At 44.1% G+C, this 72,089-nt stretch overlaps 2 protein-coding genes across 2 annotated transcripts in view; one reads left to right on the top strand and one right to left on the bottom strand.

The window, feature by feature from the left end:
- MVD (mevalonate diphosphate decarboxylase) overlaps positions 1 to 6,435 on the bottom strand; it is a 17,685-nt gene extending 11,250 nt beyond the window's left edge. The window contains exons 1-3 of the mRNA XM_073605705.1: positions 6,339 to 6,435; positions 5,638 to 5,702; positions 4,092 to 4,162 (exon numbers count right to left, since the gene is read on the bottom strand). Coding sequence (XP_073461806.1) covers positions 4,092 to 4,162; positions 5,638 to 5,689 — 123 coding nt within the window. The 5' untranslated portion in view covers positions 5,690 to 5,702; positions 6,339 to 6,435. The remainder of the gene's footprint in view (positions 1 to 4,091; positions 4,163 to 5,637; positions 5,703 to 6,338) is intronic.
- A 31,078-nt stretch (positions 6,436 to 37,513) lies between these two features.
- On the top strand, positions 37,514 to 67,669 carry CA7 (carbonic anhydrase 7). The gene is made up of 7 exons (XM_073605704.1): positions 37,514 to 37,666; positions 45,521 to 45,718; positions 48,709 to 48,827; positions 50,842 to 50,937; positions 51,026 to 51,088; positions 58,385 to 58,540; positions 64,641 to 67,669. The coding sequence occupies exons 1-7, from the start codon at positions 37,627 to 37,629 to the stop codon at positions 64,767 to 64,769; spliced, it is 801 nt and encodes a 266-aa protein (XP_073461805.1). The 5' UTR covers positions 37,514 to 37,626; the 3' UTR covers positions 64,770 to 67,669.
- The last annotated feature ends 4,420 nt before the right edge of the window (positions 67,670 to 72,089 follow it).

Raw genomic sequence — 72,089 nt, 5'->3', positions numbered from 1 at the left:
CCCAGGATGTGTTGAAGGGGATTATAATGAGGCAAAACTCCCTAATGTACTATAGGTGCCCCCTATCATACACCAAGCACCACAACCCACCCTAGAGCATACACCCCACTATACACCATACCCTACACCATATGATACACCACACTATACACCATACCATACAGCACACCATACACCCCACTATACACCATACCATACAGCACACCATACACCCCACTATACACCATATGATACACCACACCCTGCATCCCACTATACACCATACAGCACACCCTACACCCCACCATACAGCACAACCCATACCCTACACCCCACTATACACTATACCATACAGCACACCATACACCCTACTATACACTACACCATAGACCCTAAATTATACCCTACACCCTACTATACTTCACATCATACACCACACCATACACCCTACATCCCACCATACAACATAACATACATCATACATCCTATCATACACCTAGAGTTGCCACCTCATCCCTTTAAAACTGAACACATATTAATTACACAGGTCCTAAGGCTAAATAAGGTGGTAATTAACCACTTGCTAAAAATCGCAGATCACTGCCATTACTAGAAAAAAAATAAATAATAAATATGCCATAAATCTATTCCCTATTTTATATTTTTATAACTTTTGCACAAACCAATCAATATATGCTTATTACAATTTTTTTTTACCAAAAATATGGAGAAGAATGCATATCGGCCTAAACTGATGAAGAAATTCGTTTTTTTATATTTTTGGGGGGGATATTTATTATGGCAAAAAGTAAAACATATTGCTTTTTTTTTCAAAATTGTCGCTCTTTTGTTGTTTGTTTAGTGCAAAAAATAAAAGCCGCAGAGGTTATGAAATACCACCAAAAGAAATCTCTATTTGTGGGAAAAAAAGGACATCACTTTTGTTTGGGTACAATGCTGCACGACTGCGCAATTGTCAGTTAAAGCGACGCAGCACTGAATCGCAAAAAAAATGGCCTGGTCGTTAAGGGGGAAATTCTTCCCGGTCCTTAAGTGGTCAAACTCACTTGGTGCCTTATCTGCATTAAATTAGCCTCAGAACCTGTGTAATTCATATGTGTTGAGGTTTAAAGGGATGATGTGGCAACTCTACATACACTATATACCCTACCATACATCATACATACTACCATACCATGCACACTACCAAGCACCATACCATACATCAGTGATGGCGAACCTTGGCACTCCAGATGTTTTGGAACTACATTTCCCATGATGCTCAACTACACTGCAGAGTGCATGAGCATCATGGGGAATGTAGTTCCAAAACATCTGGGGTGCCAAGGTTCTCCATCACTGCCATACACCCTACATCATTGTTTCTCAACTCCAGTCCTCAAGTACCCCATCAGGTCATGTTTTCATGCTGTCCATTATTTTGCACAGGTGATTTGATCAGTTTCACTGCCTTAGTAATTATCACAGCCGTTTCATCTGAGGGAAATCCTGAAAACATGCCCTGTTGGGGGTGCTTGAGAACTGGAGTTGAGGAACATTGCCCCACATCATACATCCCACCATTTACCACATCATACACCAGGGGTGCTCAACCTTTTGAAGAGCGAAGGTCACTTAAGTGATTGGTAACCAGTCATGGGCCACAGTGAAATTAAATGGTTCAGAATTTAGATTTGTTTTATTTTGAATAGCATAATGAACATTTTCCCCTTGCAGCTGCTGAATGCCGACGGAAGGGAAAGGAGGAAAATCAGGCTTTATAAAGAGGCTATAAAAATCTGGCAAACGGAGAGGCTGGTTCCTGTATGTGTCGCCCCCTCCGCCACCCCTCCTGTCCAAGTGTAGAATAGAATGTTACAAGGAGGCCACACAGGCCCCTGAAGCATTGGGCAAGGTCGCCGTTGTCACCCCTGATGCTACACCAGTGGTTGGGGTGTGGGGTAAAAACACGTCTCAACTATGGGGTTTTACTGCCCCCCCAAACTGCAAATATAAACAAGCCCTTACTGCCCTGAGCCCCCTAGAAGGCTGTCTTTACACTGATGCACTGCAGATTACCTGATCTGTGGGTGCAGTACATCTGTGGCTTTCCTGCGGGTTAGCTGCACTTTGCCATCCATAGATTTGTATTATATCTTGTGAGTGTGCTTTCTGAAAGTGCACCAAACCCGCAGGATATCATAGAAGTTATGGCTCAGTGAAACTAACCCAGGAAAGCTGCAGGTGCACTGCGCAGCACCTGTGGATCAGTGTGAAAGCAGCTTAAATAATTGTTAACCCTTTATAGGTGTGGATATGCCCATTGTAGAAGTGCAGTGTATGTGATGTTTAATACACTGCCATTTCTTTTCCTATTTCAGCTTCTGCTGGCATCGCTCTCCAGGCTGCTAGACAGGTTTCAGGTGAAATGCAGTTGGTATCATCCACCTGGGACAGGAGCCGGCACTACAGAGGCTTATGTGGCTCCTGCCCCCTCAACAACTGCCTGCTTCCTCCTCTGCTGGCGCAAAGCACTCTGATGCTCTGGGATGGCAGGTCAGCAACCCCAGATCGCAAATAATGGGTTGCCGACCCCAGGCTTGTGCTTCCCTGGTTTAAAGTCGAGGGCCACAGGTTGAGGACCCGTCATACACCCAGGGTGCCCAACCCGGGGCTCTTTGGTATATGATGTGCGGCCCTTTGACCTCAGCAGTCTGTAGTGGGTACATTGATTGGGGTAATAGCATTGATCTCTTCTAGTCTCATGTAAAGTGTTCCCAGATTTGTCTGCAGCATATCCCCAACCAACCATGTATCCTGTACACACTCTCTGACCCTTGTTTCCTTTATTAGATCTGCAGTTTCTGACAGTCCTCCCAAGCATTACACACAGTATCTCACAAAAGTGAGTACACCCCTCACATTTTTGTAAATATTTTATTCTATCTTTTCATGTGACAACACTGAAGACATGACACTTTGCTACAATGTAAAGTAGTGAGTGTACAGCTTGTATAATAGTGTAAATTTACTGTCCCCTCAAAATTACTCAACACACAGCCAATAATGTCTAAACCATTGGCAACAAAAGTGAGTACACCCCTAAGTGAAAATGTCCAAATTGGGCCCAAAGTGTCAATATTTTGTGTGGCCACCATTATTTTCCAGCACTGCCTTAACCCTCTTGGGCATGGAGTTCACCAGAGCTTCACATGTTGCTACTGGAGTCTTCTTCCACTCCTCCATGATGACATCATGGGGCTGGTGGGTTTTAGAGACCTTGCGCTCCTCCACCTTCTGTTTGAGGATGTCCCACAGATGCTCAATAGGGTTTAGGTCTGGAGACTGGCTTGGCCAGTCCATCACCTTTACCCTCAGCTTCTTTTACAAGGCAGTGGTCGTCTTGGAGGTGTGGATATGACACGTGCACTCAACTTCTTTGGTTGACCATGGCGAGGTCTGTTCTGAGTTGAACCTGTCCTGTAAAACCGCTGTATGGTCTTGGCCACTGTGCTGCAGCTCAGTTTCAGGGTCTTGGCAATCTTCTTATAGCCTAGGCCATCTTTATGTAGAGCAACAATTCTTTTTTTCAGATCCTCAGAGAGTTCTTTGCCATGAGGTGCCACGTCGAACTTTCAGTGACCAGTATGAGAGAGTGAGAGCGATAACACCAAATTTAACACACCTGCTCCCCATTCACACCTAAGACCTTGTATCACTAACGAGTCACATGACACCAGGGAGGGAAAATGTTTAATTGGGCCCAATTTGGACATTTTCACTTAGGGGTGTACTCACTTTTGTTGCCAGCGGTTTAGACATTAATGGCTGTGTGTTGAGTTATTTTGAGGGGACAGCAAACACTACTTTACATTGTTGCAAAGTCTAATTTCTTCAGTGTTGTCACATGAAAAGATATAATAAAATATTTACAAAAATGTGAGGGGTGTACTCACTTTTGTGAGATACTGTATGTTGAAGATTACGTGCGGCCCTTTGGTGATGTCAGGGGCCACATTTGAGGCCTTCTTTAGTTCATAAGTTGACAACCACTGCCATACATCCTACCATACATTATCCAATGACAGGTTCTCTTTATGAAGATGACAGACCTGATCCTGGTGCAGGGTGACGCTGAGAGAAGAGTTGATGGGGAGGATGAGCTCCTCGTTCCGCTTCCCCCCTGAAACACAAATTCAATGTAAAGTTTAATTATACAGGAGGAGCCCCTGAGGACTGGCAGAGCGCTGTAACCCATAGCAACCTCATCCCACCATTGGATCACCGAACAATTAATTCTGACTGGTTGGAATTGACTCCACCTCAACAGTGTTTCTCCAAAGTATTGGTCATCTTGTTGGAGAATCTGCAGGTTTTCTGGAAACACCTAAATACTGAGCCTGTGGTTCTAAAAGTCAGAAATTCCCAAATCTATCAGATTATGTACACCTCCTGACCAATCACAAGGAGAGTTCTCAAACCCCCAACTATCCCCACCAGCCCCCCAAAAATGAGGGGCAAGGGAAGAGCACATCTCAGCGTAAGCAGGAGGCAGAGAGGTGGAGTTGCATTCCCATGCTGACTGAGGCACTGTGAAGGGCCTGCTGGATCAGGGAGAATGCACATTATATATTATTATTATTATATATATAATCCTATTTAATTTGTTTATAAACAACCTGGAGGATGGGATAAACAGTTCAATCTCTGTATTTGCAGACGATACTAAGCTAAGCAGGGTAATAACTTCTCCGCAGGATGTGGAAACCTTGCAAAAAGATCTGAACAAATTAATGGGGTGGGCGACTACATGGCAAATGAGGTTCAATGTAGAAAAATGTAAAATAATGCATTTGGGTGGCAAAAATCTGAATGCAGTCTATACACTGGGGGGAGAACCTCTGGGGAATCTAGGGTGGAAAAGGACCTGGGGGTCCTAGTAGATAATAGGCTCAGCAATGGCATGCAATGCCAGCCTGCTGCAAGCAAAGCCAACAGAATATTGGCATTAAAAAGGGGATCAACTCCAGAGATAAAAAGATAATTCTCCCGCTCTACAAGACTCTGGTCCGGCCGCACCTGGAATATGCTGTCCAGTTCTGGGCACCAGTCCTCAGGAAGGATGTACTGGAAATGGAGCGAGTACAAAGAAGGGCAACAAAGCTAATAAAGGGTCTGGAGGATCTTAGTTATGAGGAAAGGTTGCGAGCACTGAACTTCTTCTCTCTGGAGAAGAGACGCTTGAGAGGGGATATGATTTCAATTTACAAATACCGGACTGGTGACCCCACAATAGAAATAAAACTTTTTCGCAGAAGAGAGTTTAACAAGACTTGTGGCCGCTCATTAAAATTACAAGAAAAGAGGTTTAACCTTAAACTACGTAGAGGGTTCTTTACTGTAAGAGCGGCAAGGATGTGGAATTCCCTTCCACAGGCGGTGGTCTCAGCGGGGAGCATTGATAGCTTCAAGAAACTAATAGATAATCACCTGAATGACCGCAACATACAGGGATATGTAATGCAATACTGACACATAATCACACACATAGGTTGGACTTGATGGACTTTTTTCAACCTTGCCTACTATGTAACTATATATATATATATATAGTGATTCGATGGCATCATACAATCTGTCCTGACTCCACCTACTCACAGTATTTGATGACGGCGATGTTTACGGGGGCTGTGCATGTCACCTTCCTCATCTTCAGCGGGATGCTGGAAGAGAAGACAAGAAGAAGAAGACGGTGCAGAATGGAGAATCATTGGAAATAATGTCAATGTCTGAGAACCTTCGCTCTGTTCTCTACCCACCAATCGATGGATCGTATGTTTTATATATATATAAAACCACACACACATACATATACACAGACATCCCATCATATACATTATTTGGACACTATACAATGTACAGATGAACACAGAATAGAATACAGTTTTAATGAAAGATCCACACATGGATCACTTACCATATATCGATCAATGACATCATACATAGACAGATCACATTGTACACTATACACACTGCACCCCATATATTGTACAACCTGATCACTAATACATAGAGAAATGTATATATAAAATGATACATTTTATCAGTATAAGTTATCACAATAATATATAAAATGTATCAGTAATAGTTCTATATATAGTATACAATGTATCAGAGTACAGAGCACCCATACTGTGCCACCTGACCAGTACTACATATAGAAATGACACCCCCAGAAGTGTATATATAAGTATTAGTTATATATAGTATAGGATCTATATATAGCATACATTATATTAGTTATATATACTATCTCTCTGTAGTATACACATTATTATATATCAGTGTAGATCTCTCACCTCTCTCTGTATCTCTCCTGCCTCCACTCACTCTCCGCTCACCTCCCCTCCTGACCCCGCCCCTGTCATATACTGTACAGCCAGCAGCCACCAATCCCCGCTCACACCCCGCCTTCTCCCCGCCCTCACCTCACATGCTCACCCAATAGAGATCATCGGAAGATTGAAGCACGAGAGGAACCAAACCCTCCCGGAACTCGAAACTGGAGGAGAGAGCCGGCCGGGGAGGTTTCACTGATACACAACACCCTCCATATATAGAGGGGGAAGACAGTACAGGGTGCACGTATGTGTGTTTGTAGATGAGTAATCAACTGCTGAGTCTGCTGGGAGATAAGATTCGCGCTATACTGTCTATAGCGCTGACATGTACCACAGTGCTGTACAGAGAATGCTGAGACAGTCACATCAGTCTATGCACCAGAGAAGCTTACACTCTAATGTCCCCCCACAGTCACACACTATTATTATACACATAGCTCCCAACTGTCCCTGATTTGGAGCAATGTCCCTCTGTCCCTCATTCCTCCTCATTTGTCCCTCATTTTGATCTGATCTATATAGTTGTATATAAAATGCTTTATTTAGCTTTCAAAAACTGTTTTCCAGCACTAAACCTTTCATCCAGTTTCTAAATTGCTGCATTTGTACATTTCAGAAGACAATATAAAAGAATAATAGTGGTAAAAAAAAGTACTTTTTAACGAATCTTTTTTTTGTTGTTAGTATAATTCTCCTTTAAGGGGGTGTGTCCTATGCCTTCATACTTTTGCTAATAGGTGTCCCTCGCTCCCATCTTAAAAAGTTTTGGGTGGTAAGTTTTACACTTAATATTAATGATAATCAATGATTAGGCATGCAAGCTCCTCCTGGTATTATACCAAATGTCATTCCCCGATCTCACCACCAGATGGCGCGTTATGTTTATATAAATTGTCATTTTCTGGTCTCACCACCAGATGGCGCGTTAAGTTTTATTTATATATATATATATATATATATATATATATATATATATATATATATATATATATATATATATATATATATATATATATAAATTGTCATTTTATATATAAATTGTCATTTTCTGGTCTCACCACCAGATGGCGCGTTATGTTTTATATATATATATATATATATATATATATATATATATATATAGTCATTTTATATATAAATTGTCATTTTCTGATCTCACCACCAGATGGCGCGCTATGTTTTATATAATAAAGATTGTAATTGTTTGGTCTCACCACCAGATGGCGCGCTATGTTTTAAACAAAAGATTGTAATGTTTTGGTCTCACCACCAGATGGCACTGTACGTCCTGTGTATTTATGTACTGTAGTGTATATGATCAGCTGTCAGGAGCTCCTTGTTGAGGACACATAGTGATGTGGACTCAGCTTTATTGATAATGACATTGTTGGAATAATAAACAGTGTAATAAATATTAGTGATAACAGAGCTATTGATCATTTATTTGCAAGCAAAATATTATTAATTTCTGGTGTTCATACAGTGCTGACATGCACAGCCCTTTATTTTAGGTACTTATATAGTGCTGTCAATTTTACACAGTACATTCACATCAGTCCCTACCCTCAAGGAGCTTACAACCTAAGGTCCCTAACTCACATACATACTAGGGCCAGTTTAGACAGGATCAGATTAACCTACCATCATGTCTTTAGAGTGTGGGAGGAAACCGGAGTACCCGGAGGAAACCCACGCAGGCACAGGGAGAACATGCAAACTCCAGGCAGATGGTGTCATGGTTGGGATTCAAACCAGCGATCCTTTTTGCTACTAGGTGAAAGTGCTACCCACTACACCACTGTGCCGCCCTTTACATTGTACATAGAGGCATTTACTTCCCAACACCATAGGAGCTGAGAGTTCCACCGGTTTATACGATTCAGGATCCCGCAGGTGTGGCCCTTGTTCTGTTTGAGCCAATAGTAAAGACCGCTGGCTGCGGGGGCTGCATCACTATGTCACCCCAGTAGTACTGAGAGCTGCAAGGGGGGTGGTAAAACAAGAGGCAGAGGTCACTGAGCCTCAATGTCACACACAGCCAGAAGTAGCTGCAAAGCCATTGCTGGAGGAGAATACACGGGGTGGGCATAAAGAGCTGTAACAAGCAGGGGAAAAAAAAGTGGAGAAGAACGCCCTCTGCAGGAAGGACGAGTAAAAAAATCCAAACTGGAGTTCTGCTTTAACTCAAACATTACCTGCAGCCGGGAGAGAATGTAAATCTGAAAACAGACCTCAGTATATTCACCCTCACTTGCTATGTTTTCCAGGCTCCACAATCTTACCTCTGGCCCCGGGGCCCCCATGGTGGGTGCCACTAAGGGGGGGCAGACCAGTGAAGGTCCATTCTCTGATCTCCCCCGGCTGCTAAGAACCTGGAGCGATGAGGATCCCCGGCTGCCGTGACCGGAGAAGGAGCAAATGGGGCGTGAGTGGAGGGCAGGGGGTGGCATCTAATAGACCCCTCATGTATCTATAAAGAGAACCTGTCAAAGCATAATGCTATCACATGGAGGGCTGTTGATAAAAAAAAAAAATGCAAAAAATCAAAAGATACACCCGAACACTTAAAGTCGTTGTAAAGGCAGAAGTTTTTTATATCTTAATACATTCTATGCATTAAGATAAAAAACCTATTGTGTGCAGGGGACCCCCTAATACTTACCTGAGCCCATCTCGATCCAGCAATGTTGCATGAGAGAATTGGCTGTCTGGGACTCTCCCTACAGCGGGCTGTCAATCAAAGTACACCTGCTCTGTGTAGTGGTTTTGCACAGAGCAGCCCAGATCCTCCTCCTCTCAGGTCCCTCGCCAGCGCTCCTGGCCCCTCCCTCCTGCTAAGTGCCCCCACAGCAAGCAGCTTGCTATGGGGGCACCCGACCGGATCCACTGCTCTCAGACACAGAGCAGCCGCTTCGGCTCAGGTGCCCCCATAGCAAGCTGTTTGCTGTGGGCGCACTCAGCAGGAGGGAGGGGCAACGCTGTATCCTGGCCTAGGCCGACAAGGCCCAGGCCTAGGGCAGCACTTTGCAGGGGGGCAGCACGGAAAGAGTCCCCGCCGGCTTGCGCTACACTGTTAGTGTAGCACCAGTCTTATGGGGCGGACTGGGCTGAGAGGCAAATTAGTCTAGCGCCCCCATAAAGTGGCAGCACTGCTTTCGGTATGTGGGCAGCCGTCATTCCGCAACTGGAAGGGGGGGGGGCACCGCTTCTAATTTTGACTGTCCTCTCATCCTGGACCACAAGCCTTCCTCATTGTGCTCTATGTTTTCTGCTGCACCATTGGCATGGTTGTATCTTCTTAGTCCTCTCCATAAAGTTATCAGAAATTTGTGCTTAAAGTAGAACTATAGGCAACACTGTTTTCTTTTTTTTTTTTTTTTTTCATTTTGGATAGAATAAGGGAGGGTTACAGCCCCTGTCAGTTTATTGTTTACCATCCCTGTCCCATTGTAGAGATTTCTCTTCACTTCTTGCCCCATAGCCAAACAGGAAGTGAGAGGAAATCTATGCAAATTAAGGGAATCCATTGCTCCCCCCCCAGGCCCTCAGAACTAGTGTCCCCACTTGAAAATTTCAGGGCGGGTCTTGAACAGCAAGGGGTCAGGAAGGGGTGGGTCATATTTAAATTAGGGGGTACACGAGTTTAGTCAGGCCTAGGGCAGCACAAAACCTAAATACACTATTGGGGAGGGGCCAGGATCACCAGCAAGGGATCTGAGAAGAGGAGGATCCGTGCTGCTCTGTGCAAAACAACTGCACAGAGCAGGTAAGTATAACATGTTTGTTATTTAAAAAAAAAAAAAAGTATCACTTTAAAAAACACCTGTGTACACACGCATACCAATGTAAACACACACATCGGGGGTACCAACATATGAAAACAATAATTGCGCTACGCATGCTACTTATCTCTGCGCACGTTGGCGTGAGAAACATAATTCTAGGCCCATTATTCACAGTTAACTCTAATCTGATGACCTGTAGGGGCTTTTCTTTCTGTTTACTCGGTGCAATCTCATCTTATATAATTTACCAAAAGATTGAGTAATATATTGTTTTTGTGCGCACCAAAATGACCTTCATCATACTTTATACTGAAAGATTGTGCTTGATAAACCGTTGCGCTAATATCACGTGACATAAAAAATTGGAGTTACCACCATTTTGTTCTCCAGGATGTCTGCTTAAGGCTATACCTCTGTATAATGTTTGGGGGTTTTAATTAGTCTTCAGGCCTAAAAAAAAATGAATATTTTAACACGTGTGCAAAAAACCCACAAAAACAGCGGAAGGGTTAATATGAACAGAATGCAGCAAACGTGTCATGTGTTTGAGTTCCACTTTAAGTGGTGGCGCACAATCTACCATCATCGAATGTTATCGGATATTATAGGCTACGAGAGACCGTGTGATCACCAGACAGGAAGTGTTTACTGGCAGGATCGCCGGGTGAAAAGAAAGGAAAAAGACAATGAATGCAGCTAAGACATCTAAAGATTGGTAACAATATCGCTCATTATTGTTTTTGGATTTAGATATAATAATAATAAGAAGAAGAAGAATAGTAATAATACAAATAATAATGATAATTATAACAATATAATGGCAATAATAATAAAAAACAACAATAATATTAATATTAATAATACAAATAATAATAACAAATGCAACAACAATAACAATATTGTTAAACAATAAACAATACTACTACTACTACTACTACTACTACTAATACAAATAAGAATATTATAATGATAATAATAATGATAACAAATGCAACAACAATAATAATATTGTTAAATAATAAACAATACTACTACTACTAATAATACAAATAAGAATATTATAATGATAATAATAATGATAACAAATGCAACAACAATAATAATATTGTTAAACAATAAATAAATACTACTACTACTACTACTACTACTACTACTACTACAAATAATAATGATAATAATAATAACAAATGCAACAACAATAACAATATTGTTAAACAATAAATAAACAATAATAGTACTACTATAATAATAATGCAAATAATATGAGCAGTGATTCTTCCCATGGTGGTGCAGTGATGGTTAATGGAGGGGCGGAGTGTTCTCACAATACATCACAGCCGATCCCTGACACTCAGTGATATACAGACCGTCATAATTATCTCCTATCACGCACTATAAATAACAATGTGTGCCGATATTAATATTACCGCTGTTACAGCAATCCATCTCCACTCTGCACTGACCCTGTATAGCGCCAATAACTCTGGATGGGATGATAACATCTCAGAGAACTCCAGAGAAGAACACAGAACACTCAGGACCGTCTCACACCAGGATTGCACAGGAAGACGGTCGGCGTTCCTGTGCGATTCTTACGTGTTCTCCCGCAGTGCGATTGTGCATGCACTATTTTTGAAAAGCACGCCGCACCAAATCGCATGGTACTGCGGGTACCGTGCAATCTTGTGCCCACAACTGCACTGAGTTTGCGATCGGTCTTTGGGGCGCCGTTAACAATGTATTGGCACCCGCAGCAGATGGCAAAGGCAGTCCATTTTTTGAACATGGTGCAGGAAATGCGCACAGAATGTGCCTTCCCCTCACCGCGTTCTAGTGTGAATTGACCCTAAATAATATAATCATACATTAAATAAAACATTAATATATTGTAAAATACTGCTAATATGACCTCCATACATCTGTCTTTATATTATCTTCCCATCAGTGCCGGGACAAGGTCTTCTAGAGCCCAGGGCAAACATACCAAACTGCCCCCCCCCAAGATGTGTGAGCATTATGTGTTATGTGTAACCCCCCCCCCCTCAAAAAAAAAAATAGAGCACCCATCTGAATGATTATACTCTAATCATAAATTCCCCCTACGCCCAGTACAAATCCGCTTCCCATGCTGAAATCCCCCCCCCCAGTACAAATGCCCCCAAAAAATCACCCCTTCTAGCACAAATCCTCTACCCTTCAGATCCATCAAATTTCCTCTCTGTGTGCACAACCTCTCCCCCCACTACAAATCCCCTATTATATTAATCCCTACTAGCACAACAACCCCCCCCCCCCCCCCCCCCAAAAGAAAAAAAAAAAATTCCACTTCTAGTACAAATCCCCCTAGTCATCCCTACTAGCAAAATTCCCCCCCCCACCTTTAAAATAAAATAAAAATTCCCACTTAGCACAGCTCCCCTCCCCTTTCTACCATATCACCTCTTCTAGCCCAACCCCCCCCCCAAATAACCACTCCTAGCGCACACACCTAAATTTCCCCAATTTTTACCCCCTGCTACCCCTAAAATCCCCCCTCCCAAAACAAATCCCCCCCCAATCTCTTTGTGGTGCCCCCCCCCCCCCACCTCACATGATACCACAGTGCCCAGGGCAGCTGTTCCTCCTGCCCACCCTTTGTCCCAGTCCTGCTTCCCATCACCCCCCCCACACAGCACAAAGCAAACTCTACGCTGCCTTATATTAAGAGCCCAAATACTTCTTGGCGGTACATTTATGTTGCACATTAACATGCGTTGCGTTAAGCAGCCCATGAAAATGAATAGACTGCCAACGTTCCCTGATGTGCCAAATCTCTTATTTGTAACCCAGCAGAACCACTGTGCAGTAGTGCCCATAGTAATGCATGTACCGTGCAATGCCAGGTGTCATGGTAATGAAAGCCTTACCACAACGCAAAAGCACAAATGGATCCTGAATAATGGTGCCGTTTAACCTGTTTCAGGCACTGGGGGCTGGAAGGGGAGGAGTTTATGTAGCTTAGAGCAGGAGGAGCTCAGCGAGAGCAAAGATGACCATCGAGGATAACGAGCAGCGCGGTGCACAGCGGGGTCAGCAGGAGGTGTATATATATATATATATATATGTAATGTCGCCATGCGTTAAATCAGACGCTGCATTCCAAATTGCTGCAAAACACGGGACACATTTGTAATGCCATTACCTCTAATGGCACCCCAATTGCGAAGCGGTTTTGTTGTGATTGTTGTACAGTAAATCACACTGCAATTACGGCAAATCGCAACGCATGATGCTGTCCCCCAAAAGAAGCTCATGTTACTTTTTGAGCAACAAGTGTTGCAATTGCAGTGTGCTTTACCACGCGTCAGTCGCAGCAAAATCTCAACGCGATTGGGGTGCCAGTAAGAAGTAATGGCTTCGAAAAAGCGTGATTTAAAATCGCAGGCGTAATCGCGGCTTTTCCATCCCTGCAATTAGGTGTGAGTGGAGCCTTACATATATCCAGTGAAGTGTCTGACCTCTGGTGATACACAGATGAAACAAATCCTACTACACAAGTTGTACCTGTTTATCTGTTGTCTTCTCTTCTCTATATTCAAAGTCCAGAATTTATAAAGTTTGTCTGAGGGTTCAGAAAAAAAGGGGGCGGAGAGCTGAGATTAGACTCTGCAGAGCTCAGTGAGGGGAGCTCTGAGAGCTGATTGGAGGGAAGGAACCCCCTTCACACAGCACACAGGAACAGAGCTGAGACTGTCAATCACAGGCTGTGTGCTGGAGGTTACATTTGTAATGTCTTGTGTTTATGCCCTTGTTTGATGATATACTTCACAATAATGGAGAATCATTGCTAGCCAATCATTGGGAAGCTGTTTTTCCATTATTGGCCATAGATTGTGCCTTATCTTGCCATACAATATTTTTTTTTTAAACTACTCTAGTATGATCCTATTTCTGTTACCATTTGTAACCCCTTCCCTGGTGCTCTATGCCAAGTCATTTTGTGGCATGTGTGACGGAGGTCCCTCCCCTGTCACCATTTTTCTCTTGGTGTCAGGAAAAAAAATGGGATTCATCCAGATAGTAGATGAATGAAGCAGCAGAGAGAAATTAAATTTAGTGCTCTGGATAGAGACAAGTGCACACCATAGAGCAGGGGCGGACTGACCATTGAGTGACTCGGGCACTGCCCGAGGGCCCTGGGCCATTAGGGGGCCCCCCCATCAGGGTTGCCAGCTTCAGTAAAACCAGGGACAGTATGTATAAATCTGTGTTATTTTTACATCTGTCTGTGTATACTGTGTGTACATGTATGTGTATACTGTGTGATTGTATACTGTGTGTGTATATACTGTGTGGCCCCATAAACTCTGATTGCCTGGGGGCCCATGAGCTATCAGTCCGCCCCTGCCATAGAGGGATATCATACCTCCCAACATTTTGAGATGGGGATGAGGGACACCTACTAGCAAAATTATGTAGGCATAGGACACACCCCCTGCCACACCCTCTTAAAGGAAAATTAACCAAAAAAAGGTTAATTAAATCCATGCAGGTTTTTTACTACTATTCCTTTATATTGACTTTTAAAATAAAGAAATGCAGTAATTTAGAATTTGTATGAAAGGTTTAGCACTGGGAAACACTTTTTGAAAGATAAAAAGTGCATTTTATATACAACTCTATAGATCGGACCAAAATGGGGGACAAATGAGGAGGAAAGAGGGACAGAGGGACATTGCTCCAAATCAGGGACAGTTGGGAGCTATGGATTCATCCAAATAGTAGATGAAGGAAGCAACACAGAGAAATTAAACGTAGTGCTCTGGATAGAGACAAGTACACACCATAGAGGGATATGCTTTATTCTTCTTTCATGTCGGAGGTTTACAACCGCTTTAAGCATTCCATTGCATGACATTAATGCCGTTTATTATTAACGGGCTGCCAACGCACCGCAATCAAACTAAGAACGCACGTGACCCTTTTCTAAAAAGCGCGCGGTATGCACAGTCTTTGTATTGGGAGGTGCGTTTGGCTCTACTGTACAGTGAATTGGGATGCTGTATACAATGAATGGCACCGCCAGGCACTGAACATAGAGCGGGTACACTGCCATACGTTGTTGCAATGCATGTTAATAATGTGCGCATTTTTGTGTGCATTGCAGGAGTGTGAAAGGACCATCAACAGTTTCTATTTTCTCTTCATCAGATGAGACTTCTTTAGCACATGGCACCCTTCTAATTGGTCATCATGCCCCTGCCTAGGATAAGCAATGCCCGTCGCTCTCCATGGAAAGGAATAGTATGCTCAGCCTAGCGCTCACGTTGCCCATGGCCGGGTCCTGCGGGGTGCGTTGTGTGTTTCCTGCGGGCTGCAGTTCCCAGGATTTAGTGATCAGCAGATTTATTGATTTATATTGGCTCCGGTGTCAGCTCAGGTGATAAGATGGAGTTATGGGTGGAGGTCGGAGATATTTAGCTCCAGGTATAGGACAATAAACCTCGGAGAATCTCAGGGACAGAACAGACAGTGACAGATTACCACCCGTGAGAAAAGATTCACCTTCCAGCACAGATAACGACACGTCCGTCTTCCTATAGATACACAGATGGGGGAGGGGAATGGCTGCGTTCACCTTCTATAAACCGCGGTCCTGTGTATAATCATACCTACCAACTTTCCGAGATGGGAATGAGGGACACCTATCAGCAAAAGTAGGCAGGCATAGGACACACCCATTACCACGCCCCCTTAAAGGAGAATTGTACAAAAAAAAAACGAGATTGGTTAAACACACAAATGCTTTTTTTTACCACTACTATTCCTTTATATTGGCTTTTGGAAATTACAAATGCAGCAATTTAGAAATCACATGAAAGGTTTAGCACTGGGAAACACTTTTTGATAGATAAAAAGTGCTTTTTATATGTACAAATATATAGATCAGACCAAAATGAGGGACAAATGAGGAGGAATGAGGGACAGAGGGACATTGCTCCAAATCAGGGACAGTCCCTCGAAATCAGGGACAGTTGGGAGCTATGGTATAATCAATAATTATATGGAGTCCTCATTCTCTGTGTGAGCTTTGCTTCCTATGTACTACTTTTGCATTGTGATTCTTCTTGATCCTTCCTCATTGTCAGCTCCAGTTTATGAGTTGTCCAGGACAAAAGTGAACCGAGGTGAAGGGAAGTTTGCTTGAAAGCAGAACTCCAGGCAAACAGATGAAATACATATGAGGGAGCTGTCTTACCTGCCAAAGGATTTGTATTACTGCCCATCCAGTCCTGAGATTTACACAGCTCTGCCGCCATGCACAGCCCTGTCTGGCAGGGCAGAGGTCCCGATTTTTCTCTGCTGCAGTTCAGTAAGGCTCGGTCCAGACCTACACTAAATTACTTTAATGGCATCCCAGTCTTAGTCCGTAGGGTTCAATATTGAGTTGGCCCACCCTTTGCAGCTATAACAGCTTCAACTCTTCTGGGAAGGCTGTCCACAAGGAGTGTGTCTATGGGAATGTTTGACCATATTTCTAGAAGTGCATTTGTGAGGTCAGGCACTGATGTTGGATGAGAAGGCCTGGCTCCAATTCCAAAAGTGTTCTAGTGGGTTGAGGCTATTCAAGTTCCTCCACCCCAAACTCGCTCATCCATGTCTTTATGGACCTTGCTTTGTGCACTGGTGCTCAGTCATGTTGGAACAGGAAGGGGTCATCCCCAAACTGTTCCCACAAAGTTGGGAGCATGAAATTGTCCAAAATGTCTTGGTATGCTGACGCCTTAAGATTTCCCTTCACTGCAACTAAGGGACCAACCCAACCCCTGAGAAACAACCCCACACCATAACCCCCCCTCCACCAAATGGTTTGGACCAGTGCACGAAGCAAGGTCCATAAAGACATGGATGAGTGAGTTTGGGTGGAGGAACTTGACTGGCCTGCACAGAGTCCTGACCTCAACCCGATAGAACACCTTTGGGATAAATTAGAGCGGAGACTGCGAGCCCACCCCTTGTTCCAGCCCTGAGTGCACCCAGTGACTTCAAGTACACTCTAAATCCATGTGTCATGTATTAAAGTGGTTCTAAAGGCTCGAGGTTTTTTACCTTCACGCAACTATGCATGAAGGTGAAAAACCTTCTCTGTGCAGCAGCCCCCCAATACTTACCTGAGCCCCATCGCGATCCAGCGATGTGCACAAGCACCTCGACTCTCCGGGGGGCACTCAACAGGAGGCAAGGAGCACTGGCGGGGGACCCGAGAAGAGGACGATTAGGGCCGCTCTGTGCAAAAAACTCTGAACAGAGCAGGTAAGTATGACATGTTTGTTATTTAACCTGTTGGTGCCGAGCGACGCAAATATGCAGCCTCTTAGCAGCCAGGCCTTGGTGCTGAGCGGCCGCATATTTGCATGCAATAGTGCCAATAGAGCTGTGATAAGAGCGCACCATGCGTGCTTCCGGCACAGTGGCCAACAGCTAATGGTTACCTCCTGATCGCTGCTTGCGATTGAGAGTTTTCCGATTATGTGACTGCCAATCACGTCCAATTACAGCGGTCACATGGCCATAAGCCCCGCCCCACCTCCCGGCATTCTAAAGCTTGGCGGGAGCCGGCACCAAGGGGTTAAAGAAACAAGATTGCCTTTAATATCACTTTAACTCCAGTGTGCCCAGTAAACTTCACATGTGCTCTGAATACCTGAGTCACCTAATGACTCCAGTGTGCCCAGTGACTCCAAGTTCTCTCCCAGTCCCCATGTTATCCAGTGCAGGTTTTCTCACCCTTTTTTTCAGTCAAGGCATCATTTAAAATTCTTCAAAATCTCAAGGCACCCCATTCTAAAATACAAAAAAAAACGAAATAGTTTTACATAATGCAACGGCATCTACACACAGAGATCAACCAACATTAGAGGTGATTTATTTTTTCCACGCAAACACACCTTTGCACATGGGTACTGACTAGTATTCCAGTGTTTCTCTTCTCCCTTGGTTTCTCCCCCTCACTCAGCTAATGTGATCCCAGTGGTGATGGAAAGGGACTGGGAGGGGCAAATAAGAACACTGTGCAGACGCCCAACATGCTCCATATCAACTGATTAAGCCATTGATTGTTAGGACACAGGTGGTTGGCCTGCAGGATGCACAAGTTTGTAATGCTGCAAATGAATGCAATGTGGGGCAATTTTGAACAATTTAATCAAGACACCTCTGAAGAACTCAGAAGGCACCTAGGGGTGCCACAGGTCTCTGGTTGAAAAAGGCTGATCTAGTTACTCCAGTTCACACAGTGAGTCTTAGTAGGCTACCAGTTGATGGGTCATCTTGTGACTTCAGTGTGTCCAGTGACCCCAAATACATTCCCAGTCCATGGATCATCTTGTGACTCCAGTACTTCCAGTGACTCCAAATGCATTCCCAGTCCATGGGTTATCTTGTGACTCCAGTACTTCCAGTGACTCCAAATGCATTCCCAGTCCATGGGTCATGTTGTGACTCCAGTACTTCCAGTGACTCCAAATGCATTCCCAATCCATGGGTCATGTTGTGACTCCAGTACTTCCAGTGTGCCCCTGCATACCCCCTGTGTCTCCTGGTGCACCCCTATCTGCCTTGGGGACACCGGTGCCTCCATGTAACAACCTCCAATATGCTCCTGCATCATCTGGACAGTCCCTGTCACAGTGAATACAGACTATATGAGCTGATCATTTGTTTTGATGTGATTTTCACAAAAATATCAAAGTCCCACCAAAACACACGGCTTATTCATACCTGTCCACGTATTTGTACATGTGTGTTGCTGGAATATTGATGTGTTTTGTGTGGCGTGTGCCTATTCATTACAGGGGGGCCTTCAGCTCCCATCCATGGAACAAATAAACACACCTGCCTAATTTTTTTTCCAGCATATCGGAAGGCAATCCACATGTTTGTTATTGTGTGCTGAGGGTCAGATGTGTTTGTTCTGTCCATGTACAGTATATGCATTAGTGTGTCATGGTAAATGAATGGCAATGCACAATACACACACCATGCATTAACTCGCAGAAAACTAGAAGGCACATAGAAGTGTGGATGTGGCCTCATTTGTGTATATAGACTGCTGAGATCCCTTAAAGGACCCCACTAAGCCCAAAATACAAATGGCAGCAGAATAATCTCTGCCATGGAAGTTTCTTCAGTGGTACAGAGCCATTTCAGGAGGGCGAGGTCAGGGTGACATGAGGATTCAAGGTCAGGGACAGGTGGTGTTTATATTGATGTGTAAAAATTTCTATTGATATAAAACAAGTTTAATATGAACATAAAAGTGATTTTATAGGCCGTGTTTAGGTGTCAGATTTATAGGACAGAATTGCTGAGCTGGAGCGGTTAAAGTTTAACTCTATGGAGTCAAGATCTGAGAGGTACAACCTAATTTCCAACTCTCTTCTATAGAACCAGATTCCTCTGTCCCTCCCTGTCCCACATATAGAACCAGATTCCTCTGTCCCTCCCTGTCCCTCCTATAGAACCAGATTCCTCTGTCCCTCCCTGTCCCACCTATGGAACCAGATTCCTCTGTCCCTCCCTGTCCCACCTATGGAACCAGATTCCTCTGTCCCTCCCTGTCCCTCCTATGGAACCAGATTCCTCTGTCCCTCCCTGTCCCACATATAGAACCAGATTCCTCTGTCCCTCCCTGTCCCACATATAGAACCAGATTCCTCTGTCCCTCCCTGTCCCTCCTATAGAACCAGATTCCTCTGTCCCTCCCTGTCCCACATATAGAACCAGATTCCTCTGTCCCTCCCTGTCCCACATATAGAACCAGATTCCTCTGTCCCTCCCTGTCCCACCTATGGAACCAGATTCCTCTGTCCCTCCCTGTCCCACCTATAGAACCAGATTCCTCTGTCCCTCTGTCTGACTATCCCTCCTATAGAACCAAATCCCTCTGTCAGACTGTCCTTATATGGAATCAGATCCCTCTGTCCCTCTCTGTCCCTCCTATAGAGATCCCTTTGTCCCTCTGTCAGACTATCTCTCCTATAGAACCAGATCCCTTTATCCCTCTGTCAGACTGTCCTTCACATGGAATCAGATCCCTCTGTCCCTCTCATAGAACCAGATCCCTCTGTCCCTCTGTCTGACTGTCTCAACTATGAAACCAAATCCCTCTGTCCCTCCTATGGAGCCAGATCCCTCTGTCTCTCCTATAGAACAAGATCCCTCTGTCCCTCTCTCAGACTGCCCCTCCTATGGAACCAGGTCTCTCTGTCCCTCCCTGTGTCTCCTATAGAACCAGATCCCTCTGTCCCTCTGTCTGACTGTCCCTCCTATGGAACCAAATCGCTCTGTCCCTCTTATGGAACCAGATCCCTCTGTACCACCCATAGAACCAGATCCCTATGGAACCAGATCCCTCTGTCCCTCTGTCAGACTGTCCTTCCTATGGAACCAAATCCCTATGTCCCTCCTATAGAACCAGATCCCTCTGTCCAGAAAAATCTGGTTCTATTGGAGGGACAGGGAGGGACAGAGGAATCTGGTTCTATAGAAGAGAGTTGGAAATGAGGTTGTACCTCTCAGATCTTGACTCTATAGAGTTAAACTTTAACCGCTCCAGCTCAGCAATTCTGTCCTATAAATCTGACACCTAAACACGGCCTATAAAATCACTTTATGTTCATATTAAACTTGTTTTATATCAATAGAAAATTTTACACATCAATATAAACAACACCTGTCAGACTGTCGTTCCTATGGAAACATATCCCTCTGTCCCTCTCGTAGAACCAGATCCCTCTGTCCCTCTGTCTGACTATCCCTCCTATGAAACCAAATCTCTCTGTCCTTCGTATGGAACCAGATCCCTCTGTACCTCCTATAGTACCAGATCCCTCTTTCCCTCTCTCAGACTGTCCCTCCTATGGAGCCAGGTCCCTCTGTCCCTCTCTGCCCCTCCTATTGAACCATGTCCCCCTGTTTCTCCTATGGAACCAGTTACCTCTGTTCCTCCCTGTCCCTCCAATGGAACCAGATCCCTCTTTTCCTCCCTGTCCCTCCTATGAAACCAAATCCCTCTGTCTCTCTTTGACTGTCCCTCCTATGGTACGAGATCCCTCTAACTCTGCCTCTTATAGAGCCAGATCTCTGTCCCTCTCTCTGACTTTCCCTCCTATGTAACCAGATCCTTTTGTCCCTCTCTCTGACTGTACCTTCTTAAGAACCAGATCCCTTTGTTCCTCTCTCCAATCATCCCTCCTACGGTAAAAGATCCCTCTGTCTCTCTTTTTTACTGTTTCTCGTACAGAACCAGATCCCTCTGTTCCTCCTATAGAACCAAATCTCCCTGTACCACCACTGATTGTCCCTCCTATGGAACTGGATGTCTCTGTCTCTCCTATAGAACCAGATCCCTCTGTCCCCTCTCCAACTTTCCATCCCAGGGATACAGATCCCACTGTCTCCCCTTTCCCCCTGATCGTCTCTCCTATAGAACCAGATCCCTCTGTCCCCCTTTCTAATACGAGATCCCTCTGTCTCTCTCTCTCCCTGTGACCATTCCTCATATAGAATCAGATGTCTTTGTCCCTTTCTCCAACCATCTTTCTTATAAAGCCAGATCCCTCTGTCCCTCTCTCCAACCATCCCTCCTATGGCATGAGATCCCTCTGTCCCTCTCTCTGACCAGCCTGCATATAGAACTAGATCCCTCTGTCTCTGATTGTCCCTGTATCATTTCCCTCCTATGGAGCTGGATCCCTGTGTCCCTCATATGGAAACACATCCATCTGTCCATCTCTTTTAAGTGGTTCCTCCTTTGGGTGTGTTGTCTATATCATTATAACAATCTTCGTCTTAAATTGTACTAAACGTCATCCATTCTCTACATTATTGTATTTGCTCTTTTGAGAAGCCGGTATAAAGAAAAAGCAGCGGCAGAAAAAATATTCTGTATATTGTTTTTTTCCAGTCTGTGTAATGGAGGGGTGTGTCCTTTACCCAGATAGCAAGAAATTGAGCTGCACATTTGAAAATGACTTGCTAACAGGGGCGTACTGACCATTGAGCCACTCGGGCACTGCCCGAGGGCCCTGGGCCACTAGGGGGCCCCATCAGGGTTGCCAGCCTCAGTAAAACCAGGGACAGTATGTATACATCTGTGTTTTTTTTTTACATCTGTCTGTGTATACTGTGTGATTGTATACTGTGTGTGTATACTGTGTGGCCCCATAATCTCTGATTGCCTGGGGGCCCCATAATCTCCTATTGCCCGGGGGCCCCATGAGTTATCAGTCCGCCCCTGCTTGCTAAGCTATTGCTAGCGGAGATTCGTAATTTCCGGGTCCCATATGTGACTTTCCTACTACTATCCTATTCAGAACCAGGCGTGGACCGCACGCCGCCGCGAGTCTGATATATCCATCCGCATATGCTGTAGACACCTTGGTGCCGGGCCTGGCACAGTCACATGTGAGTGCAACATTTTTACTTTTTAAACCCATTTTTAATAAAACTTACTACACCAGAAGAGCTCTCTTTTGTGTCCTTGGTGGTATCTATTCCCATATCCTCGGTTGCTGACGGAGGGGGCCACACAGTGGAGAGATGTTCCATCCAGGATCTTGCTGGTTTATTTAACAAAAGCGCATTTTGACCTACCTTAAAAAGTGGTCAAACACCTCTGGTGAGTTCCCAATATCAAGTTGCGCTAGTGGCGACTTGAATTGTTGATTAATGTGTGTATCTTGCATAGAAGTCGCAGCTGTTTATATTCACCAATTTGTTATTAATCACAAAATTGTGTCACGTATCATTAGGGACAGCGCAGTCATTTTAAACTACCTCTGGTGAGTTTGGTGAGTTGTCACCTACCCTTTGAGCACTCGTGGTGAAGTTTTTGAAGAATTCTTAAACAAGAAGAATCCATTTAATTCTATGTTGGGATTGTCACATTTTGGACTTTTCATGCGATTTTGGACTTTGCTATTTCATGATTCTCATCTATTGATTTTTATGTTGAAACCACCATATTGATTTATAGCGCCAACACCTTTACCATTGTTTTATTATGCATTCAGTTATATTTTAATGGAGCAGCTATTTCACTAAGGCCGGGTTCACACCTATGCGAATTGGATGCGGTTTTCCGCGCATCCAATTCGCATAGCAGGAGAATGTGGCCGGTTCACATATCTCCGTTGCAGCTGCGGAGCGGACTGCACAGAAACGCTGTGCGTCTTTGGCTTCGTTTCAGGGCCGAATTCAGGCAAAGATTCAGCCCTGATTCGTCCCTGAAATGGAGAACAGGGATGCACAGCGTTCCTGTGTGAACCCAGGGCCGGTGCTACCACTAGGCAAACTAGGCAGCTGCCTAGGGCGCTCTGCTGCCTAGGGAGCCCGGCCACTGGTTTTCCTACTCTCTTCTCTCTGCAGCAAGCAACTAAGTCTCAGCATCAGCAGGCAGCGGCCGCTTCGTTCACACATAGTGTCAGAGGCGCAGCAGTGGAGGAGGACTGTGTTTGTGTCCCGACTCCCGAATGAATGGAAGCAAGCAAACATTTATTGATGGGCACTGGTAGGCTGCATTGATGGGCGCTGGTGAGGCTGCATTTGATGGGCATTGGTGAGGCTGCATTTGATGGGCGCTGGTGAGGATGCATTTGATGGGCGCTGGTAGGCTGCATTTGATGGGCGCTGGTGAGGCTGCATTTGATGGGCATTGGTGAGGCTGCATTTGATGGGCGCTGGTGAAGCTGCATTTGACGGGCGCTGGTGAGGCTGCATTTGACGGGCGCTGGTGAGGCTGCATTTGATGGGCGCTGGTGAGGCTGAATTTGATGGGCGCTGGTGAGGCTGCATTTGATGGGCGCTGGTGAGGCTGCATTTGATGGGCATTGGTGAGGCTGCATTTGATGGGCGCTGGTGAGGCTGCATTTGATGGGCGCTGGTGAGGCTGCATTTGATGGGCGCTGGTGAGGCTGCATTTGATGGGTGCTGGCGAGGCTGCATTGATGGGCACTGGTAGGCTGCATTTATGGGCGCTGGTAAGGCTGTATTGATGGACGCTGGTAAGGCTGTATTGATGGGCGCTGGTAGGCTGCATTTATGGGCGCTGGTAAGGCTGTATTGATGGACGCTGGTAAGGCTGTATTGATGGGCGCTGGTGAGGCTGTATTGATGGGCGCTGGTAAGGCTGCATTGATGGGTGCTGGTGAGGCTGCATTTGATGGGCACTTCATTAAAAAGATAGGCTTTAAATGGAGTCAGGGGTGGAGCCGAGGGGGGTGGCAAAATGAGGTTTCGCCTAGAGTGCCAAAAATCCTTGCACCAGCCCTGTGTGAACCAAGCCTCAATCATCACCCCAGGTGCCACTACCAGCCACATATTTATTCTTATGGTGAACTACTTTCCAGGTATGGGTGGAGGCCCGTCCTGATTTGGTATATGGTATTCACTTTCAATGTTCGTAGATCTCACTTTGGCACTCATGTGATGAGGGTTTTATATTTCTTTGATTCCCAAATAGTTTCCTATACTTGTTGTAGTATTTGTTTTTCCTGTTCACTGTTTTGTCTTAATTGATTGAGAATGTATTTTACAGCTGCCATGTTTGTTTAACCACAACAGGCAATTCTCCAAACTGTCTACCACTAATTGTTCCTTATTTGCCCCTTTATTGTCCTCCTGATTCCCCCCTCCTCGCCCGCACACAATGGAGATTGTCCCTCATCTGGTGTCATCAGATTGCTGGCAAAACAGAGAAAGTGGGAGTGAAGCGCCCTAATCATCCAGTTTCTTGTTTACAGATTCCTTTGTGTTTGAGTAGAAACAATGAGTGGCCACGGTCATGTCAGCGATATTATGGCGGAGGTCGCGATGTTCTTCACTTGACCCACAATGAGACATTTGATGCAAAACGTCGAGAAAAGAAAGCTAATCGATCATTTTTTTTCTGCTGTGTAATCATGAGAAGGTGCTCACAGACAATCTACAGTTGTGTCTATGGGATAATATTATTAATGTGTGTTCAAGTATATCTAAAGCTAAAATTTTATTTTTTTTGCTTTGGATGGAGTGGGGAAGGGTTAGAAGCTCTGATGGGTTTCTATTGCTCTATGTGACCCCCACTAAGGAGATTCAACTTCTCCGTTTGTCCTGCTGTTACCAAGGGAAATCCGAAAGTTTGAGTTGTCACCAGAACAGGAATAGAGGTAAATCTTACAATGGGGGCACCTGATCCAGGGACAACTGTCTAAAACGGGGCATTCCCTCTGTCTGAAGAAACGGCTTCCCATTTCCTGTTGTTTCTCCGGGATAGAAAAAAAAAACAGAAGTTCTAGGCCAGCCTTTCTCAACCTTTTCTACATGGAGGAACCCTTGTAATAGCTTTCTGGTCTCAGGGAACCCCTGCTAAAAGTTACTATATCTACAACTCTTGATACATTAGTGTGATGGTCAGTGGGAAGAATGCTCCTCACACTTGTGGTCATTTGGGAATAATTACCCCCCTTACAGATAGCTAAAAAGATCAATGGTGTCAGTGGGAACTTATCTGAGAGTTAGAATTTGCTCATTGCTCAAGGAACCCCTTGCAACCTCAGGAGGAACCCTAGTGTTCCATGGAACCCTGGTTGAGAAACCCTGTTCTAGGCTTTCCCTACATCATTAGTATTGGGTTGGACCCCTTTTGCCTTCAGAACTGCCTTAATTCTTCTTGGCATAGATTCAGCAAGGTGATGGAAACATTCAGTCCATTGTGACATGATAGCATCACGCAGTTGCTGCAGATTTGTCAGCTGCACATCCATGATGCCAATCTCTATTGGATGAGATCTGGTGAGTGTGGATCTCTATTGGATGAGATCTGGTGAGTGTGGAGACCATTGGAGTACAGTGACCTCATTGTCCAGTGGTGAGATGATTGGAGCTTTGTGACATGGTACATTATCCTGCTGGAAGGAGCCATCAGAAGATGGGGACACTGTAGTCATAAAGGGATGGACATTGTCAGCAACAATACTCAGGTAGGCCGTGGTGTTTAAACGATGCTCAATTGGTACTAAGGGGCCCAAAGTGTGCCAAGAAAATATCCCCCACACCATTACACCACCACCAGCCGGAACCGTTGATACAAGGCAGGATGGATCCATGATTTCATGTTTACACCAAATTCTACAATCTGAATGTTGCAGCTGAAATCGAGACTCATCAGACCAGGCAATGTTTTTTCCAATCTTCTCTTGTCCAATTTTGGTGATCCTGTGCGAATTTTAGCATCAGTTTCCTGTTCTTAGCTGACAGGAGTGGCACCTGGTGTGGTCTTCTGCTTCTGTAGCCCATCTGCTTCAAGGTTCGATGTGTTGTGTGTTCAGATATGGTATTCTGTATACCTTGGGTGTAACGAGTGGTTATTTGAGTTACTGTTGCCTTTCTATCATCTGGAACCAGTCTCCTCTGACCCCTGACATCAACAAGGCATTTTCCTCCACACAACCTCCACTCACTGGATATTTTCTCTTTTGCGGACCATTCTCTGTAAACCCGAGAGATGGTTGTGTGTGAAAATCCCAGTAGATCATCAGCTTTTGAAATACTCAGACCAGCCCGTCTGTCACAATCAAAGTCACTTAAATCCCCTTTCTTCCCTATTCTGATGCTCGGTTTGAACTTCAGCACGTCGTCCTCACCACATCTAGATGCCTAAATGCATTGAGTTGCTGCCATGTGATTGGCCGATTAGCAATTTGTGTTACCAAGCAATTGAAGAGTTGTACCTAATAAAGTGACCAGTGAGTGTATATACATTATATTACCAAAAGTATTGTGACACCTACCTTTACACACACATGAACTTTAATGACATCCCAGTCTTAGTCTGAAGGGTTCAATATTGCGTTGGCCCACCCTTTACAGCTATAACAGCTTCAACTCTTCTGGGAAGGCCGTCCACAAGGTTAAAGTGATACTAAAGTCTTTTTTTTTTTTTTTAAATAACAAACATGTTATAGAAGAGATCTGAGACATATACTGCAGAGCGTGGCACCACATCCAGTAATAATTGAGCAATATGAGAAAAAAAAAAGAGAAAAAAGAGGAAAAAGGGCTCTTGCCACTGAAATCCCAAAATAGTAAAGAATAAATGTCTCTTATTATAGTAAAAATATTACATTTATTATAATCACATTAAAAACACATGATATTAGAAAAAACATGAACATGTCTGAAAGGTATGCTGTCCCAAACATATGGACAGATCAAGAAGCTGAAACCGGAATATCGCATGGATGGCCTAGGAGATGGTTACAAGGTAGTCCTAGAAGATCCCTTCTGGTTGAGGGCCAAAACAACCAAATTGCAGTGTCAGTGCTAATAGATCGCTACGCGTTTCGCCGATTGCTTCTTCAGGAGTTCCTATTGGTACATGACAGGAGAAAGGGGAAGAGGGCTGAATCCATAGGCCAGTGCACCATCGTAAAGGATGAAAATAGTGCAAAAAACAGAAAAAAGAAAAGAGAAAAAAGGATAAAAAAACTAAAGAATGATCTAGATGGATGGAGCAAAAGAAATGAGCTCCAGGTCATGTAACAGCAGTCTATATTGAGGAGTCTGACTCCAGATAAGTGGCAGCTTATGAAGCTTATATTTAATAGATATTGGCAGTGGGCAGGTATTGAAGATGGTCAAACCAGCGTTGTTGGACCCTAAGGCCAGCACATATAGTTACATATAGTTACATAGTAGGTGAGGTTGAAAAAAGACACAAGTCCATCAAGTCCAATCTATGTGTGTGACATAACGTGGCCCTATAGCGGTCCGTCCAGTTGAGGGGGGGGGGGGGGGGGATGGAGAGAGAACGCTAGACCCTTTGTAGAAACGTTTGTGTTGAAAAGCCGGTCCTGCTCTGTGTCAGACGTTCCACACCATGTGAGGCAACAAACATGTTATACTTACCTGCTCTGTGCAGTTGGTTTTGCACAGAGCAGCCCAGATCCTCCTCTTCTCAGGTCCCTCTTCAGTGCTCCTGGTCCCTCCCACCTGTTGAGTTCGCCCCACAGCAAGCAGCTTGCTATGGGGGCATCCGAGCCGGGCCGCAGCTCTGTGTGTCCATTCAGACACGGAGCCATGACCCGGCCACGCTGACTTTGATTGACAGCAGTGGAAACCAATGGCACCAAGCTGCTGTCTCAGCCAATGAGGAGGGGAGTCCCGGGCAGCCGAGACACTGCTGCAACATCGCTGGATCTAGAGGGGGCTCAGGTAAGTATTAGAGGGGCTGCTGCACACAGAAGGTTTTTTATCTTAATCCATAGAATGCAAAAAGCATTCTGCCTTTACTGTGTCTCATGCCGCGTACACACGGTCTGACTTTTCGGCTACAAAAGTCCGACAGCCCGTCCGACAGACTTTCTAACGAACGGACTTGCCTACATACGATCACACAAAAGTCCGACGGATTCGGACGTGATGACGTACACCGGACTAAAATAAGGAAGTTGATAGCCAGTAGCCAATAGCTGCCCTAGCGTGGGTTTTTGTCCGTCGGATTAGCATACAGACGAGCGGATTTCTGGGTCCGGCGGAGTTACGACGTAAAGATTTGAAGCATGTTTCAAATCTAAAGTCCGTCAGATTTGCGGCTGGAAAAGTCCGCTGAAAGTATGGGGAAGCCCACACACGATCGGATTGTCAGCCGGCTTTGGTCCGTCGGCGTCCGTTGGACTTTTGTAGACGAAAAATCCGACCGTGTGTACGCGGCATAAGGGAATGTTTGACCATTCTTCCAGAAGCGCATTTGTGAAGTCAGGCACTGATGTTGGACAAGAAGCCCTGGCTCGCAGTTTCCGTTCTAATTCACCCCAAAGGTGTTCTATCGGGTCATGGTAAGGACTCTGCGCAGGCCATTCAAGTTCCTCCACCCCAAACTCGCTCATCCATGTCTTTATGGACCTTTCTTTGTGCACTGGTCCAAATCAATTGGTGGAGGGGGGGATTATGGTGTGGGGTTGTTTCTCAGGGGTTAGGCCTTTAAGGCGTCAGCATACCAAGACATTTTGGACAATTTCATGCTCCCAACTTTGTGGGAACAGTTTGGGGATGGCCCCTTCCTGTTCCAACATGACTGAGCACCAGTGCACAAAGCAGGGTCCATAAACACATGGATGAGTGAGTTTGGGGTGAAGGAACTTGACTGGCCTGCACAGAGTCCTGACCTTAACCCACTAGAACACCTTTGGGATGAATTAGAGCGGAGACTGTGAGCCAGGCCTTCTCACCCACTTCAGTGGATGACCTCACAAATGTGCTTCTGGAAGAATGGTCAAACATTCCCATAGACACACTCCTAAACCTTGTGGACAGCCTTCCCAGAAAAGTTGAAGCTGTTATAGCTGCAGGGGGTGGGCCAACTTAATATTGAACCCTATGGACGAAGACTGAATGCCATTAAAGTTCATGTGCGTGTAAAGGCAGGTGTCCCACTACTTTTGGTAATATAGAAAAGATAGGTAATATACAGTATCTCACAAAAGTAAGTACACCCCTCACATTTTTGAAAATATTTTTTATATCTTTTCATGTGACAACACTGAAGAAATGAGACTTTGCTACAATGTACAGTAGTGAGTGTACAGCTTGTATAACAGTGTAAATTTGCTGTCCCCATCAAAATAACTCAACACACAGCCATTAATGTCTAAACCGCTGGCAACAAAAGTGAGTACACCCCTAAGTGAAAATGTCCAAATTGGGCCCAATTAGCCATTTTCCCTCCCCGGTGTCATGTGACTCATTAGTGTTACAAGGTCTCAGGTGTAAATGGGGAGCAGGTGTGTTAAATTTGGTGTTATCGCTCTCACTCTCTCATACTGGTCACTGGAAGTTCAACATGGCACCTCATGGCAATGAACTCTCTGAGGATCTGAAAAAAAGAATTGTTGCTCTACATAAAGATGGCCTAGGCGATAAGAAGATTGCCAAGACCCTGAAACTGAGCTGCAGCATGGTGCCCATGACCATCCAGCAGTTTACCAGGACAGGTTCCACTCAGAACAGGCCTCGCCATGGTGAATGAATGAATGAATGAATGAATGATTTGTAAAGCGCTGCAATTGCGAACTGAATCGCCTCAAGGCGCTAGATGTATTCTCTGTAGCCAGCTTCTAGAAAAGGAAGGTCTTTAGTTTTTTCCTGAAGGCCTGGTGGTTTTCTTCCATGCGGAGGTTGGTTGGGAGAGCATTCCATAGTCGAGGTCCTTGGACTGCAAATCTACGTTCTCCCTTTGCTTTGTAGCGGTATTTGGGAATGATGAGGAGGTTTTGGTTAGCTGATCGAAGACTGCGATTCGGTGTGTAGTGTTTTATTTTTTCCCGGAGATATTGCGGAGCGTTTCCTTGTATGCATTTATGGGTGAGGCAGAGGGTCTTGAATATGATCCGATTCTTCACAGTTAGCCAATGTAGGCTTTTTAGGGATGGGGAGATGGATTCCCAGGGCTTTTTTCCTGTTAACAGTCTTGCCGCCGTATTTTGGATGAGTTGCAAGCGCGCAAGCTGATATTGGGGTAGACCTACGTAGAGGGAATTTGCGTAGTCGAGTCGGGAATTGATGATTGTTCCCACAACTGCCGCTTTGTCCTCTTCTGGGATGAAGGGGATGAGTCTGCGAAGCAGGCGGAGGAGGTGGTGGGATCCGCTCACCACCGATCCTATTTGTGCATCCATTGTCATTCCTGAGTCAAAGATGACTCCGAGACTCTTGACTTTGGTGCTGGGGGAGATGGTCTGTCCGAGGATGGAGGGTGGTGTCCACGGAGTCTTAATTTTGGAATTTTTGTTGGCTTGCAGGAGAAGAAGTTCTGTTTTTGATCCGTTGAGTTTGAGGGAGCTAGTGGTCATCCAGTCATTGATTAAAGTGAGGCATTTCTGTAGTTGCTGATGATGATCTTTTTGTCCGTTAATGCGAAGGTAGAGTTGGGTGTCGTCTGTGTATGAGTGGAAGCAGAGGTCCGTTTTCCTGATGATATTGAGAAGCGGGCGGATGTAGATGTTAAATAGCACTGGTGACAAGGGTGAGCCCTGAGGGACTCCACAGGAGACTGCCCGAGATTCCGAGGTGAATGTTCCTAGTTTCACTGTCTGAGAGCGATTCTCTAAGAAGGATGTAAACCATTTTAGGGCAGAATCTGTGGCTCCTGCAACTTCTGAGAGGCGGACAAGTAAAGTATTGTGGTCCACTGTATCGAATGCTGCGCTGAGGTCTAACAGTACCAGGATACTCGGTTCTCCGTCATCTGCTGCTTCGAGGGCGTCGTCCCATATTTTGAGAAGTGCTGTTTCTGTGCCATGGCCTGGGCGGAAGCCTGATTGCAGAGGGTCCAGGAGGTGGTGTGTCTCCAGGTGGTGTTGTAGCTGTTGTACTACTGCTTTCTCTATAATCTTGGAGATGGTGTTGAGGCTTGTTATTGGTCTGCGGCAGTTAGGGTCTTTAGGGTCGAGATTAGGTTTCTTTAGCAGGGGTTTGACGATGCCTTGCTTGAGGGAGGTTGGCACAGTCCCTTCTTTGAATGATTGATTTATGAGATGTGTTAGGGTGGGGGCCAGGATGTCGGAACATTCTTTGAACAATTTGGTGGGGATGATGTCGTTCGGTGATGTGCTGTCGCGAAGGCTTCCGATGATGTTTTTAGTTGTGTCCGTAGTGATTGGGGACAAAAAGAACTTCGGTGGTTGAGTGATGTTCGTGTCGATATGCTCTTTTTGCATTGGTTGGGTGAGGTTGGTTGTTATTTTCTGATGAATTGCTTTCCGAATGTTGTCGATTTTGTCGATGAAGAAATCTGATAACTCATTGCAGAATTCTTGAGTATCGTTTGCAGGGGGCTCTAGGCAGGTCGGGTTCATTGATTGAGCAACTATTTTGAAAAGTTCCCGCGGGCGGTTTAAGGCGGATGAGATGGTGTCTGCAAAATGTTCTTTTTTGGCTTTAAAGATTGCCTTGTGGTATTTCACCGTGAGTGCTTTGTAGTTAACATGGTTTTCCTTGGTGGGATTTCTTCTCCAAGTTCTCTCAGCTCTTCTGCGTTCTTGCTTGAGTAGGGTGAGAGTGCCATTAAACCAACTCGAGTTTTTTTTGCGGACGGGTGTTCTGCGTTTTGGCGCCACGGAGTCTGCTGTTTGTAGTAAAACATTGTTTAGGGAGTTGAGTGTTTGTTCCGTTGAGAGGTTTGGGTTTAGCAGAAGAATTTTGCTCGACAATGTAGTTTTGAAGAGTTCAGAGTGTAGTTTCTTCTGAGATCTATTCCAGTGTGTTGCTGTTGCCCGTTTCTGTTTCCGGAGGATGGTGTTAGTGGTGATTTTAAATTTGATAGCATGGTGGTCCGTCCATGGTAGTGGAGTGTTGTCGAATATGTCGATGTCCATATTCTGTTTGAAGATGAGATCTAAAGTGTGTCCTGAACCGTGCGTAGGAGCATTTATCAATTGTTGCAGGCCAAGTTCTTCCATTTGGTTAACGCAGGCGGTTGCAATAGGGTCTTGGGCAGAGTTTGCCCACAGATTGAAATCCCCAAGTACCAGAAGGTTTTTGGTTTTCAAGGTGTGCATTGATGGTGGACCAAAGAAGTTGAGGTCACGTGCTCAGCGTCATATCCAGAGGTTGTCTTTGGGAAATAGACATATGAGTGCTGCCAGCATTGTTGCAGAGGTTGAAGGGGTGGGGGGTCAGCCTATCAGTGCTCAGACCATACGCCGCACACTGCATCAAATTGGTCTGCATGGCTGTCGTCCCAGAAGGAAGCCTCTTCTAAAGATGATGCACAAGAAAGCCCGCAAACAGTTTGCTGAAGACAAGCAGACTAAGGACATGGATTACTGAAACCATGTCCTGTGGTCCGATGAGACCAAAATAAACTTATTTGGTTTGGATGGTGTCAAGCGTGTGTGGCGGCAACCAGGTGAGGAGGACAAAGACAAGTGTGTCTTGTCTACAGTCAAGCATGGTGGTGGGAGTGCCATGATCTGGGGCTGCATGAGTGCTGCCGGCACTGGGGAGCTACAGTTCATTGAGGGAACCATGAATGGCAACATGTCCTGTGACATACTGAAGCAGAGCATGATCCCCTCCCTATGGAGATTGGGCCGCAGGGCAGTCGCAGGGCAGTATTCCAACATGATAACGTCCCCAAACACACCTCCGAGATGACCACTGCCTTGCTAAAGAAGCTGAGGGTAAAGGTGATGGACTGGCCAAGCATGTCTCCAGATCTAAATCCTATTGAGGATCTGTGGGGCATCCTCAAACAGAAGGTGGAGGAGCGCAAGGTCTCTAACATCCACCAGCTCTGTGATGTCATCATGGAGGAGTGGAAGAGGACTCCAGTGGCAACCTGTGAAGCTCTGGTGAACTCCATGCTCAAGAGGGTTAAAGCAGTGCTGGAAAATAATGGTGTCCACACAAAATATTGACACTTTGGGCCCAATTTGGACATTTTCACTCAGGGGTGTACTCACTTTTGTTGCCAGCAGTTTAGACATTAATGGCTGTGTGTTGAGTTATTTTGAGAGGACAGCAAATTTACACTGTTATACAATCTGTACACTCACTACTGTACATTGTAACAAAGTGTCATTTCTTCAGTGTTGTCGCATGAAAAGATAGAATAAAATATTTACAAAAATGTGAGGGGTGTACTCACTTTTGTGAGATACTGTGTATATATATATATATATATATATATATATATATATATATACACATGGAGTAGCGCTGTATACCCAAGCTCTCTTTCCAACACCATAAGGCCCGTTCACATGTGGAGTGATTAGGAACCGTGTGCTGAATCAGCATGATTCTGCCTGCACTTCCAAAACTTTGCAAAACCTGCATTTGGGTGCCAAACGCAGTGCAAATTTGTTGTGATTATTGCATGACAAAATGTGTGAGAAATATGGCAAAACGCGTGTGTAATATCACACCTGACTTAACTTCTTTGTCGCGACAAAACGCGCATAGGGCAGCCCATTCAAGTGAATGGGCCGTCCTATGCTCGACACATGGAATTGCGCGAGAACCACCCGCACAAAATCATGAGTGGGAACGTGATTTTTCCCTACACATAGTGTAGACAAGGCCTTATGTGATTAAGACTCTATTTGCACCTATGCAGGTTTACCAGCGCATGCACAATTTTGGCTGTTACATTTAGGGCGGTCTATTCATTTCTATGGGCTGACTAACAGGAAAAAGTTGGACAAAAAAAGCGCATGACCCTTTTTTTAACAAAAAAATTTGCTAAGCACAAAAACACCTGGTTCTTTGTTACGATGCACTTTGGTGCGTGTTTTCGCACACACATTAGCAAGTTGTACCTGCAAAAGATGTTTTAGGTGTTTTTTTGTGCGTTGTGGGAAATGGTAATCCATATTCCCATATTACAGCTGCAGGTTCTGCTTCCTGCTCTGTATTGCTGCACAGTAGGGATGGGCCAAAGACACCCCCAGGTTCAGTTCGCACCAGAACATGCGAACAGACAAAAAATTTGAGCGAACATGCAAACCCTATTAAAGTCTATTGGACACAAACATGAAAAATCAAAAGTGATCATTTTAAAGGCTTATATGCAAGTTATTGTCATAAAAAGTGTATGGGGACCCGGGTCCTGCCCCAGGGGACATGTATCAATGCAAAAAAAAAGTTTTTAAAACTACAGTTTTTTTAATAATGCTTAAAGTGAAACAATAAAAATGAAACATTCCTTTAAATATCGTGCCTGGGGGTCCCTTTGGTCTGCCTGTAAAGTGGCGCATCTGTGCAATGTGTTTCAGAACAGTGTCGCAGCAAAATGACATTTCTAAAGGAAAAAATGTCATTTAAACTTGCTCGCAGCTGTAATGTATTGCAGACTCCTGGCAATATAGATAAAAATCTATGAAAAAAATCAGCATGGGTCCCCCCCCCCCCCAGTCCATACCAGGCCCTTCAGGTCTGGTATGGATTTTAAGGGGAAATCCACGGCAAAATTAAAAAAAAATTGGTGTGGGAGTCACCCCAAAATCTATACCAGACCCTTATCCGAGCAAGCAGCCTGGCAGGCCATAAAAGGGGGTGACGAGCCCCCCCTGAACCATACCAGGCCGCTTGCCCTCAACATGAGGAGGGTGCTTTGGGGGCCCCCCAAAGCACCTTGTCCCCATGTTGATGGGGACAAGGGCCTCTTCCCAACAACCCTGGCCATTGGTTGTCGGGGTCTGCGGGTGGGGGGCTTATTGGAATCTGGAAGCCCCCTTTAACAAGGGGGCTCCAGATCCCCCCCAGGTGAATGGGTAGGGGTACATTGTACCCCTACCCATTCACCAAAAAAGGTGTCAAAAAGTAAAAACCACAGCCAAGAGACAGCAGTCGCTGGGAGGCCTCCCATGGAGGCGGAGTTTTTTTGTTTCTTATTTTATTTTTTATTTTTCGGAGCCATCCGGCGGCGTGATTGACGATGGATGTACACCGCGAGACATTTTTTTTTTTTAATAAAGGAATTGTCAAAATCTGTCTATTATGGTTTTTACTTCTTGACACTTTTTTTGGCGAATGGGTAGCCCGCCAGGCTGCACACTCGGATAAGGGTCTGGTATGGATTTCGGTGGGGACCCCACGCCAATTTTTTTTAACATTTTGGTGTGGAGTTCCCCTTAGGATCCATGCCAGACCCAAAGGGCCTGGTATGGATTTTGGGGGGACCCCATGCTGTTTTTTTTTTTGACGTGGAGTTCCCTTTAAAATCTATACCACACCCAAAGGGCCTGGTATGGATTTTAGGGGTTTATATTTCATAATTCTGTTATAGGGTTCCCCTTAACCACTTCAATGCACTGTATTATATACTCTGCACTGACTGCACTGAATATAAACAAGACTGCCTACCCTGTATATATAGTCTACACTGACTACACTGTATATAGATATATATACTAAACTGCCTGCCCGCGACTAACTAACCTGCCTCATCTAGCTCAAGTTCTCTCAATCTCCTCAAATCCAACACACTACATGCGGCCGCCGTGTAAGCAGCCTTATATAGTGTGGGGCACGTGGACTTAGCCCCCTGAACCATGATTGGCCAAAGGCACCCTGTCTTTGGCCAATCATGGCTCTCACAGCAGATCGCGCTGTGATTGGCCAAAGCATGCAGGTCAGGTGCATGCTTTGGCCAACCAGCAGTCATCAATGCATTGCGATCTTGCAGTGCATTATGGGGTGCTCGAATTTGCCACGAATGCCCCATATGTTCGGTTAGTTTGCGAACAAACGAACACCCGATGTTCGAGTTGAACTTACATTCGATTTGAACATCTGGACTGTCCCTATTGCACAGTGATTGCTCTTTACCCTTCCTCTGTGTCAGTGCTGATCAGTGTACTCAGCCTCCCCACGTCCTGAATTATCCATTGTTATTGTGCTGTATGGTCCACAGAAAATACAGCCATTGTCTGTGACAATCACTCCTGGAAATATGGGACGGCACATGTGTTATAGTGTGAAAGACACATTAACCTAAATAAATAAATAAACCCCTTTGTGACTGCAACACAACTAGTCCAGGACACAAGTCCAAATGTGTAAAATGCCCCTTGCTGTGAGAATGCTTATTGACCTTGCTGCAGAAAACCAGGAATGTGCAACTGTGTGTGTTCCTAGTTCCGAGACGCGCTGTCAGTCGGGAAAACGAGTCAGAGAGTTATTGTCAAGTTAACCGGCCCATATCGTGGCTGATAAATGTGGTATAAGCCTCAAAAACCCTGGGCATTAAAGGGTTGGATGGATAGAAAATCGAATAGAAAATGGAGTTGGTAGATCGATTGTTTGAGTTTCCGATGGTTAGTGTGCTTACTGGGACAGTCGATTTCCTATTCAAGATTGAAAAAGAACAAACATGTTGGAAACATTTTTTCGACTGATTTTCTAATTTCTTTTAGGTCAGTCTTTAAAAAAAAAAATTAAGTTAAATGCGCATGAGCAATAGGTGAAAAAGTAGAAATCGATCAGAAAAAAAAAACGAAGTTTAATGTTAAAAATGAAAAAAAAAAAAGAAAAAAATGTTGAAATTCACTGGAAAATTTCTAATACAATGATTGCAACATCGAATGTTAGATCAAAAAGAACGTTTCAATTCTTTTTGGAATTTTCATTATTTTCTTACTCATCTATGGCCAGCTTTAGGAATAAAGTGAGAGTGAATAGTCCCTAGTTGTCCTGTAAATGGTGGATTATGTCTGGTGATTGCTTGTACTGTCCGCCCTTGACAGTAAAGAGGAGAGGTGGGGTGAGAAGAAGTTGAGCAGTTCCTATGTCCCTCCTATAAATCAGCTAAACTGCTCCCCCCCCTCCCCTGTACACTGTCCCTTTAAGAGTTTGATTGACAACTGGAGTGTGCAGTATAAAAGCTGCAGGTGAGGTGCAGCCAGGACGATACGGGAACTCTTCTGCAGCGTGTGACAATGACGGGACAGCACTGCTGGGGATACGGCGAGGAGGACGGTAATACTCTGATCATAATAATCTCCTTCTGCACATTCCTCAGTGTATTAGGAGCACACAAGGCTCCACATTCACACTCCATATTCCGCGTTCTTATCATCCTCATCCGTGCTCCACATACCTGCACATCCCAGCGCAGGGGACACCAACGTGCCAGGCACTGCTGCTATCACTGCGTCCCAAGCCCCAATGCCGTTCACTTGGAGAAAGGGGTACAAAAACTGCTCACATAGTGCCGCTTACACATTGAAAAAAATAATGCAACTAGGGGAAAAGAATCCTCTGATTACTGGGGTACAGTGCTGGCCAGAGCTACAGAGGAAAAAGACTTTGGGGGCTTATTTCAGATGATTGCAAAGTGAGCAAATAGGGTGTCCCGGCAATAGGGAAAGTGAAAAGAATTCAGGGATGTATCACCAGAGGGATTACCTGATGGAGCAAAGAGGTCCTGATTCCCCTAAATAGATCTTTAAATCACTAGAGGGATCACCAGCAGGTGGAAGGAGGTCCTGATTCCTCTATATAGATCTTTATATCACCAAAGGAGTCATCTGATGGAGGTAGGAGGTCCTGATTCCTCTCTTTATATCACTAGAGGGATCACAAGCAGGAGGAAAGAGGTCCTGATTCCCATATATACGGTAGATCTTTATATCACTAGAGGGATCACCAGCGGGAGGAAGGGGATAACTAAAGTCTCATGTAGATGAATTAGGAGCTCCTTTATCCTTCTGGTGACCCCTCTAGTGATGTAAAGATCTATATAGAATCAGGACCCCCTTTCTTCTGTGGAGGATCCTTCTAGAGATCTTTATATCACAAGAGGGATCACCAGCAGGAGGAAATAGTTCAGATTTTTCTGAATAGATCTTTATATCATAAGAGGGATCACCAGCAGGAGGAAGGAGGTCCTGATTTTTCTATATAGATCTTTATATCATAAGAGGGATCACCAGCAGGAGGAAAGAGGTCCTGATTTTTCTATATAGATCTTTATATCACTAGAGGGATCACCAATACGAGGATAGAGGTCCTGATTTTTCTATATAGATCTTTATATCACTAGTGTGGTCACCAGCAGGATGAAAGAGGTCCTGATTCCTCTATATAGATCTTTGTATCACTAGAAAGATTACCAGCAGGGGGAAGGAGGTCCTGGTTCCTCTATATAGATCTTTATATCACTAGAGGGATCACCAGCAAGAGGAATGAGATCCTGATTCCTCTATTTAGATCTTTATATTGCTAGAGGTTCACCTGCACGAGGAAGGAGGAGATAATTCCTCCATATAGATCTTTAGATCACCAACATGAGGAAGAAGGTCCTGTTTCCTATATTTAGAAATTTATATCACTACAGGGGTCACCAGCAGGAGGAAGGAGATAACTAAACTCTTATGTAGAGGAATCTGGACCTCCTTCGTTCTGCTGGTGGTTCCTCTAGTGATATAAAGATCTATATAGAGGAATCAGGACCTCCTTTCTCCTGTGGGGATCCCTCTATAGTTCTTTATATCACTAGAAGGATAAACGAAAAGGAGGAAGGAGGTCCTGATCCCCCTATTTAGATCTTTATTTCACTAAAGGGGTCACCAGCAGGAGGAAGGAGATAGTTAAAGTTTTAAATAGAGGAGTCAGGATCTCCTTCTTCCTGCTGGTGATCCCTCTAGTTGATATAAAAAACTATATAGAGGAATTAGGACCTTCTCCTAGTGATATAAAGTTCTATATAGAGGAATCAGGACCTCCTTCCTTCTGCTGGTGATCCCTCTAGTGATATAAAGATCTATATAGAAGAATCAGGACCTTCTTCTTTCTGTTGGTGATCCCTCTAGTATCCCATTGACTGGATGAAGCAGTGAAGTGAAGTCACTCCTTCAGCGAGGGGTTTCGTCTCCGGTAGCGGGCGATGGTGCTCACCCAATACATGGCTCTGTGGATTGCGATGTTTACACAACATTTTGTAGGTTGCAATGTAAACTTTGTTGCAGGTTAATAGCTGAGTTTCATGATGTGATAATGAGGAGAAAGGTTAATGTCTGCCCGTTTGTGTTTTTGTGGATTGTAAACACATTGTATCCCAATAAAAAGATATTTACAATCCACAAAAAACACGAATGAAGATTGTTGTATAAAATCTGAAGGCTTCAACTCACAGAAGATACAATGGGGATAAAGGTGAAGATCTGAGCTGTGTATTGTGCAGATAGAGACGTGGTAGCAGTCTCTTGTAACTTGACAGGAATCTCTAGCACTTCCAGCAACGTGGCAGCAGTCTCTAACAGTCTCTAGGGGTTTTGTGTAATGTGGGAGAAATCTCTAACAGCTAACTTTCAGGCAGTCTCTTTTAACTTAACATGAATCTCTAACACTTTCCTACAACATGGCGGAAGTCTCTAACGGTCTATAAGGTTTCATGTAATGTTACAGTAGTCTCTAACAGGCTCCTGTAACTTGGAGGCAGTCTCTTGCAACTTGACATGAGTCTCCAGCAGTTTTATGTAATATAGCAGCAGTCTCTAGCAGTCTCTTCTACCTTGACATGAGTCTCCAGCAGTTTTATGTAATATAGCAGCAGTCTCTAGCAGTCTCTTCTACCTTGACATGAGTCTCCAGCAGTCTCTTCTACCTTGACATGAGTCTCTAACAATTTCATGTACTGTAACATTGCAGCCATCTCTAACAGTCTCTTGTAACTTGATATAAGTCTCTAGAGATTTCATGGAAGGTAGTAGCAATTTCAGTGTCTCTAATAGTCTCTTGTAACATGTCAGCTGTCTCTAACAGGCTCCTGTAACTTGGCGGTCATATCATCTGTCTCTAGCAGTCTCCTGTTAGATGGCAGCAATTTCTAGCAGTCCCTTTTGACATGACAGCAATCTCTCAAAGTCTCCTGTAGCATAGCAAACAGTCTCCAGCAGTCTCCTGTAACAGGGCAGCTGTCTCTAACTTTCTCCTGTAACATGTCAGTAGCCTCAGCCATCTTCTGTAACAAGCAAACAATCTCTAGCAGTCTCCTGTAGAATGACGACAATCTCTAACAATCACATGTATTATAACAGAAATCTCCAGCACTTTTCTGTAAAATGGCAGCATTCTCTAGCAGTCTCTTGTAACAAGGCAGCTGTCTCCAGTAGTCTTCTGTGACATAGTAGCATCCTCCAATAGTCACCTTTAACATGCCACCAGTCTCTAGTTTTCTCTTGCAAAATGGTAGCGGCTTCTAACAGTTTCCTGTCATAAGGCAACAGCCTCTAGTAGTTTTCTGTGACACGGTAGCAGGCTCTAATAGTCTCCTTTAACATGACAGCAGTCCCTAGCCTTCTCTTGTAACATGGCAGCAGCCTTTAATAGTCTTTAACACAACAGTTGTCTTTTTTTTTTTAAAGGTATAATTTTTATTGTTTACATACAAACAAACAAATAAATACACAAATGCATATGTAGCATTATTGGAGCAAACCGTGCTCAAATACAACAGTGGTCTTTAGCCTTCTTTTGTAACATTTGTAACTTCTAAACGTTTGTCATAAGGCAACGGTTTATTTTATTTTTCTGCGACATGATAGCAACCTCTAGCAGTCTCCTGTAACAAGCCATCGTTCTCTAGCAGTCATCTGTGACATGATAGCAGACTCTAATAATCTCCTTAAATATGCCAGCAGTCTCTAGCCTTCTCTTATAACACAGTAGCAGCTTTCAACAGTCTCCTGTAACAAAGTGGCAGTTTCCAGTAGTCTTCTTTGACTCAATAATATCCTCTAACATCCTCCTGTAACAAGGCAGCTGTCTCTAGCAGTCTTCTGTGACATGGTAGCAGCCTCTAATAGTCACCAGCAGTCTCTAGCCTTCTCTTGTATCACTGTAACAGTCGCCTGTCATAAGGCTGCAGTTTCTAGTGGTCTTCTCTGACATGGTAGCAGCCTCCAACAGTCTCCTGTAACAAGGCAGTAGTCTCTGGCTGGTAGTTGTGGCAGGAAGATTTCTCATTGATAAATACAGGTTGTGAGGATACAGTGGATTTCTATAGGACCTGATTGCATATTATTTCTATTGATTTATTTTATGATAGAGGGGGGATGGGAGTTCTGCGTATTGTCTCCCTGAGCACTTTCCTGTCCTCCTTCATAGGATGACCCCATAAGAGATCCCTTTACACCATGACATCTGATCTGCGGAGCTCAGGAAATGAGACTTTCCTCCGCTCCTCTCCTCACCCCGGGGCAGAGGATGATATTACGTCCTCGGTGAACAACCACAGCGATTTTCTTATACAGAGACGCAGAACGCAAATTTCACCTGTAAAAAGTGTGAGACGATGACAGCGAGCGCCCTGCCGGAAAATAGGAAGTTATACGCCATAAAATTTATAACAGACTCATGCAAACCTATAACCCTATAATAAACCTACTGAAGATTGATTTGTTTAATTGCCTTCCATCAGCGCCCCATCCCGAAATCTAACATTAGTGCAATTTTTGCATTGCCCGAGGCGCAGTTTGGAGAGCATTATTTATCTATTCTCTATATCCCACCCCGAAAAAAAGAAAATTATATATATAAATAAATATAAATATTGAGACCAAGAGCATCATGCACATTGTCCTAATTATTGCTGCCATAAACTGTATTTTATTATTATATTGCTAATTTTATTATTATTAATATATTATATTGCTGTTCCTATTATTGTTATTATTATTATTTTGTTGTTTCTTCTTATTATTTTATTATTATTTGCTATCGTTGTTATTGTTATTATTTTTTATTATTATTATTATTATTATTATTGTTATTAATATTTTGATTATATTGTATTGTTGTGACTCCTCTGAGCTGATTACAGGTGTGTGGCCACATTTTACACCTTAAAGCGGAGCTCCAGCCCCTCCCCACCCAACAAAAAATGAAAAGTCAGCAGTTACAAATCCCGTAGCTGCAGACTTTTACTATTAGGGCACTTACCTGTCCAGGCATCCTGCGGTGTCCTCACCCAAGCTGATTCTTGAATTGGTTCTCGGGTGCTGGCGCCGCCATCTTGGGTAAGGGAAACCGGCAGTGAAAAATCATATAGGATAGCTGCGCTAAAACATATAAATTACAAACGAGCAGCCGCTTAAGCAATCTGTGACACTAAATGCAAGAATTGTGATAAATATATGAAGCAGCGCTAAAAAAAAAAAATTGAACTAAAAAAACAAAAATCAATATAATGACATCAAACTTATTAGGTGAAAAAACATGTATAAAGAAATCTCTCCAAATATGTAAATAAGTGTCCATAAGAACCCATTCACAAGGGCTAAAAAGAAAAAAAATATATGTGAAACAAGAAAGTCCAAAGGAAGCAAATCATCCACGATTCACTTGCTTCACCAGTGTCCCCGCAATCACAATTCGTAGTGCTTCCACCACCAGGTGACACCGAGTATCAAAGCCTCTTACCGGATTCGGTGGACCATCATATAGTATGGTCAAATGCGCTGGTAACATCTCCTCATGAAGGGATACTACAAAGCACCGAACGTGATCCAGTCAGGGTTGGTTCATCAGCAGGATGAAAAATAAAAATAAAAAGGATATACGCCCATAGTTTAACCCATAAAAAAACATTTATTCAAAAAATAACAAGTAAAACTTGCAAAGGGAATCACACTAAGCAAATCCTTCGGCAATATGTTTAAAAAACATGCATAACGCAACAAACAGATACAGTTGCTCTCCCAAAAAGCAGCAGGCTGTGTGCCTGCACCGAACTCAACCACGCAAGCATGCGTGATGACGTCATCTCTTTGACGAAACTAGTTGGGCGTGGCTACGATGCTTCGTCATCGGGCACGCTTGCTGACTGGCGGTTGAGTTCTTGTTTCACATATATTTTTCATTTTTAGCCCTTGTGAATGGGTTCTTATGGACACTTATTTACATATTTGGTGTGATTTCTTTATACACATATTTTCACCTAATAAGTTTGATGTCATTATATTGATTTCGTTTTGTGTTTTCACAATATTGAGTTACATTTTTTTAGCGCTGCTTCATAGATTTATCTATTTATCACAAAACGGCAGTGAAGCCACAATTTCCTACTGCACATGCACGCATCGCGCTGCGCTTTCTCAATGGCCCGGCTGCGCCGAGGGCCGAACTTCAGGCTGAGTTTGCCGCGGAAGTGGGAGCGGGTACCTGTCAAAACCAGCTACCCCTCCCCCCTACAAGGTGCCAAATGTGGCACCGGAGGGGGGGGGGGGGAGGCAGAGGTATAAATGGTACTCATTGGGAATCATGGGGTACAACTTGTCATGCGACTTGCGGTCCCAAGTCAAAGGACAAGTCGCACAAGTGTGAAAGGGGCCTAAAAGTCGCAGCGACTTTAAAGTAAATCATGCACTACTTTGGTCTGACTTTCATGCAACTTGAGGGCCATAGACTTCAAAGTTACCCCCAAAAGTTGCATGAAAGTCATACCTGAATTTTATACAATGCAGCAGTTGTCCATTATCATTGATCAAAACCAAAGCCAAAGTCGCACCCATCCATAGTTGCATTAAAGTTGCACTCCAAAGTCGTGCAACTTTGGAGTCCTACAAGTGTGAATGGAGCCTAATTAAACAAGCTGAGGTTGGAAGCTGATTGGCTACCATGCACAGCTGCACCAGATTCTGAGTGCTCCAGTTTTAGTAAATCAACCCCAATGTTTCCCTTTGTTTCTACTTTAAGTTCCAGTTCACATATATGCGGTGCAGGAAATGCAGTGAATCCTCAGCATTTCCAGCATCACCTTGGAATCACGCTCCATCCATGCGATCTGCCACCACTGTCAATGTTAAATTATTGATACCCCAAAACAGGTTGCAAAATGCAGTGCAATTGCAAGAATCAGATTGCATGAATGTGAACACCCATAATATCCGATTCCTGCAAAAAAAAAAAAAAGATGCCTGCACCTTTTGCAAATTAAGCCCATATGAAATGAATGGGCTCAAATTGCACTGCAAAGAATCTCATGTGATTTGAATAGGAATGCGGTGCGATTCCTGTTCGGTGTGAACCCAGCCAGATACGAGACACAAAAAATGCAAAGCTGTAATCATTAATACGTTGGTTTGTAACTTTTATATACAAGCAGTGTAAGTCCTGATTCACACCGAATGAGGCTTTAAAATCGTGCAACTTCACCCGAAATCGCATGATTTCAAAGCCGCATGTCAGTACGACTTCAAGTGCGACTTGGCTGACATCTGTGCGACTTTATGCACAGATGTCTATGCAAGTCGCACCTGAAATCACGAAAAGGAGTGCAGGAACAACTTTTTCAAATCGGTGCTGCACCACAAATTCGGCGTTGCACCGGTTTGAACAGTTCTATTGTTGACAATAGGGTGCAACTTGTCGTGCGGTTTGACCTGTAATAGGAATTAGTACCCAAATTTGAGCTGGTATCAGCCTCCTGCAGTCCCTGTACAGCAGAGCTCTGATTGGGAGAGGGAGAAGCAGTACAAGGAGCCAATCAGTTTATGTGCTGACAAGAAGGATGCTGATAAGAGGAGAGAGCAGGGTGACTGCCACCCATCCATCAAGGCATTTTGGTATTTGCATAACTCCTCCCAAGAGCCAGCCCACTGCCTACATCAGGCACTACTGTGATGTTTTCAGGACCTTGACTGCCTGCATTGGATAGAGAAGCACAGAGACCCAGTGATGACATCACTTCAGTGACAAATCAGTTTGAGTTCAGATATTAGTCAGGAGGCAGAGCTGGGACCGCCTGGAGAAGTAACTGATAGCAGCTATAATACTGGTGCCTTTGTAGAGTGGATTTGTCACTAACTGTCTACCTTCCCCCATCTCCAGGTCCCTCTGAGTGGCACCGCTACTTCCCCATCGCCCAGGGAAATCGCCAGTCCCCCATCAATATCGTGGCCAATCAGGCCGTCTTCAACCCCAGCTTAAAGCCTCTGGTGGTGTCCTATGACCAGTCCACGTCCATCAGCCTCTCCAACAATGGTCACTCTGTCATGGTGGAGTTCGATGACAATGATGACAAGACAGGTGAGAGCGCAGGACCGCTAATTGTAAGGTGCCAATCACCTTCATGGATGCAGATGGAAGGTTTTCACAAGACCATCTCATTTCGGGGCTCAACACTCCCCTTCATCAGGGCTAACAGAAGAAGATAACTTAAAATATTATGTTTAATATAAACCATGAAACTATTTCTGTTTTTTTATAATATTTTATTATCTGTCTCTTTTAGCCCTGATGAAAAGAGCTTTGAGCTTGGGAATGTGTCGGCTTTCACTTTTGACCTCTTGTCATAAAAAATAACCTTTTACTGGGATTTGTGGTGCGCTCATCCTGTTACATGTTTTGGATTTTTACTGCCGTCCCAAATTGCATCACTTCCTCTGGTCAGACACCCCCTCTCTTCCCCAGTATTACATGTCTCAGTGGGGACCCTTGTGATTAGGGGTGTCTGATACTTACTATGCCAACAAAGAGCACAGGAGGGGAGAGCAGGAAGTGCAGGAAGTCCTGTCGGCACCAGAATCTGACCATACTGCCCAGTGCACTCTCTGGTCAGACCTGCCCCCCCTCTCTATGGTCACACACACACTCTTTCTGGTCAGACACGCCCCTCTCTTCCCCAGCATTACATGTCTCAGTGGGGACCCTCCTGATTAGAGTTGGGTCTGTTACTTGCTATGCCAACATAGAGCACAGGAGGGGAGAGCAGGAAGTGCAGGAAGTCCTATAGGCACCAGAGTCTGATTATACTGCCCAGTGCACTCTGTAACCTAACAGGTCTGGTCAGACACTCCCCTCTCTGGGCAGACCCACCCCCTCTCTATGGTCAGACACTCCCCTCTCTGGTCAGACCCACCCCTCTCTCTGGTCAGGCACACCCCCTCTCTGGTCAGACACACCCCCTCTCTTCCCCAGCATTGCACATCTCAATAAGGATCCTTGTGATTAGGGGTGCGTCTGTTACTTGCAATGCCACATAGAGTTAGGATTGCCACTTTTTCTTCAAGTCCAACCCGAACACTTTAGTGGTGCACAAACATATATTTTTTTATACATATATACACTATAGGATTGTAACAGACCTCGGCCACCTTTGGGCACTCCAAAGAGAATAGTAATGTGGCGCACATAGTGCCCCCTCACCCTCCTTTCAAGCCCTGTTCTGAGCCACATTCCTGTCTGAATAAAGTGTCTGGGTTTCAGGTGGATTGAAGCCCGGACACATGATTTGAAACCCAGACTGTCCGGGTGAATCCTGGACAGGTGGCAACCCTACACAGAGTACAGGAGGGGAGGGCAGGAAGTGCAGGAAGTCCTATAGGCACCAGAGTCTGATCAAACTGCCCAGTGCACTCTGTAACCCAACAGGCCTGGTCAGACACTCCCCTCTCTGGTCAGACCTGCCCCCCTCTCTCTGATCAGACACACCCCCTCTCTTCCCCAGCATTACACCCCAGCATTACACATCTCATTGAGGACCCTTGTGATTAGAGGTGAGTCTGTTACTTGTGTGCCAACATAGAGCACAGGAAGGGAGAGCAGGAAGTGCAGGAAGTCTAATAGGGAACCAGAGTCCTGGAACCTAACAGACCTGGTTAGACACTCCCATCTCTGGTCAGACACTCCCCTCTCTGGTCAGACCCACCCCCTCTCTCTGGTCTGACACACCCCCTCTCTCTGGTCTGACACTTCTCTCTCTGGTCGGACACACCCCCTCTGTGGTCGGACATGCCCCCTCTCCCCCAGCATTGCGCATCTCAATGAGGACCCTTGTGATTAGGGGTGTGTCTGTTGCTTGCTATATATTTATTTATTACAGCTACTTATATAGCACCGTCAATTTACACAGCGCTTTACATATATATTGTACATTCACATGAGTCCCTGCCCTCAAGGAGCTTACAATCTAAGGTTCCTAGCTCGCCTTCACACATACGCATATTAGGACCAATTTAGACAGGATCCAATTAACCTACCAGCATGTCTATAGTGTGCTATGCCAACATAGAGCACAGGAGGGGAGGGCATTTCCAAAAATCAAGGCAGATCTAAGTGACAGTCAGTTAATTATCAGATGAAATCAATGAGCTTCCGACACACCAAGCTGTCCTGCTAAATTTTTTTGCCACAATGCATCCTTATGCAATGCCTCGGTGCGTGGCGGTAACACTCCCATTAATGTAGAGATGTAAATTGTCCCCAAGACTATAACTGTGGTAAACTTTTTTAAATCATTGCGGATAGATTGTTTCGCCTTCGTTCTTCCAGAATTTGGCCAGTGTCTATATGGTAAGCGTTGGCCTCGTGTGATGCCGCTGTGAATTTGCACTTTTTTCCATAGAATATCGCACAGTATGAGCTCTGTTATTTCACACACCAGGAGACGCCGTCTCCATCCACAGCGAAACGCCATTGCCAAATCCTGAGTCACTTTATCCAGAGATCGCCTTGACTGATAACATTCACAGCGGAGCCCATTATTTACCCAACGGGTGGATAAACCATTAGGACTGAACAAGACTTTATTCATTTGTATTTTCTGATTGGAGGAAGATAATCAGTGCCTGGGACCAGTCACCAATCAGATGTCACAGAGCCATTAGAGCAATAGAAATCATATGTCCAATCACGCTGGTATTTCAGTTATGGGTGGATCCAGTGCTGCCCTCTGTCTCGGCTCTCCATAGACTGCAGCCTCCACCCTCCCTCCCTGTCATTGGGGGGGGGGATTTACCAAAACCAGAGAGTGCAAAATCTGGTGCAGCTCTGCATAGAAATTAATCAGCTTCCATGTTTTATTGCCAAAGCTTTATTGAATAAGCTGATAGTTAGAAGCCAATTGGCTACCATGCAAATCTGCACCAGATTCTGAGTGTACCAGTCTTAGTAAATCTCCCCCATTGTGTTACACTATCATTGCAAAGGGAAACCATGATGTTACATTAAGAAACCTCTTCAAATTTTATATATATATATTTTGCAACTTAAAATTTTTCATTTTTTTGGTCATGCAGTGCTCAGCGGAGGACCCCTTGATGACTCGTATAGGCTGAAGCAGTTCCATTTCCACTGGGGCACCCAGCGCCATGAGGGATCTGAACATACGGTGGATGGGAAGTCTTTCCCCTGTGAGGTGAGGGACAGGCGAAATTCTGACCCCTACCAAGGACAGTGCTAGGCACTGATGGAAGCTGGAGGGGATGGCTGGGATTGGCTAAAGAATTTGGAAAAATAAATGCTTCTCTCTTAGTACATACATACCAACTGTTTCAGATTTACTGGGACAGTCCCACATCTTGGCCCTCTGTCCCTCTGGTGTCCAGGGATCACACAGCATCAAACTTATAAGAGATACTGCACATGCTCAGTAAAGTGCACTAATTGTAAGGACTGGTGCCATGAGTGGGTGGTCCCTGCATATTTAGAGGAGAATCTGGACAGGACTAACCTGTAACGTATAAGTAATGGGCAGTCCCAGCGTATTTATAAGTGGGGTCTGCGCAGGACCAACCTGGAAAGTGGGCATGATTTGGGTATGCCTACCAGAAATGTGGGTGTATTGAATGAGGACCATAGGTGGGTTCACAGTGTCTTGAAATCAGGAATATAAAGTACGTAAGTATGTTAGTTGCGAAAAAAAAATTATCAGTAAAGAGATTGGCTAGAACAGTGGTTCTCAACCCTGTCCTCAAGTACCCCCAACGGGCCATGTTTGCAGAGTCAATGGCTTGGTATTTTGGACAGCTATTTTATCTAAGAGAAATTCCCAAAACATGGCCTGTTGGGGATACTTGAGGACTGAGGTTGAGAACCACTGGGCTAGAAGAATAGGTTGAGTCATTTTGGATAAATTGATTTTGCCACAAAATTCAAAATATTGACTTTGGTGAATTTTTGACAAAACCGGCTTCTAATTTTGGCAAATTTTCTGCTTAGGCTTGGGAAAAAAATACACCTTTAGGAAAACCTGTTGCATAGATGCCAACTGCCCCAGATTTTTAGTCTCTGTTGGCTATGAGGTAGGTAGGAGGCAGAGCTCTGTGTTCCGCAGGGGCGGGAGCCTGTGAGAAGCACTTCATGGTTTGGTTGGGATATATGAATAGAGGCATAGATGCCAAATCACAGTGTCACCCTTATGTGAGGTACTGCATATGTGCAGTAACTCGATAAGGTATTTATATAGTAATCAAGGGCTGTGAGTGGGTGGTCCCAGTACAATTAGAGGCAGGGTTTAGGTGGGCCTTTCCAGTAAGTAGGTGGGGTCTGAGCTTGTCCATATGGGAGGACTTGAGACGGACTGTGAGCAGGACTAATTCTGCCCTGGGGATCCAAGACTGAAATGTTGGTACGTATGAAGTTGCTTTGTGAAGTTCATTTTTTAATGCTTGTTCATTGTAAATTTTATCGATATTTGATTCTTGTGTCCACCAAAAATGTAAAAAATAAAACATTTAAAGCAACAGTACGTGGGAAAAACCTCCAGGAGTCATTTGCGGCCCACTGGCTCTCTAACTTACCTCCTCCTCCAAATCCCTCTAATTTCTCCATTCCCCATTGATTCCATTGGCTTTGGCCAAAATGGTGACATTTTTTTGGTTAGTTTTCACTCATTCCCAATTGGCAACAAAGTCTCAATAATATGTCAGTCCAACATTTCATATACCTGATATGTGTCTACTGTACCATGTACTTGTATGAGAAAGTCGCCTTTGTGTGAAATCCTTGGTGTTCCTGCCAGTCCCTCAGTCTTCCTATTGAAAACTGACCACACTAGGCATGAGAGCACAGCGAGGTCAGTTTTTTTGGCTCTGCTGAGAACTCGGCCTACTCTAATCCAAAGATCAGACTTGTGCTGACATGCCCCTCTGCACAGATATTCACTGGAAAGATCAGTGTACTGCTGTTTCTCATCCCCCAGCTCTCAGAGCTCCTTAAACAGCTGAGAACAGAGGGAATGTGATCACTTTTTTTTTAAAGGGGAAAAATCTGTATTTATGTTTATGCACATGTTTTGCCTTTCATTTCTATTTTAAACTGAATGGGCTGTTTTACAAAGTGAGGGTTTACTTACTACTTCAAGCTGTCGTCTGATTGGATGGGACTCTGACGCACATCAAACTGACCTTGTTTGATCCCCTCACCCGCAGCTCCACCTGGTTCACTGGAATGCAAAATCGTACCCCACTTTCGCAGAAGCAGCCGCTGCATCCGACGGCTTAGTTGTCATCGGGGTCTTCCTGGAAGTGAGTATTTCCGTCCAATCACAGGACACACGGGCAGATGACTTCTGTTAAACGCTGAGATCTAATACAGAACTTCTCTTGTTTTCAGATAGGGGAGGAGCACCCGAGCCTGAACCGGCTCACCGACGCGCTCTACATGGTGAGATTTAAGGTGAGTGCTGGTTTTTGGTCCTTTAAAATGGAACTCCAGGCAAGTGGTAACAAGTGCTTCACATGATTCTCAACCAGGTGTTGTATTGTAAGCCGTTTTCTGCTGAGATAGACTCAATCAGCACCATGTGTATGGTTTTTACCAGTCTGAGCTGACCTGTAGCTTTGCATTATAAGGCCTGATTCACAGCTATGCATTTTTCTTTTTAAATTTTGGCCAAAATTTATACTGCTACATTTCTTTGGTAAAAATAACCCAAATAAGTGTATATTATTTGGTCGGTGTGAAAGTTATAGAGTCTGTACGCTATGGTGCCAATCATTGAAAATTGATCACACCTGACGTACTGACGGCCTATCTTATTTCTTGAGACACCAACAAGTCAGGACGGTACAAATACCCCCCAAATGACTCCTTTTTAGAAAGTAGACATTCCAAGGTATTTAGTAAGAGGCATGGTGAGTTTTTTTAAGTTAAATATTTTACCCACAATTCTTGGGAAAATTAAGATTTTTCACAAAATTGTCACATTAACAGGTTATTTCTCTCACATGGCATATGCATACTTGCAACTACACCCCAAAACACATTCAGCTACTCCTCCTGAGTATGGCGTTACCACATGTGTGAGACTTTTACACAGCCTGGCCACATACAGAGGCCCAACATTCAGGGAGCACCATCAGGTGTTCTAGGGACATAAATTACACATTTCATTTCTTGACTACCTCTTAGGCTACTTTCACACTGGGACAGGCGGGCGGGATATTTAGTGCTGCTTTACCGTCGTTTTAGCGGCGCTATTCGCCCGCTAGCGGCCAAAAAAGGGTTAAAACCGTCCACAAAGCGCTGCCCCATTGTTTTCGATGGGAAGGGGAGCTTTAGGAGCGGGGCTCGGGGCTTTCACATTGGAGTGAATTGAGCGGCTCTTTCAGGGCGCTTTGCAGGTGCTATTTTTAGCACTATAGCGCCTGCAAAGCGCCTCAGTGTGAAAGCCTTACACTTTTGAAGGTCCTGGAGCACCAGGACAATGGAAATGCACACAAAATGACCCCATTTTGGAAAGCAAACACCCCAACATATATTCTATGAGGCATAATGAGGTATTTTAGCATGTTATTTTTTTCCACAAGTTTTTGGAAAACGTGGATAGAAAATGAAAACCCATTTTTTGAATGCAGTTTTTACACATTTTTATGGCACTGACAGGCGTTGATGAGGATACACTCAGGGCTTTTTTTCAGGGGGAACTTGGAGGAACTCAGTTCCACCACTTCTGGCTCAGACCCTTTGGTGCCTGTTCACCACAATCACTTGTAAACACAGAAGTCTGGTTTCTGTGTTTACAAGTGACAGCTCTGCACTCTGTGTGTAACCCACATGAACTCTGCACTCTGTATGTAATGCAATCCTGATATCTAATGCCCCTTTAAGACCTTTCTACTGTTTGTGAAATATGACCACACTCACTATTTGATGTGATTTGGAGGGTATGTATGGGGGGAGGAGTTTTGGGGGGTCGTGGTTGAGTTCTAGCACCTATTGTTTGAGAAAAAAAGCACTGGATACACTGATAGGGTGGCACTGATGAGCACTCACTGATGGGCACTGATGAGCACTATTAGGGCACAGTAGTGACACTGATGAGCCTACGATGGCCTCCCAGAACTAGCCGACCGCTCTGTAGCCATCATTCGGCTACAGCGTGGTCGGAAAATGGTTAATTACATATCTTATTTTATTTGATGTATGGGTCTCTGTGCTTCTCTAAGCATTGCAAACAGATTGTGGCTGGTGGGTGGGGCTGTCAGGGTTCTGTACATAGTTTCCAGAAGACATCACAGCCCCCTGCCTCAGTACCCCTCTCAAGAGCCTCAGCCCTCAGTCCTGATGCAAGCAGTGGGAGGAGTTATGCAAATATCAGAATGGGTGGGTGTCAGTCTGGAGGAGTGTTCTGAGGCAGACCACCCTAAGGTAACACCCTTCATGATTGAAAGAACTGAAATCCAATGAATGAAAGGGGCAGGCCAGGGACAGTCAGACTTGGAAGGAAAGTGCTAGATGATGCTGGATGTCCACCAGCCAGGAAATGTGGCGGGCTCTATTTGACTTGCTACAGCTTCTAATGTACATTGTGAGAAGCTCACAGTGTGCAGTGAAATCAGAGTAAACCATTTCAGTCCAGGAAAGGAGCCGGTACAACTATGCAAGACTGAAGTGAAGGCCGGAGGTCAGATTTAAAGGTCTAAAAAAAAAAGAAAAACTTTATAAAGACATTGGATTCAGGAGCAGGCGGGTCAGGTGGGTCAGGTGGGCAGTGGGTGGACAATGGCCGCCAGTACACCTGGCTGTGAGTTGTCGCCCCGTCATATCTCGGCAGGAAAGGTAAACCTTCTAATCTCAACTGGGTCAGTGATATTTACAATGGGAGCCGCCGGTGATAGCAGCATTGAGTCACTATGCATTAAATCCGCCTATTGTAAACCTTCCACCACTTCCAGCCTTCCAGGTTCAGCTGTAGGTGGAGCTGATATGTGAGCCGTGTTCTCTATACTGCTCTGTGTATGGAAACATATAGAAGAGAATTCACAATATTCCTCTCATTGGATGTTCCCGTCCCGGCTCTGATTTCATCCCCCCCGCCCTGAACAATCGGGTGATGTCAGGGTCTTTGTGCGCGCCGCATTGTGCGCTCTATGGATGGTATTTGCGATAAATGTGAGTTTTTGTTCTGAAGGTTTGCTAACATTACAGAGAATTGTCTTCTGCACGGAAAATCCATTCTTTGTCATCTTCTGTGAAAGACATTGTGTGTGAGTGGAGGAACACAACTCCCATACATCTCAAGTGACACATATAGAGGAATACAATGGGGGGGGGGGGGCGCAATAGGAAAAAGGAGCTTGATTTATATTCAATGTATACATTGTTCTCTGTATTGTCATCAGCCGAGTGTGACGGCTCTGCTAGGATAGGACTGGTCATAAGGGGGCTGAGGGACAGGCAAAAGAGGCACCTGCCTTGGGTGCTTCACCAGGACACAGGAGCAAAAAGTGCAGCAACTGCAACCTGCTCACAGGGAGCACACTATGGCCTTTTTGTCTTGTGTGCTAAAGGATTTTGTCCTGGCGCTAATGGGCACAACAGGTAAACAGACCCGGGAACTCAGCACAGGGATGGTATGAACCTCTAATGGACACAGCAGGTGTATAGACCCAGGAACTCAGCACAGGGATGGTGGGAACCCCCTCATAATGTAAAGCAGGTATACAGTAGGGGTGCAATCGATCAAAAAACTCACGGTTCGGATCGTTCCTCGGATCAGGAGTCACGGATTGGATCATTTTCGGATTAAAAAACAAAACAAAAAATTAATTGAATTTACAAAAACCTGTGAAAATTCCACCACCATATAGTCCCCACTGTAATATCCACAATCTCCCCCCACTGTAATATCCACAATCTCTGTCCCCACTGTAATATCCACGTCATCTCCCCCACTGTAATATCCACATCTCCCCCACTGTAATATCCACATCTCCCCACATCTCCCCCACTGTAATATCCACAATCTCCGTCCCCACTGTAATATCCACGTCATCTCCCCCACTGTAATATCCACGTCATCTCCCCCACTGTAATATCCACATCTCCCCCACTGTAATATCCACATCTCCCCCACTGTAATATCCACATCTCTCCACATCTCCCCCACTAATATCCACATCTCCCCCACTAATATTCACATCTCCCTACATCTCCCCCACTAATATCCACATCTCCCCACATCTCCCCCACTAATATCCACATCTCCCCCCACTAATATCCACATCTCCCCCACTAATAACCACATTTCCCCACATCTCCCCCACTAATATCCACATCTCCCCCACTAATATTCACATCTCCCCCACTAATATCCACATCTCCCCCACTAATATCCACATCTCCCCACTGTAATATCCACATCTCCCCCACTGTAATATCCACATCTCCCCCACTGTAATATCCACATCTCCCCACATCTCCCCCACTAATATCCACATCTCCCCCACTAATATTCACATCTCCCTACATCTCCCCCACTAATATCCACATCTCCCCACATCTCCCCCACTAATATCCACATCTCCCCCACTAATATCCACATCTCCCCACATCTCCCCCACTAATATCCACATCTCCCCACATCCCCCCCACTAATATCCACATCTCCCCACATCTCCCCCACTAATATCCACATCTCCCCACATCTCCCCCACTAATATCCACATCTCCACCACTAATATCCACATCTCCCCACATCCCCCCCACTAATATCCACATCTCCCCACATCTCCCCCACTAATATCCACATCTCCCCCACTAATATCCACATCTCCCCCACTAATATCCACATCTCCCCACATCTCCCCCACTAATATTCACATCTCCCCACATCCCCCCCACTAATATCCACATATCCCCCACTAATATCCACATCTCCCCACATCTCCACCACTAATATCCACATCTCCCCACATCCCCCCCACCAATATCCACATCTCCCCCACTAATATCTACATCTCCCCACATCTCCCCTACGATTGTCTGCTTGCTTGCTGTTGAGGCGGGTGATGATGACGTCAGAGTGGTGCTCACCTAGGCCACCGCCGGGTGTACCAAGATGTCCGCCGCTCTGGAGCTAGGCCAAAGCCGCGGCCTTCCCTAAGGCCGAGGCAGCGGAGCGCTCCGCGGATCGCGGGTGTGCCGATCCGAACAGGTTGGACCGTTCGGATCACGGATCGGAGACGATCCGTTGCACCCCTTGTATACAGACACGATAACTCAGCACAGGGATGGTGGGAACCCCTCATAATGACCACATCAGGTGTACAGACCCAGGAACTCAGCACAGGGATAGTGGGAGCCCCTCATAATGGGCACAGCAGGTGTACAGACTTGGAAACTCAGCACAGGGATGGTCGAAGCCCCTCATAATGGGCACAGTGGGTGTACAGACTCAGGATCTCAGCACAGGGATGATGGGAACCCCTCATAATAAGCACAGCAGTTGTACAGACCCGAGAACTCAGCACAGGCATGGTGGGACCCCCCACAATGGGCACAGGGGGTGTACAGACCTGGGAACTTAGCACCCTGCCAGCCCCTCGCATCAGTGATGACATCACAGTGTCTAAAATAGAAAGGTTTTATTTATTAATTTAATTAGTATGTTGATGAAGATGGGGGGAGACCACGGAAGCAAAAACATAAGCAGATTAAATGTCATCTTTCACCTTGTTGAGCGATAGAGAAGAAATTTCCTTGTAGGATTGATGGAACTCTTATCAGCTGCTACTGTGAAGATAGCATGGCCTAATTGCCAGGACCTTGCACTGATCGCAGGTTAATTAGGGCCACCACGGATTTTTTTTTCCTTTTGAAGATGCGGGTGGATTCATTACAGCAGAGGTCTGTGAGAAATACTCACTGTTCTCCATACCTTTAAGGGGAACCCCATTCCAATGAGATTATCAATATCTGAGATTTATTTCTTAAATGTATTCAAGTATAAAGACAACAGAAAGGGAAGGGAGGATTCTTCTGTGTGTATGGGGATCCTAGTTCTCTAACAGTCAGGAACATGCTAGAACCTGGCTGTGTTTGCACTCTTCCTGCTTAGCACATCATAGCCAAAAAGTTCTGATCCAAGGAAAAAAAAAAAGCTCTGTTCAAAAAAATGCAAAGGTATATCCTCTATTTCAGGTGTTGTATCAGTTCGAGGACATAGTGAAAGGGGTGGGACACAGACATAGGGGGGAGATTTACTAAAACTAGGGCATACAGAATCTGGTGCAGCTGTGCATGGTAGCCAATCAGCATCTAGATTTTATTGTCAAAGCTTAATTGAACAAGCTGAAGTTAGAAGATGATTGGCTACCATGCACAGCTACACCGGATTCTGTGAGCTCCACTTTTAGTAAATCTGCCCCCCCCCCCCCCCCCCCATGATGGTACTATAGGGTATATAAAGTGGACCTATCAGTACCTTTTCAAGTCCGCATAAAGTCTAGTAGAAAGTTTGAGGAATCTCCTTGACAGCACTAAAACATGATAGAGGTTCTATCCTTGTCGGATCCTAGCTGTGGCCTGAGGGCCACATGTGACTCTTTGGGACTGATGGTTCGGTCCTCAAGCACCGGCAGCTTGTAGTCAGTTTTCCTTGCCTAGGTTCTTACTTAGGAAGAATGGAGGAAAATACTGTACTGAACTGGTTTCTACTGGCTGAATGATTTGCTTTACTTCTTATAAATGTTTTTTTTTCTGTATTGCCCGTTTTTTTTTGGGGTTTTTTTTGCCTTTTTGGGATTTTTTTTTCTTTTACCTATTTTAATGAATCTTATCGTGCCATCAAGTATTTAAGGGACGCAGTAGGGGGCGCTGGCTTGTAAAGGATCTATAATGATCTCTAGCAGGTTTCTTGTAATGTCCCCAGTATCTTGCACCATGCCCACAGTCTCTGGCCAGTTTGTGTAGCACTGCCTAAAGCATACTTAGTCCCTGGGACACTGTCACCCCTGCCCATAGTCTATGCTTGACACGACATTTGAAACCCACCTACTTGCAGCCGCAATCTCCTTCAGATAATATCCTTTATTTAGGTTACTGCACATTCTGAAATACGGTTACTCAAATACGGGTGATACTGTGATCCCTGGACACAGCCCAGGACACATCACTGGATCACAGAGGTCTGAGATGCGAGATTGTCCCAGCAAACCCAGGACAGTTGGCATGTACAGTATCATACCTCTCAACTTTTTGAGATGGGAATGAGGGAAAATCAGCAAAAGTATGCAGGCGTAGGACACACCCCTTTCCACGCCCCCTTAAAGGAGAATTGTACAAAAAACAAGATTGGTTAAACCCACAAGTCCTTTTTTTACCACTACTATTCCTTTATATTGGCTTTTGGAATTTACAAATGCAGCAATTTAGAAATCAGAGGTTTAGCGCTGGAAAACCCTTTTTGATAGATAAAAAGTGCATTTTATATACAACTTTATAGATCAGACCAAAATGTGATACAAATGAGGAAGAATGAGGGACAGAGGGACATTGCTCCAAATCAGGGACAGTCCCTTGAAATCAGGGACAGTTGGGAGCTATGCAGTATGCATAAACTGAACATTATCTACACACCTTTGGTGAGGGCCACACGTGAGGCCCCCACAGTAGGTAAGTTGACCACCACTGTTCTGCACTTCTCACACATTTGGATGTGGTTCCATTTAACATTTGGTTCTCTTGCAGGGGACCAAAGCACAGTTCGACAACTTCAACCCCAAGTGCCTCCTGCCACAGAGCCTGGACTACTGGAACTACCCCGGCTCCCTGACCACCCCACCGCTTAACGAGAGCGTGAACTGGATTGTTCTTAAAGAGCCCATCAGTGTATCAGAAAAACAGGTGAGAGTGACCATGCCTTTCCATGACTGGCCACCACAGAGGGACAATGGGAACGGGCAGATGTTTATAGGGCTAATTGTTTCCAGCAGTAGGATTGTGAGAGAGTAAGAGGGGGCAGCCATTGTGGTTCAGCAACTTTATCCTCCTGCAGGATTGTCATGTGACTACACAGGAGCAGTTCCAGTCTCAGGGGATTATGGGAGAGAATGGAGACACAGTGAGGGAAGCTGCAGGGTTGCCAAGACTTTGACTTGAGACTTACTGCAGACCTACAGATTGAGTGCCCACTCAACCCACTTAGTAGCATCCCCCTCATGGTCATAGGCAAAAACTGGAGACAGATTTGCCCCCTCCCTCCCCCCCCCTCTTGCCTATGGCAGGGCTATTGGATCATTGGTCAGGTAGGGCTCCCAACTGATGGGATGTGCCAGCTACAGGAGAACCACAACACTGAAAAATATGGAGACTGTAATGGTTCATATAAGGGCCTTATCAAGGGGCCCCCACCTGTATAATTATGTTGCAATGGAATACAAACTACTTTCTGGGCAAACATATACAACTTCCGAAACTTTATATACATTAATTTTATCCAAATTTATTTGCCAAGTGCTGTTTCTAAAAGTCAGACAGCTGTGGGCCCCTTAGTAGTCATATAGTGTGTTATGGCTTGATTACCCCTTTGGGTTCATATCATCCAGAGGTGGCTCTTCCTTGCTCTACTGTAAAAATAGGACTGGAATCTGAAGGCACCAGAGATGGCAGTTGGATTATTGGGCATTGGGGACCCCCGGTGCTGAGCTGCTTCCTCCAGTTGTAATTATAAAATGCTCCTCCTGAACCCTTCTGCACCCTCCCTTCTCAGCTGTGAGAAGATTAAACTTTGTACCAGATTGTGATTTGATGACTGAATTAATGTGCAATGGTTTGTTTACCTTTAGATTGAGGAGGTGATGAGGTGAAAGGAACAAAAGATTATCTGCGCTTACTGTGTAAATGGTGTGCTGGGCACTGCCGTGTACAGTATGGGCGGTGGTGGTGGGGGAGGGCTGGAGATTATTTAGTGGAAGTGAAAGTTATAGATACCGGTAATACACTTATTGGGAACGTTCCATGACAGCACCACCATGACACTTTCCACACTTAACAAGTTAGAAGAGGGATTGGAGTTCAGAAGGTCCTGGGGTGCTACACCTCCACAATGTCATTTGGAGAAAAAGGCTTGTCTACAAATAGACAATGCATATATTATGTTACAATATAGGAAATGATCTAAAGCCCCATACACACTATCAGATTTTCTGCTGATTTTTTGTCTTTTGTCCAAAACCATATAATATGAGGTCAAACCTTAGGAGTTTCAATTTGTATGCAATCAGGCAGGCCCTTGCACTACATGGTTTTGGTAAATCTGAAGACAAAAATCAGCAGAAAATCTGATCGTGTGTATGGGGCTTAAGTGTTTTCATGAAGGATTCCTAGAGAAAGAATTATTGATAAGTGTAGATCTCAATTTTCCCATTCATCCTCCACAACTGGGATCTAACCTAACATGGAAATGTAGCTCCTCCCATATCTGAATCTTTTGAAGTCATGGAAGCTCGCTTACCTCCTGAAAGAACAATCCTCCCCCTGTATAGATGAGAAGCTAGACTAGAAGAACATAATTCATAATTCAATAGGATTATAACCTTTACAAGGAATACGCTATGTTCTTCTGCACCCAATTTCTGGTCTTCATATGGACAGAAGACATTGAAAACTTAACAGTAAGAAGTCACCATCTTGATAAGATGATGGGAAAATTCAGAAAGGAAAGGTTCCTCCAGACCATGTCAGGAATTTTAGCTGATGGAAGTTTATGAAAAGCTTTTCAAAATGTACCCAAATAATCTCCATTGTTTGTGTGGACTCAAGGTCTTGGTGTCAGTAAGATTTGTATACAAGGTCACCAGTTTTGCATTTTTGGTTGACCTCGAGCATTGAACATACAGTGCCTTGCAAAAGTATTCACCCCCTTGGCATTTTTCCTGTTTTATTGCCGCAAAACCTGGAATTAACATTGATTGTTTGAGGATTTGCATCATTTAATTTACAGAACATGCCCACAACTTTGAAGATGTGTTTTTTTTATTGTGAAGCAAATAACAAATAGGTCAAAATAACAGAAAAAAGTCAATGTGCATAACTATTCAACCCCCTAAAGTCAATACTTTGTAGAGCCACCTTTTGCGGCTATCACAGCTTCAAGTCGCTTTGGATAAGTTTCTATGAGCTTGCCACATCTTACCAGTGGGATTTTTGCTCATTCCTTTTGTTTTTTGGTGAAAGTCTTCCATAAAGCCCAACTCTATGGAGTGTACGGCTTATTGTCGTCCTATATACAGATACTCCAGTCTCTGCTGTAAAACTCTGCAGCTCTTCCAGGGTTACCTTAGGTCTCTGTGCTGCCTCTCTGATTACTACCCTCCTTGCCCGGTCCGTGAGTTTTGGTGTGCGCCCATCTCTTGGCAGGTTTGCTGTTGTGCCAAGTTTTTCCCATTTGGTTACGATAGATTTGATGCTGCTCCTAAGGATCATCAAAAATTTGGATATTTTTTTATAACCTAACCCTGACTTGTACTTCTCAACAACATTGTCCCTTACTTGTTTGGAGAGTTCCTTGGTCCTCATGGCAGTGTTTGGTTAGTGGTGCCTCTTGCTTAGGTGTTGCAGCCTCTGGGGCCTTTCAAAAAAGGTGTGTATATGTCAGATCATGGGACACTTAGATTGCACACAGGTGGACATCATTTCACTAATTATGTGACTTCTGAAGGTAATTGGTTGCACCAGAGCTTTTTATGGGCTTCATAACAAAGGGGGTGAATACATATGCACATGCCAATTATCATTTTTTTATTTCTGAAAAATAGTTTTATGCATATATTTTTCTAATTTTACTTCACCAACTTAGACTATTGTGTTCTAATCCATCACATATAATTCAGATTAAAAAAAACATTGAACTAAAGGCTGTAATGTAACAAAATAGGTAAAAAGCCAAGGGGGTGAATAATTTTGCAAGGCACTGTACAAATTGGGTATTTGGCTTGGCAGAAGATGCCAAATTAATACTGCATACCCAAGGTACCAACGATAACTTCTACCATCTGGCCAGTGGTCTCCTTTTCATTTTGTCAGTTGCCCACTTCTGGCATGCCATACCTCAGGCATAAAGTCACAAAACACAGCTCAGTGTCAACCAATTCAAAAGGGTGGACACCCTGGCTTCCTCTTGGTCAGATGGCCACTGAGTCTCTGCTCGGCTCGAAGTAATGCCCATGACATGGTCAATGGGCCACTGAGCCCATATTTGTCACCTCCTAAGGCTTGGATGACATTCAGTATACCAAAGATACCTTCTATCATCTGGCCAATGGTCTTCTCTTTAACTACAAATGTGATTCTGACCATTTCCAGATATTCAGAGGGTCTTCTTCACCTTGGTCAGTATGGCACTTTCCACTTTCAACCATACCTTCAGACAGGAAGTCACCAAGACACAGTCATCTTGGTCGTACGGCCACTGAGCCACTACTCAACCATATTAGAGGCTCTAAGTATTACCCATTGCACAATCAATGAGCCACTAAGCCCATGCTTTTCACACCCTAAGGCTTGAATGACATTCAATATACCAAAGATACCTTCTACCATCTGGCCAATGGTCTTCTCTTTTAACTACAGATGTGATTCTGACCATTTCCAGATATTCAGAGGGTCTTCTTCACCTTGGTCAATATGCCACTTTCCACTTTGAAGCATACCATGAGACAGGAAGTCACAAATACACAGTCATCTTGGTCAGATGACCACTGAGCCACTGCTTAGCCATATCAGAGGCTTGAAGTAATGCTCAGTATGATTGTCACCCATATCACGAGGGAAGAAGCCCCTACTTCATTTTGGTCAGGAGACCATTGAGTCACTGCTTAGCCATATCAGAGGCTCTAAGTGATACTGCCCGTGGCATGGTCAGTGGGCCACTGACCCTCTGCTTTTTACAGCCCATGGCTTGGTGTAGCCTGTACCATTAGAAACTAGATGTGTCCCGTTGGGACCAGAGTTCTGTCCCTTCTCCATTTTCTGGCACCATGAGGGGAAGAAGTGAGAGATAATAGAGGGGGGGGTAATTCCCCCTCTCCCGTCTTTCTCACCTTTCTTCGTCCCCCTCTTTACCATATACCCTTTCCTTTTCTGCCACAGCTCCACCCCGTTCACTCCCACCTCCCTTTTTTTTTGTTAATTTTTCACCACGCCCCTTTACTGATAGTGTTCCAACCATTGGTCCCATTTTTATATGGGTGTTCTCCAATCCCCGATTCCCCTGATACCCCTTCCAGCTCTGCATTATAAGAGAAAACATTGTGCGTTGTGTTGAAATGACTGTTTTCTACACAATCACTTCGATGGTCAGTGTCTTCAGGTCAGCAGGGATACAGTACATGCAGTGTATAACCAACTAAGTATACTTTCCATGTCAGGAAGTTGTGTATACTTTTAGTACATATCCTGGCCTATTCACTCAGACTTGGATGATCTCCTTAAAGATAACTTATATGTACTAGAGATGTATACTTATGATAGTCAAATGAAGTATATATCATTCGATAGGAATATGTGTTATAATGTACTGTATATGCATAAAGGCCTAAATAAAGAATACAAAATAAAAAAAAGACTAGACCTGACCGATTTCAAGGTTCCTAAAGACTTGAACTGGCAGTCGTCTAATCCAGATATTTTTGATCAAATTAGGCAATAATCTCAGATCTTTGCAGGTAAGCTAGATGGCCACTCAGACTGAGGTCTTGTAGGTCAGTAAGTATAGTAAATGTCATCACTTCACCTCTACAATTTCATAGGAAATGTTTGTTGATCCAGGGAGGATCTGGTTGCCTTTTGAGTTTCAAAAGTTTTTTTTTTCCCTGGTAGAGCAAGTTGTATCACACTGTATACGTTTTTTTTTTTACCCTCTTTTTTTACCTACTCACCAAACCATAAGCTGTAACAGGTACAGCAGACACAACTGTATCTGCTGTACCTGTTATAGCTTATGGTCTAGTGAGTGTGCATTTCATTAAGGTGATGGCACCCAGTGTTTTCATTACACTACAAGGATCTGCTGGACTGTGGAAGATCTTTGATTATGGGCTTTGATTTAAGAGAGACTTCCTGTTTGGCACATTGAGCACTCTTTACTTTTTTGATTTTTTTTTAATGTTTTTGTTATATTTACTGGTGCTGCATAATTTCATGATATTATAATTTATTAGTCTGGGCCCCTTAGTTAGTTATCAGGATGGTCTGAATAGTATTGGGGGAAGCAGAAGGTGGGGACAGGTGGGTGAGGAAGTTGAGGGTTTCCTCACTTTTAAGTTTAAGGAAACTATAGAAGCCATTGGATCAGTACTGAAGCCAGATGCCTAGAATTTTCAAAGGAATGACAGACCACATATTCCAGCCAAGCAGTTACACAGCCACAGTACATACGGTGTATGGAAACTTTTTTTTTTTTTCTTTTCTGTTCAGTTGGTCTTGTAATTTATGCATTCCTGCCACAATGTATAGGCAGCAAGATGACATCACTATTCAACAACTGCAGCTCAATATTTCATGCCCAGTTCATTGGAGTATGAAAGACATCCTACTGAGCACCTACCTGTTTCCTGCCCTTAATATGCCCCCTTCCTGCCCCCGGGTCCTGAAACATGTTATAACACACAATCTCTGACTCCTAGACTGATTTCTGGTGTGCAGTACAATATACAAATTGATTTTAGAGAATTGTTTCCATTTACTCTTGAATGGAGTAAGGAAGGTTGAGTCTGTGTCTCAGTTGGGGAGATTTGCCTTTGCCCTGGTACTGGGTACTACAGAGACAGGAAGTGATGGAAAACTCCCTAATGGGGACATAGACATAAAAATCAGAAATAGTTCCCCTACAGAGGGCCTAACCCCTTCAGCACTCCATCCAAAACCGCAGGATGTTTTGGATGAAGTTCAACTTTTACAGAAAATATGATTTATTTTAAAAAAGGTCTATCCTTTATTTTGGCAGATGGAACGATTTCGGAAAACACTGCTTTTTAACGCAGAGGAGGAACAAGAACGAATCCACATGGTGAACAATTTCCGCCCACCTCAGCCGCTGAACGGCAGGAAAGTGCAGGCGTCCTTCAAGTGCTGACATCATGGAGAACGTTCACAAGCAGAACAGACCAAACTCACCATTGTGCCGGGGCCCCAAGGGCCACAACCTGCCTTAGGGCCTGTGCCGAGGGGCTACCAGCTTGTGTCAATGGCATCAGTTTGATATTCTCTGAGATCATTCAGAATACATTGACAGGTACAGTTGACCTCCTTCTGACCTGCTGCAAACAGGACTTGCATTCCTATAGACTGACATTGACACAAGCCCCTCGACACAGGCCATTTGTCTATTGTTCTATGCATGAATGCGTGATTGCTGATCCTCTGCCCCACTCACATTTCTTCCCAAAGTATCTCAGCCAATTTGCAGCAGACAGGATATATATTCGACGATCAAGATTTACCCAATCTGCTTGATTCTCAAAGAACCGACTTGCGTCTTTAACTTTAAAACTGCTGTCTTTGCCTCCTTTGGGGAGATTTACCCTTTACTACCTGTGTGTGTCACCAGGACAGGAAGTGAGGTATATCAGCCCAACGGGGACACCCATAGAAATAAGACAAAATTATCTATAGTTGGGTTTTAAAGTGAAACTCATATATTTTTTTTATGTGGGTCAAGCCTGGGGCTTGATGCCTGCTGGGTCTCTATTACAGTCTATGAAATGTACTTTCTTGATATCCAAGGTTGGTGCCGTAAGTTGGACCCTCTTGTTGCCCTTTTTGAAGTACATCCCAATATATTCCTATAAAACATCCACTAGGGGGCCTCTAACAACACAGTGCTTGTACTACAGTTAGGATGGTGACAGCACCCTCTAGTGGTTGCTTCATAGGAATATGTGGAAATGCACTGTAAATCAGAGGGGCAGGTGTGCCAGCCCTCAATGTCATATGTGTCTGGGGGAGGAAATCTCCTCACTAGGGATATGTCTAACAGTAAGGACCTGAAAAGGGATCAAACCCTCCTCTACTCTGTGCAAAAAATAAGTATATGATTAGAGCTGAGTTCTTCTTTAACTTATTTATTACAATGCCCCCTTTTATTTAAAAAAATTGAAAATTATAGGTAATCCCATGAGTGGTGCACGGTCCTCAAACCCAGACAGGATGAGGGGTGTACAACCTGCATTACCACCCAATAAACCACAGACTAGATGAGGGGTGTATAACTTGCATTACTACCCAATGCACCACAGAATAGATGTGGGGTGTATAAACTGCATTACCACCCAATAAACCACAGACTAGATGAGGGGTGTATAACTTGCATTAGCACCCAATGCACCATAGACTAGATGAGGGGTGTATAACCTGCATTACCACCCAATAAACCACAGACTAGATGAGGGGTGTACAACCTGCATTACCACCCAATAAACCACAGACTAGATGAGGGGTATATAACTTGCATTACCACCCAATAAACCACAGACTAGATGAGGGGTGTATAACTTGCATTACCACCCAATGCACCATAGACTAGATGAGGGGTGTATAACCTGCATTACCACCCAATAAACCACAGACTAGATGAGGGGTGTACAACCTGCATTATCGCCTAATAAACCACAGATTAGATGAGGGGTGTATAACCTGCATTACCACCCAATAAACCACAGACTAGATGAGGGGTGTACAACCTGCATTACCACCCAATAAACCACAGACTAGATGAGGGGTGTACAACCTGCATTACCACCCAATAAACCACAGACTAGATGAGGGGTGTATAACTTGCATTACCACCCAATGCACCATAGACTAGATGAGGGGTGTATAACCTGCATTACCACCCAACATGCTCACCCCATCCCATCCTACCCAACCCAATCCTCTTTCATCTTCCCACCAGCAGCACAGACAGTCCTTCTTGCAGACACACGGATCACTGCCACAATTACTGTTTTTACTGCCTATACAGCATGTTAATATTATATTTATATATAGAGATGATATAGCTAGAACCAGATTTATATTTTTCTTTGATCTACAAGAGATTGTTGGTGTGATACAATGATTTCTGATAATTCTGACTTTAAAAAAGACACTTAAAGGGTAAACTTCAGTCAATCAGTAAACTCCACCTTGGAAAAACACATAAGGGTGGAGTACCCCTGCCCGGGACTCTGGTTTTCTTCTTAGCAGTGCTGCAGTTTTCACAGACCAACCTGCAGTGTACAATCCTCTGCATTCCTGGGATTCTGGGAACACCTAATCTGGAGACTGCAGGCAAGGGATTCCCAATGCCGCCCCTTATATATACTGGCAATAGCCTGCAAACCCATCCAGTCTGACACTGGCAATGTCATTTCTACAGGTGGTGTTTGTGCTGAAATCAGAAACTGGAAAAATACTCCAGCAATTTCATTGACATGGATTTGGTTTTAGAGGATAGATTGCAGCAAAATTGATCCCATCTCCTTATGGCCAATCGACTTTTCGAGTCATGGTTGGTGTTAAAGCTCCTCAGATGGCGCAACGCATGTCATGGGACACCATCATCCTTTACATCCAACATCTGGGGAGCTCTCAGTAACTGAACGCCCCCTTTGGGTGATAATGTATATATACCCTTGACAAAACTTCAGCATCATATAACATTATATAAAATGATTATGGGAAGGAGTACATTTATAAAGCAGAAAATCAGACATTCACTCAACATTCTCTGCAGGTGAATCTTCCAGGTCCATGTGTGTTATATGACTGTGATTGATTCTTCACCAGAGAATGTTCGAGGAATGTCACATTCACTGCTTTATAAATGTACCCCATGTCTGGAGTTACCCTTTAAGTTTTGCTTTCTTTTGATACATTGTAATTTTTCTGTCACTGACAATTGCCAGCTGTACCTGATTGATTCGCTCTTGGCTTCCTTTAATCTGTCGCCAATGTGTTTATGCAGCAAATAAACTGTGTTTTTTTATATTTAAACATTGTGTGTAAATGAATATATATGTGTATATGTGACACCAAGGGGCACTATTCCTCCCACTTACACCTATGATGGAGAACTATTCCTCCCCCTAATACCAATGATGGGGCACTTTTCCTCCCACTGATTTCAAAAATGGGGTGTTATTCCTTCCACTGACACCAATGATGAGACAATATTCTTCCCACTGACACCAACGATGGAGCACTATTCCTCTCACTGACACTGACAGATAGTCAGTGCGGAACATAATCCAGAGGGTAGTATTGGGGGCATTAGTGGTAGGTTGACTGAAGCACATAAACCCAAGGTAAGTATAGTAACAAGTCCTAGTTGCAATCTCGGAACACCCAATAAGAGGATAGTATGGGACCAGTCTAAACTATGTGGCATGTTCACCAAAGCCAGGAGCCTGGCGGACAAGATGGGTGAACTAGAGATACTGTTGTACGATGAGGATTTGGATTTTGTGGGAATTTCAGAGACCCGGTTCAACAGCTCTCGTGATTGGCTGGCAACCATTTAAAGGGTATTCCCTTTATCGCAGGGATAGAGAGGGTAAAAAGGGGGTAGGGGTATGCCTATATATCAAGAATAATGTACAAGTGAATGTGAGAGATGACTTCACTAAGGGAGCTAGGGAGGAGGTGGAATCCTTATGGGTAGAGTTCCAAAGGGATGAAGCTAAGGGGAAAATAATACTGGGAGTATGCTATAGGCCCTCTAACCTGAGGGAGGAGGGGGAGACGGACCTCCTATCACAAGTTGGATTAGCAGCAAGAATGGGAAGTGTTATTATAATGGGGATTTTATTTATCCAGACATAGACTGAGCGGAGGGAACCGCACATTCGTCTAAGGCTCGCCAGTTCCTAAATGTCTTGCAGGACAATTTTATGGGTCAGATGGTAGACGCACCAACTAGAAATAAAGCGTTACTAGATCTACTGATTACCAACAATACAGGCCTGATCACGGATGTGGAAATATGCAACAATTTAGGAAGAAGCGATCACAGGTCAATTGGCTTCAGTATAAAACACACAAATAGGAAACATAAGGGGAATACAAAAACACTGAATTTCAAAAGAGCCAACTTCCCTAAACTATGAACCTTGCTAGAAGGCATGAATTGGGATAAAATCTTAGGAACAAAGAACATGGACTACAGATGGGTTCGCTTTAAGAGCATATTAAAAAGGGGATTAGCCAATGCATCCCATCAGGTAATAAATTTAAAAGAGCGAACAAAAGTCCTGGGTGGCTTAACTCCAATGAAAAAATGCATATAAAAGCAAAGGAGAACGCCTACAAAAAATACAGGGTTGAGGGATCATCATCAGCATTCAGACTTTATAAAGAATGCAACAAGAAATGTAAGGGTGCAATTAGGACAGCTAAGATAGAACATGAAAGGCATATATTGGAGGAGAGCAAAAAAAAAAATCCCAAGAAATTCTTTAAGTATGTAAACAGTAAAAAAGGGAGGACAGACCATATTGGCCCCATAAAGAATGAGGAAGGACATCTGGTTACAAAGGATGGGAAGATGGCGAGGGTATTGACTTTATTCTTCTCCTCAGTCTTCACAAGGGAATCGGGAGGCTTCAGTAACCAAAACTGCAGTGTTTATCCTCATGACACATCACAGGAAGCACCTCCATGGTTAACAGGGGACAGAATTAAAATTAGACTTGGGAAACTTAACATTACTAAATCACCGGGACCAGATGGCTTGCATTCTGAGGGTACTTAGGGAGTTCAGTCAAGTAATTGCCAGAACATTGTTCCTAATTTTTACTGACAGTCTACTGAGTGGAATGGTACCAGCTGATTGGAGAAAAGCCAATGTAGCACCAATATTTAAAAAGGGGCCAAAATACATCCCTGGGAATTACAGACCAGTTAGCCTAACATCAATAGTATGTAAACTCTTGGAGGGGATGATAAGGGACTATATACAAGATTTTAGTAATGAGAACGGTATCATTAGCAGTAATCAGCATGGATTCATGAAGAATCGTTCTTGCCAAACCAATCTACTAACCTTCTATGAAGAGGTGAGTTGCCATCTAGATAAAGGAAGGCCCGTAGACGTGGTGTATCTGGATTTTGCAAAAGCATCTAACACAGTTCCCCATAAACGTTTACTGTACAAAATAAGGTCTGTTGGCATGGACCATAGGGTGAGTACATGGATTGAAAACTGGCTACAAGGGCGAGCTCAGAGGGTGGTGATAAATGGGGAGTACTCGGAATGGTCAGGGGTGGGTAGTGGGGTCCCACGGGGTTCTGTGCTGGGATCAATCCTATTTAATTTGTTCATAAACGAGGATGGGATAAACAGTTCAATCTCTGTATTTGCAGGCGATACTAAGCTAAGCAGGGCAATAACTTCTCCGCAGGATGTGGAAACCTTGCAAAAAGATCTGAACAAATTAATGGGGTGGGCAACTACATGGCAAATGAGGTTCAATGTAGAAAAATGTAAAATAATGCATTTGGGTGGCAAAAATATGAATGCAATCTATACACTAGGGGAGAACCTCTGGGGAAATCTAGGATGGAAAAGGACCTGGGGGTCATAGTAGATGATAGGCTCAGCAATGGCATGCAATGCCAAGCTGCTGCTAATAAAGCAAACAGAATATTGGCATGCATTAAAAGGGGGATCAACGCAAGAGATAAAACGATAATTCTCCCGCTCTACAAGACTCTGGTCCGGCCGCACCTGAAGTATGCTGTCCAGTTCTGGGCACCAGTCCTCAGGAAGGATGTACTGGAAATGGAGCGAGTACAGAGAAGGGCAACAAAGCTAATAAAGGGTCTGGAGGATCTTAGTTATGAGGAAAGGTTGCGAGCACTGAACTTATTCTCTCTGGAGAAGAGACGCTTGAGAGGGGATATGATTTCTATATACAAATACTGTACTGGTGACCCCACAATAGGGATAAAACTTTTTTGCGGAAGGGAGTTTAACAAGACTTGTGGCCACTCATTAAAATTAGAATAAAAGAGGTTTAACCTTAAACTACATAGAGGGCTCTTACTGTAAGACCTGCAAGGATGTGGAATTCCCTTCCACAGGCGGTGTCCTCAGCGGGGAGTATCGATAGTTTCAAAAAACTATTAGATAAGCACCTGAATGACCGCAACATACAAGCATAAATGTAATACTGACATATAATCACACACATAGGTTGGACTTGATGGACTTGTGTCTTTTTTCAAGCTCACCTATGTAACTATGTTTCGTACTGAATTAGTTTTTTAATGAATTTCGACAAATTCGTAAATTCGGAGATATCCGAATTAACGAAAGCCCGTTTAACGCATTTTTCTGAATATTCGTAAATTCGAATATTCGAAAAATCCTGAATTTCCGGATTTTGAATTTACGAATTTAGGAAATTCGGAAATTTGAAGATCCGAAAATTCTAATTTCGGAAATGTGATAATTCGGAAATTAGAACTTTCGGATTTTGAATTTCTGAATTTTCAAATTTTCGGATTTTCAGATTTTGAATTTACGAATTTTCGTAAATTCGTAAATTCAAAATCCGAAAATCTGGAAAAATGAAAATCTGAAATAACTGACTAATAATAACTTAATTATTACTAACTGTTAAATTATAGGTATTGGGATTTCCTTTCAAATGTGTCTGTTAAGGAAACATAACGAATACGAATTTATCCAAAGTTACAAATTTTCTGAAATAATGAATGCCGTATCTAAACGAATGGCCCGTAATGAATTAATAATAAATAAAAATAATAATAAAAACTTTTTATTATTATTAATTTGTTCCGTTCCATTTGTTTAGATGCGACATTCGTTATTTTTGGATAATTAGTAACTTCGGATAAATTCATATTCGTTACGTTCACCAACAGCCAAATTTGAAAAGAAATTCCAATACCTATAATTAAATAGTTAGTTATTATTTAGAATTTCTGGATTTCAGATTTACGAATTTCCGGATTTCGCATTTATGAATTTCCAAATTTTCGATTTTATGAATTTTCGAACTTAGGAATTTTTTAATTTCCGCATTTCTGAATTTACATATTTAGAATTTACGAATTTTTGATCATAGCGAATGACCCAGAAAATTAAAAAACAAAACAAAAAATGAGTGAAATGAAAACAAACAAATTTTTCGGCCGTGCACATGTCTAGCATTTATTCCTCCCAAGGCTTTATGAAGCCTTCAGGCTACAAATAAATATTATTTTTGATTTTTCGTGGAAAGGCTGGACTCCCATAATTAAGCAGTTTGCTGCACATGAGGTTCAGAACCCAAAACTGCCCAATAAATCAACAATTTTAAACCAGTTTTATTAAATGTCAACTTAAAAATCGGTAAAAATGACATAAACGTGGGCAAAAGCGATCAGTTTTTTTTTCACCAGGTTGGAT

The sequence above is a fragment of the Aquarana catesbeiana genome, linkage group LG11, assembly GCF_042186555.1.
Source record: "Aquarana catesbeiana isolate 2022-GZ linkage group LG11, ASM4218655v1, whole genome shotgun sequence".
NCBI lineage: Eukaryota > Metazoa > Chordata > Amphibia > Anura > Ranidae > Aquarana > Aquarana catesbeiana.
The sequence above is the reverse complement of the archived record's forward strand: the minus strand, read 5'-3'. Positions and strand labels throughout refer to the sequence as shown.

Coding starts and splice junctions, on each gene's coding strand:
- CA7 (XM_073605704.1), top strand. CDS start 37,627: ATGACGGGACAGCACTGCTGGGGATACGGCGAGGAGGACG. Junction 45,719..48,708: donor TGACAATGATGACAAGACAG/GTGAGAGCGCAG, acceptor TTGGTCATGCAG/TGCTCAGCGGAGGACCCCTT. Junction 50,938..51,025: donor TCATCGGGGTCTTCCTGGAA/GTGAGTATTTCC, acceptor TCTTGTTTTCAG/ATAGGGGAGGAGCACCCGAG.